Source organism: Panthera tigris, chromosome D4, assembly GCF_018350195.1.
Source record: "Panthera tigris isolate Pti1 chromosome D4, P.tigris_Pti1_mat1.1, whole genome shotgun sequence".
NCBI classification, from domain to species: Eukaryota; Metazoa; Chordata; class Mammalia; order Carnivora; family Felidae; genus Panthera; species Panthera tigris.
Window position 1 is genome coordinate 37,891,505 of NC_056672.1, and position 72,089 is coordinate 37,963,593.

Here is a 72,089-nt window from a genome sequence, read left to right on the forward strand (position 1 = left end):
CTTTTAACCACAATGCCAGCAGCAGATTAAGGAGTGGCATTACTCACACCACGCAAGGGCTGGCTGAGTCTACTTGGGCTGAAAGTAGTGCGTCCCCTACCAGGAAGCCTTCTCAGTGTGCACCACATCAGTCTGCTTCTGTGACTGAGGCATTCTTTGAGAACCTGTCATCTGGGTCCAACAGCGTTCCTATTTAATTAGCCACTAAGTTTCTTTTTGTTTTGGTTGGCTTTGTTTTGTTCTGTTTGCACTGACAAACAAGAGCCTCCCTTTCCTTTTCAATGAGCACAATCCAACTAGGAAGGAAAGTCTCTTCTTCTCCTCCACAGTTTAATCCTCATTCTCAGATTTCCTAGGCATTCTAAATAGAAAAAGAGAAAAAGAAAAAGGCCAATCCAGGTCACATTTATGGCAGTCAGAAAAAGAAGCATGAAAATCTAAAAAGTTAGATCACAAATAGGATGAGAACTATTTTTATAATTTTACTTTTCAGTAGATCAGGCTCAGGGAACCAGGCGCTGGTTGGAGATGGACAGGAAAGAGCAGGGAGGGTATGCTGTTATGAGTGACAGCTGGGGAAATAGGAAAAGGTTATCCAGAGAGGTTTCCCTCCCCCCCCCATTTCTCTCTGTTCTTCCTCTTATTCGTGATGACCTCACTCCCAGTCCAGATTCCCATCTTAGACCCACCACTGCCAGTTCTCAACAGCTGATTCCCCAGATCAAGATGTGCAATGAATCCACGGGCTAACATACAAGGTTAGCAAGTGGTTCAATGTCTCATGCTTTTTTTTTTTTTTTTTTAATGATAGGAGAATCTTGCAAACAAAAAATATTCTCAAGACCCAAAGGTTTTGTTTGTATGTTTTGTTTTATTTTGTTTTTAAAGACCCCCTTTTTTTTTTTTTTTGAACTTTTTGGGTAAGGAATGTCCTCATACCAGACCACATAAAAGTTAACACAACCTGTAAGAAGCCTAGTAAGGGTCCTGGGATTCTAGTGTGTTTTGAAAATTAGCATTTTGGCATTCAGAATGTGTCTATTTTATTTTATTTTTTTACTTTTTAAAGTATTTATTTGTTTTGGGGAGGGAGTGCACGTACTCGCTTGGGGGATGGGGGGGGCAGAGAGAGAGGGAGACAGAGAATCCCAAGCAGGTTCCACGCTGTCAGTGCAGAGCCTGGGGGCACAGGGCTCAAACTCACAAAGGGTGAATTCATGACCGGAGTGGAAATCAAGAGTCTGAAGCTTAACAGACTGAGCCACCCAGGCGCCCCCAGAATGTCTCTATTTTAAACTAAAATGTTATAAACCATTAAACTGAGAAAGCTGGAAAGGCTCAACATAACTAAGCTTTTCTTAAAATTTCTACCTTTGTTGTATATTCCACTAGCACAAAGTATTACTTTACATACAGGTTTTTTTCTTAACGAGGCCAGATTTATTTTGTAAACAAGAACCAAAAAAGGAGGGTGACTATAGAGAGACATTTCATGTTTCGTAAACTATAGGAAACATTTATGTTTCATAAATTACAAGAAAAGTATAGCATGCCTTTGTGAGTTATCAGACTCTGGTCCTTCTTTGCCTTGGAGGGTTTTCATCTGGCTGTAAACTGGACCTACCGTCTTTCATATTTTATCAGACCTTACCAAACTTTCAATTCTAGTTTCCTCCAGTATCTGGCAGTAACGTTCCAAATGAGTGTTTTCATTTCTTCTCCCACCCTCCGGTGGTACAGCTACTGAGAACAAGAAGCTGACTACCCAGATCCTTAAGGGCATGCTACGTTATCTTCTATCTAAAGAAGTCATACAAGCTGAAGCTGGACACATACAGGGCTTATTTTTACTTTCAGAGAAGGTTTCTCTGCAGACATTCAAAATGAAAACATACATACATACGTACATACATACTTACAAGTTTTCTATTTCTGAGTTATCAACCTCAGTATCAAATACCAGTTTTACTGTCCGTGACTCACAGCAAAGGAGGTGTTTGGTTTTTGTACAGTTACACTGATAATTTGACAATACACTTTTTAATTGACCAAGTACAAGCTAAACTATTGCGTTTGTAAAGCTATTCCTCTGGGCCCACCCTGTGCTGAACTTTGTGAGGGTTTGAAAACAACAACAACAGCAACAACAATGCACAAACTGCTCTTGAGGGAAGTGCAAACCTTCCTGGATTATATGTCCATCCCAGTGCGGTTCTTATCTGGTGAGTTTGTGGTTTTCCAAATTCAGGGCAAAGCACGTTGCTTTATCAGTGAGTTGAGATTTAGCATTGTTCTCCTTTGATTTCGTGAATGGTTGTTCCAACTTTAAAATGGGCCACTAAATTTACAACTGTTTTCTTCATTCATTTTTAAGAGTGAGAACTAACACACCAATTTCTGGCATGCTGATAAGAGAACTTTAGCAATTTTCTCCCTGGCATGAAATATTTCATTCTGAAGGCCTGTGTTGTCTATCCTTATCACTCCTAGATGAGGCTCTACAAGAGAACAAACTCTGAGATGGGATCTGCCTACGTGCCAAGTATAAAACCCGAGCGATGTTTGGGAATGGAGCCCACGAAGGACCAAGAACACAAGTAATTATTTGTCCCCCCAAATAGAGGAGCCCATATTTTCAAATATTCCAAAGGAACCCCCAAATCAGCCTACTGAATTGGAAAGAGTATCCTCTAATTGAAGATCATTCACACAAACTCGATATTGAGTCCAACCTATAATCCACGTAGCCCATGGCAATTTACTGGGTAGTTTCTTATAAATAGATTATAAGCTTTGGGTATCTTCTGAGTAGATGAAAAATACAGCTAAATTATCAAACACAACGTTTCACTAGCTCTGTTCAGTACTTTTTTTCCCCCCGATTAAAAGTGTCTCAGCAACTTCAGCCTTTTAAAATCCACCCCTACCTCCGCACTCGTCTAAATTATTCTGGCTACGTAAGTCTTCACTTCCGGCAGTGAAATACTGTAACATTTGGTAAGGTAATTCACTTTGGCCGGGCATTCTCACTGAACTTATGGTGAAACAGTTTCACTTTTTACTAGCGTACAAGTAGAAAAGGCTTCTTTCTAAAGGTAGACTTTTGCTGTGTGGGAAGATCGGGGGCGGGGAAGGACGGTCCATTTCAACTCATTCTTCTCCCTCTGACTTCTGTTAACTGTTTTAAAGGTTCTGGCTACCAGGCGACCTAACACCCCTATGAGGTACTTCGACCTAAAGCAGTTCGCTGAAACTCCTACTAACAGCAGGGCTGGGAACATTTCTATTGCTCTTCTTGCCTGGGATATACGGTACAAGGGTTGGCCGTGGTTTGGTCCACCTGCCAGCGGAGTTTAAAGTTTCCAAGGCTCAGAAGAACACAATGACTGGGACCAAACTGCCTAAATGAGAAGAAGGGAATTTCTGCTGCAAGGAGAAAGCCGTTAAACTCCCGCTAAGCTAACCACCTCTTTCACGCGGCCATGCACACGACCGACCTCCTCTTTCACTGACCAGGGATTATTTCTGCCAATCCAGGATATCCCGAAAGCTTGGAGACATATGGCTGGAAAATGAAACGACCCCGGAGTATGGCCACATCTTACTTTGTGTCGCGTGGTACCAGATGGGCAATCAGTGAATGAGGCAGAGATGTGAACGGACAGTTTTATAATGTGAATTTTCCCCCCATAACGCCAACAACCAGACTTCGTTTTCCCTCTCACTTCTTTGGGCTTATAATACTCGGATTTTCTCCTCTCTGCAATATCAATTGACTCAACTTTGCAGTGGGGTGGCCAAAAGGGAAGAGGATGAAGCGATCTCTAAAATCTTAGTAAGTGTCGGGGGAGCCACAGCGCCCGGGAAACTGCGGCTGCGACCCGCCTCGTCCTGTGCGGATTTCAGGGTTGGTAACAGCGCAAGCGGTTATGGAGCGGACGGTGCACTCCATCCGCCGCCGAGGATAGAGACCCGGGCGCCGGGAGGGGTCGGTTCATTTCGCCGCAGCCTCGGAAGCCGCGGCCGCCTCTCCTCCGCTGCGTTTCGTTACCATTATCCTCGTTCTTGAAAAGTCATGGAAGACGGCCCGCTGCCAGACCTCAGAGACATCGAGCTGAAGCTAGGGCGCAAAGTACCCGAGAGCCTAGTGCGCTCGCTCCGTGGGGAGGAGCCGGTTCCCCTGGAAAGGGACAGGGACCCCTGCGGGGGGAGCGGCGGCGGCGGCGGCGGCGGCGGCGGCGGCGGCTGCAGTAGCAGCAGCAGCAGCAGCAGCTGCAGCCTCCCCCCCTCCCTGTCGTCGTCCTCCTCGTCCTCTCCAACCTCTGGCTCCCCACGTCGTAGCCACTGCAGCGCCCTGGAGAGGCTGGAAACCAAGCTGCACTTCCTCAGGCGAGAGATGGTGAGTGCGGCGCGCCAGCTGTGGGAATGAGGGCCCCGCCGGAAGGTGGGGCGATCGGAGGAGGGGGGCGCGGGGAGAGGGCGGCGGACGCTGCAGAGCTGAGGGCAGGGCGCGTGGGCAATCCGGGGGGCAGAGGAGCGCGCGGGGGGCGCGCGTCTGGAGACTTGTTTACCCCGGACTTTGCTCGGCCAGGGTTTGCTAAGACCGCAGAGCCTGCTTTGCTCTGTGTACTCTGTGATAGCGCCGACTCCGTGCTGCAGACCCTGACCGTGTAGCTGCCGGTCCGCGGCCTCCCGCGCACCCTGCCCGCCGAGGGTTTGCAGTTACTAAGCCAGTCTGGGGGCTGCTGCGTGCCGTTCAGACTGTCGGTTCGAAAGGTAGCTCCATCCTTTGCACCCACAGCAAAAAGGACTTCCTGGTTTGCCGAGAGGTGGCGAGGCAGGGTCTCCACCGGCGCTCCTTCCAGGCTCACTCTTGCACCCACTACCGCCCCCGCCCAGTGGTGCGGCAGCCGCAGCTGTTCCAAGGCCACCGTTCAGCTGATTCTCCACAGCTGGCTTTGAAAACAATGGCCCACTCGTCCTTGATGTCCTTAGGAATAGCTTGTTTCACTGTTTTGGTCCTAGGGAGCAGGTGATCCCCAGGCCCAGGGATTTGCTAACGACCACTTCCTACCCTCTCCCCCTACCCCCACCCCAGTCCTCAATCTGCAATTGTTTTCTGTGACGCTTGCAAACATTACCTTAAGAGTAAGACAATGAGACTAGTACAGGGTCTGAAAATACTTGTCATTCCGGATGTTCTTAAAGGGACAAACTTTAGTGGCCCTGAGCTCTGGGGCCAGACACTTGGCCTCTGTGAACCTCAGTTTATTTATCCAGTGAACTGGTTGGAGGAAATAATTCCTTCCTAAATCGTTTGAAGAAAATGACAAAGCAACAGCATTTTCTACCAGCTTGGAGCGGAGGGAAGTTGCCACAGTGGTCGCAGTCAACCAGGAGGATGGCAAGGATTTTCCACCTAAAGGATCCTGTCTCCTAGGGCCTTGCATTAAAAAGTAACCAGAGGTGTTTCCCCTGGTTCCTCTCTTTCTGCATTTGGAACACTCAAGAGGTAATAAATTCCACAGCATAAAGTAATCTTGGCGAATATATAAGGGTAAAAAGCCAGTCTTCAGAGATCATGTCCTGTGTTCAGAATTTTCACCGTGTTCTCTACATAAAGGTCCTAGGATATACACTCTAAAAACCTATCTTAAGATCTTTAAAGTTGGTCTACCTAATAACTGTAGTTTTATGTTGTTTTATGTTCTATTTTATTCCTACTTGGAGTGTTCAGATGTTGAAAGCAAATCACACACACACACACACACACACACACACACACAAACGCACACCTATCCATGTATAGGCATATATATTCATGCATCATGTATATTGCAAATTATTATTCTGTTCATGTTTCACTGTCTAACACACAGGTTATATATCTTACTTCTTCAAAAAGTACTAAGCATTTACTGTGGGTAAATGGGTGCTGAAAATACAAGAGCTTGTCTACTTAGGGCTCTCAAATCTCTTGCACTTATTTGCCATTTATTATTTGTAGTAAATTAAGCCAAGTGTGTTGAAGAACTCCAGGGGGGGCGGGGATCTGGTTATTCTCAACCAAGGACACTTTCTAGACTTATCTGTTGTTCTTAATGAAAATACCATAAGTGCAGTAAGACTGTGTTTTCCCCAAACCAGAACTTTCTGTGTATGATCAGGGTGTATTAATAAATACATTTTTAAAAAGCAAACAGAAACCACAATGCTATCAGCAGCAGATTGCTACCTTGACTGTTTGTTATATTTTCTATGTTTAACATCAGGATCCACAGAATTCACGCCAGACAGATGTTTTGTGTTCAAATTTGTGCCCCACAAAGAAAATAACATTAGCCTTGGGAGTTTAGAGAAAAGATTGGGACAGGTATATTCCCCTGCCAGTGAGACCCTTTTCCCCCATTTTACATAACTCTTTTGGGTGGTAAAAACCCCAGCTTCAGCATATCTGGGAAGCAACAGATTTGTTTTTTGTGTCAACTTGGCAGGTTTGTTATAAACACTGAGCAGGTGTTCTGCTGTTCTGCCTGTCTCCTCCCCACATCTCCATGTGGAGAAGTTAGGGATAGAGTGGAATATGACTTCTTAATTGAGATTTCTTATGTGCTTTTCTGCCCTATACTATGTGCACTGAGTTAACCTCCTTGGTATTAAGCATGACCCCACATTTCATGTTTATTACTTTTAGTTCACGCATTGTTCTTCTGGATTGTCTGGAATTACCAGGCTTTGGGCCTGCCCTTGGAACTCTCTCCCTAAGAAACACCTGAGCCATGCACAAACCTTTCTAGAGACTTCCAGGAGTTAAGCCTCCCTTCTTTTCCTGTTAGATGGATGTGTATACCATTGACACAATATAGCATAGACTTGAAGGGGGGGTAGTCTGAACACAAAGTTCTTTACATACACATGAGTTTATGTAGCTTCTCTCACCTCCTTTTATGCTTTCATGGATCATTTCCTTCTCTCTTATTTGAGACAGATTTTCCCAGTATGTGAAGTATTTTTATGTTGAATTTAGAGATCAGGAAATTTAACAATACAATAAACAAACACAGAGATATACCTCGGAAATTTATCACGAGATTGGAAAGAGATGTCAGGCCTCTTGTACAAAGTCTGCCCAGTATGTGTTCACTACTTTTCTGTTCAGAGCGTTTTATTTATTTTTTTTTAATGTTTATGTATTTGTTTTCAGAGAAAGAAAAAGTGTTTTTCCAATATATGTCAATAATCTCTGTCAAAACCTATGTTGCCACATTCTGGTTCCAGTCAGTTCTGGGTTATGTCAAGATGACTGCTAATCTTCACATGATACAATGCCATCATGAAAACTGCTATGGAAATACTATGTTCTAATTTCTATATTTTTGGGGTTTGTTCGCATCACAGCTGTGTAATGCAGCAAATAGAATAAACAATCTCAAGCTAGTTACCGATCCTTTCTAGTACCCCACCAAGTTCCTCAAATCTTGCTTTAATAAAGTTTCGAGGCAATACCCAGGACTAGACACAAACACACGTATACTCAGACAAATGCATACATGATTATTAGCAGAACATAAATCAAAATGTCAAAGATTTTAAGAGTGGTAGACTTATATTTGGTTTTTGATACTTTCTCTCATGGATCGTTTCTAATTCCCTCCACCCCCCGTTCAATGGCTTGCTGACTTTGTAATAAACAGTTATATTCTCTCGAAAAAAAAATTCATTAAATTAACTTCGCAGTTGCTTTGGATATGCTTCAGAGTAGGCTAGGAGATTTCTTGTTCCATACATGTTGATCTATAGATCACTTGTTCTATAATTTAGTCATCTTTCATAACTTCACAGTTTCAACAATATTTTTCCTATTTTATCACTTAGCTATTTTTTAAAGTTAGACAAAAGTTTAAGCAAAAACCCTTATGTATGTAATTGAGAATCTGTACAGTGGAAGGCTCCTTCCTGGATGAGGTCACAAGTTAGTGGAAAAGATAAAATGGGAGTATCATTTGGCCAGAGAAAGATTGCAAACTACCAGGTCAGCAGGTGCCCGATGCCATAGCAGAGATCAGGCTATCAGGGAAAGTGAGGAGATTTCTGACTGCGCCCCGGGCAAGGAATTGAAATTGCTGATAATGATACGAAGTAAGGGGCTTAATATTAGGGACAAAGACATCAAGGAGATGAGGAAATCTGATTCCTAACTGTGGCTTCTTCTGCGATTATGCACATGGAGTGTCATTATACTTACCTAAACCTGACAAACAAATCTTGTTGAAACATGTTTCCTTACACAGTGGCTCGAAAATTGACAGAAGTGAACACAAAGGCACTCGTGTCATTCTGCTAGAAACACATAGACACAATTTAGAGAATTTATACCTACCTTGAAAACAGTGACATTTCCAAAACCTGATGGAGCCCCGCCCTGTACCTAGGAATGTATGTTGAATTACTGGCACATACTTGAAGAACACTTTCTGACCAAAGAGAATTCCTTTCCATTGCACTCAAGTTGCACAACCATACTGCCGTGATACTGTGAGAGACCACAAATATTGTGAGATTTTTTTTTTTTAAGACAGATTATGTCCATTTCCATGACAGCACAAAAACCATATACTTAGCTTTCCATTTTGTAGTTAATAAGTCACAATTAAAAGAATTTGTCACATTTTTTTTAATGTTTACTTATTTTTGAGAGACAGAGTCTGAGCGGGGGAGGGGCAGAGAGAGAGAGAGAGAGAGAGAGAGAGAGAGAGAGAGAGAGGGAGACACAGAACCTGAAGCAGGCTCCAGGCTCTGAGCTGTCAGCACAGAGGCAGATGCAGGGCTTGATCTCATGAGATCGTGACCTGAGTCGAACTCAGATGCTTAACCGGCTGAGCCACCCGGGCGCCTGATTTCTGGTTTTTTAAATACTGCTTCTGAAATGGGGATTTATGGCTGGAGTCTCTGGAGTCCCTGAGTACTTGTTACATTCTTGTGGTGTTTTTTTTTTTTTTTTTTTTTTCTTTGAAGGATGTTCCTTTTATTTTTCTTTAGAGGTTATTCTTCACTACTCAAGTGGTAGGCTTCTGGTTTGGTGGAATCTTCATGGGTTTGGACCTAGACAAGCTGGGACTCTGGCCAAGTCTAGAGCAAGTCGAGATACAAACCAGGAGAGCCCAGCCGGCTGCCAAGGCCCTGTACCCTCTCCCTCTGGAGACTCTTAGCCCATCTTCCCAGACGGAAGGCCTGTCTAGCCCTCAGTGGCTCTCTTTCTGCTTTTGGCTTTGTGCGTGGCATTGAGAAAGTTATATAACCACTCAAGGATTCCGCTTTCTTGTTAACATAGGGAAAAAAAAAATCTCTATGTAGGCATTGTAAGAATTCAATGAACTAATACAAGAAAATCAACAATTACATAGGCATTCAAATCAGTAAGGACGATGGCAGTAAGAGGTAGTATGTCAATGACACGGCTGTCCTGTTGATCTTCTACAAGTAGCTGCAGATGGGCAGTGTGGTTTGGGGACTGATTAAAGTTTAAGCATCTCCTCTGCTTGACTATCACAGCACCTCCCGCGTCACTGTTCCAAGGAGACACTATATTTCTATATAGAAGTGAAAAAGAAATACGTGAGGCCTTTCCCTAGCTTCAGTCCGACTGAAATGTCGATTTTGAGTTCAGACTCAACATTTATGAAGCACGTGCTGTGAACTAAGCCCTCTGCAGTGTGTGGGTAGCCTAGGTTAAGGAGCTGTAAGAACCTAATTTTGGGGTTAGCCTAGGAAGTCTGAGAACAGAGACTAGTATTTGGTTCGTTAACAACAAAAGCTTTCTAATGGGCAAAGCACCATGCATTTTATATGTATCATCCCAGTGAAACCTTATAATAATCTTAACTAAATATAATTTTCATATCTACGTTGTAGGTAAAGCGTTGCAGATAATTGTCAATGCTCAAGACACAGTAAAGAGACGAGCTAGGTCAAGGTCAGAATCTGAGCTTTAAACCATGATTCTGCTGTTACTTCTCATGCTTCGGAATATCTTGATGCCCATGGTGACACCCGAGATGATATACTCTTCCAGATTTTTAAAACTTTAAACATGTTAAACTATGTGTTTATTTACTGTGGGCTCCCTCTCACGAGTAACATCCATAGACCATCCCTGTGTCAGACTTGGATGACTTGGATCCAAGGCTTGGATGAACACATCCAAAAGTCACCTGGTTCCCAGCAACTGTACCCTTCCTGTCACCAATATCTTCATAAATACCTCCTCCCACTCCACAAATGCTGCTAGGGAAGGATTCTCTGGACCAGTTCAAGACCAGAGCTCAGGAGTGGAACTCAACAGTGTTCATGACCTACACTTTTAAACGCTTCCAACTGGTCGCATTTTGGTTCTCTGAGAGATTCTGTTCAGGATGAGGTTGGATCTTAGGTAACCCACTAGAAAGAACCAGAAAACCGGGAATTGTGACACCATCTTGTGTCCATTTGAGCAGCACCTTCGGATTGCCGTTCTTCTGACAGGAGCTCTGTGATCCTATGTTTCTGCGGTGGTACCAGTTGCACAGCACTGTGCTGGGACTTCCCACGTTGGGTGGCTGAACCGCACTGATCCAGATGGAGCCCAATGTAAATTGTATTGATAGATTTCACAAGAAACAAGGTTATGTTTTCAAACATACATTTCAAACACCTCAGTCTAAGACTTAAAAATAAAACCTGAATAATTCATTTTTTAAATGTTTTTTATTTATTCTTGAGAGAGAGAGAGAGAGAGGGAGGGAGGGAGGGAGGGAGGGGCAGAGAGAGAGGGAGACACAGAATCTGAAGCAGGCTCCAGGCTCTGAGCTGTCAGCACAGAACCCAACGCGGAGCTCGAACTCAGTCTGCAAGATCATGACCTGAGCCAAAGTCGGACGCTTTACTGACTCAACCACCCAAGCACCCCAATTCGTTTTTTTAAAGGGGAATAAACATTGAGCTAGATTTTCATACATAGCTATTATTATGTTCCTTTTACAGAGAGGAAAACTATTGTTTCTGGGGCTGGGGTAGGGGGAGGTGAAATCATTTCACTAAGTCACTGTAAGTGGTTTCCCAGCCTTCCATTCAAACAAGAACCTCTGTGAGCCTGGTTATAGGCTGGATCCAATTCACTCCCAAACCCTACTGTGTCTGTGTACCATGGAGAATGCCCGTTTATTACCAATGAACATTTTTAGAGAAATTTCATCATAGCCACCAATGGATCTTTTGGTATTCCTTTAAAAATGTTATTGCTTTCTTTTTTAGAAGTTAACATCTGTTTTCTCATTATAAGACTTCCAGAAATATATTATAAAAAGAAAAAAAAAAGTGCCCTTTTACCTTCCCCCCAGACACCACACCTCCTCCTTATTACTCCACACCCCAAGGGAATCGCTCATCTGCTGACAGTTTGGTGTGAATCCTCTCAGGTCTTTTTCTGTATCTTTGCCAGCATATAAATGGTACATATATGCTTACATAAATTTGGTGTGTGTGTGGATTGGATTTTGTTTTCCTTATTTTACATAATAATCTTTTATTATATTACCTGACATTTATTGGAGGGTTACAGTATGCCAGTTAGCATTCTAAACAGGTTTGATGTATTATGGTATTTCTTTCTCACTCCTCACCCACTTTTGAGGTAGGCACTGTGGGATGTTAGGTAATATAAACAGATTCCTGACATCTTAAGGAATTTTTACCTAGGAGACACCTGGACGACTTAGTAGGTTAAGTGTCTGAATTTGATTTTGGCTTAAGTCAGGATCTGACGATCGGTTATGAGATCGAGCCCCGTATTGGGCTCCGTGCTGACAGAGTGGAGCCTGTTTGTGATTCTCTCTGTCCATCTCTCGCTGCCCCTCCCCCTGCGCTTCCTCTCTCTCACTCAAAAGAAAGAAATGAAAAATTTAAAAAAAAGAAATGTTTACCTGGTTAATCTTTATCTTATTCCTTCACTTTTATAAGCAACCTAATTAATTACTAATCAGAAAGAAAAGTAGTTACTTCACTTTTCATAATAACTGATTATCCAACTTGTAACAGTTCTTTTACAAAGTAAATTCTGCTCTTAGAAATCGGACTTAGACTAGTCTTCGATTTAAGAAATAACAAAGTCTTCCAATTGGAATGTACTCATCTTCAATCACATACCGCTTTTTTTTAAAAAATGCCTATTTGGAGAGAGAAAGAGAGAGAGGGAGAGAGAGAGAGAGAATGAGTTGGGGAGGGGCAGAGACAGAGAGGGAGAGAGAGAATCCCAAGCAGGCCCCATGCTCTCAGCATAGAGCCCGACTTGGGGCTTGATCTCACAAATCGTGAGATCATGACCAGGGCTTAAATCAAGAGTTGCTTAACCAATGGAGCCACCCAGGTGCCCCTCACATACCATGTTAACATAATCTTCTTATTGAGTTTTTTCCTGGTGATAATGATATAAATACAAACTCTAAAATTTGGATCTAAAGGCTAACAGTCATAAAGCGATCCATGCCACATGGAGAAGGCAGAAGGGCAACCCATGGGTTTCATGTGCCTTCGGTCTTCATGGCTCAAAAACATCTTCGATTTTTTTTTAATTTTTTTTTAACGTTTATTTATTTTTGAGACAGAGAGAGACAGAGCATGAACGGGGGAGGGTCAGAGAGAGAGAGGGAGACACAGAATGCGAAACAGGCTCCGGGCTCCGAGCTGTCAGCACAGAGCCAGACACGGGGCTCGAACTCACGGACTGCGAGATCGTGACCTGAGCCGAAGTCGGACGCTTAACCGACTGAGCCACCCAGGCGCCCCCAAAAAAACATCTTCGATTTTTGTCAGATACTGGAACGTTTGTGATATTCCAAGAGATTAGACATAATCGGAATACTTGAGTTCTCAATTAAAGAAATGATTCATATCTTTCAAATTGACTCTTGCAAGCAAGTGATGTTTAAAACTAAAACTATAATATGTCACTGACTAATAATCCCTCTCTCTGCAGGTCTATGCAGTGGAAAGCTAGAAGACTGGGCAAGCAAGGAATCAGGGCATGAGTGAAATAGGAATGTGATTATGACCTGGCACTGCTGGACCCAGGGCTTCATTTGGCAATTTCAGGACAGGACCCTCTTTGATTGGGTCTGCCAGCATGGCCATTACAGCTCAGCCTATAATTCTGATACATTTTATTATTCACAGTGCTTGTTAATCCTGTCAGTCTGGAGATAGCCACATTGGACTGTCTTTAGGGGTGAGTTCTCGACCTGACCTGTGATGTCTTATGATTGATTTCAGATTTTCATAGGATAATCACTTCCCTTCCATCACATTCACAGGCATGTCCCCACCCCTCTACTATCAGCATAGCGTTGCTTTTGTAGAATAGTTTTTAATTTAACAAATTCACTAGATAATGTGTGTGAGCTACAAAATCATTAGCGTTATCTATTTTTAATTACAATTATGGAATGTTCTCTTTTTTCCTCTGTATTTAAATTAGGACACCTGAAGTGAGCTAGAATTAAGTCTTTGACTTTCCATATATTTGACGGGCAGAATAAAATTGTCGTATTCATACCTATCACCGTGAGTAAATTCACAAAAATGTAACACCAGCATCCCAAACAGTGAGCTATGTCGGTTATAACTCTGATTGCTGGCATAGGCTATTATTCTAATAGGTTCCCTGATTTTTTTTCTTTTGCAAAAGTTGTCTATATCATTGTTGTTTTATTGTTAACCAAACAAAGCATGAGATCAAAGTTGAGAAGGAAATGTCTCTCCTCATGCTGATTGAAGTCCAATTTTCAAGGCTGTTAAGTTCAGAGATCTACCTATAGTTCGTTTGCTGAGATTTTAATCATAAATAGCTACTATTGACTTTTGATTGGTATGAAATTAACTGTGTTTCCAGGTTTTCTCTTAATTTCATAAAATGTAAAACTTATTAAAATGATACTAAACATGCAAACTGTATAATAGGACCTGAAGTGGAAAATATAAGTTCCCCGCATCTCTTTTCCCAATTCTCACTCCCTAGAAATAACTGCTATGAATAGTATTCCGTGTGTCCTAAAATTTTTCTGAACATATGCAAGCATACGTGTAGTTTTTTGTTTTTTGTTTTTACCTTTAGCTATAATTATAGGTACCTATTTGGAAAGATATATGTATGTATAATTTTAAAATTGAGACTCTTTGGAGCTCATGTTGCAGCTAGATTTCTAGATATAGCAAATACTCTGGTTTATATCATATATGACGTATATTTGACGTGTGTATATATAACATATGATGTGCGCATGTTCATATACACACTTTGCTTCAAAGCACAATTTACATTGTGGCCACTTTGGATAAATTACTGTCAAGGACAGAAGTTAGAAAGAGTCACTCTATTTGTATACAAAGATTGCAGTTGATGAGATAAAGAAACAGAGTCAATAATCTCTAGAAGTAGAATAGAGCATCATAAAACCCTAGGGTGGGAAGAAACATCCGAGTTCATCTAGACCAATTCCATACTATCACCCTAACCAGTCGTCATGCATTCTTTGCTTGAACGACCTCAGGGATGAGAACTTCATTGGCTCCCAAGGCCGACCATTCCATTTCCAGACACTTCCGTCCATTTATATTTGTTACTCGGCCCTTCTGGTTGCTCATCAAAAGCAACCTCTATGATCATTCACCACAGGGAGGAATTTTCCAGCGTGTGAGCCTCCAGCTGTGGATTTATAATTTAAGATGAAAGCATTTTCAGGTACGAAGTGCAACAAAAGGTCAGTGAGTTTCTCATAGGTTTGTGTGTATGTGGCTAAAATAAAGGACTTTCTTGCCTTTGTTGCAAAATGAGAAGAGAACAGCAGTGCAGCGCATTGCTGAGGATGGAGAGAAATGGGTGCCGTCCTGTACTGCTGCTGGGAGGATGCACTGAAGAAACCGTGAGAGGTAACCTTGACGCTGTACTAAAAGAAAAAGCAGAAAAGAGAATCTCCTTGACACAGCAGTTCTGATGCCAGTGATACTTAGGAGAAATATAGAAATTTACCCCGAGGAAACAATAATGGATTTGTTCAAAAATTTAGTTTATATATTTGGTATTCTGTGTGACTGAAAAAACTGGAGTAATCTGAATGATAAATGACAGTAGGTTATTTATGTGTGTGTGATAGAACCTTATGTAGCTATTAAAACTGTGTTGCAGAATTGTTTATGGAAGAGAGAAAGTGGTTATGGATATATTCATGTATAGAGTAAAAGGCTGAAATGAAATACCATCCAGTGTTAACCGTGGTATCATAAAATGGTGGGTTTATGGGTGTCTGTTTTTGTTTCTCTGTTGAGTTCTTTTGTTTTAAATCTGTTTTTTTAACGTTTATTTATTTTTGAGACAGAGAGAGACAGAGCATGAACGGGGGAGGGTCAGAGAGAGGGAGACACAGAATCCGAAACAGGCTCCAGGCTCTGAGCTGTCAGCACAGAGCCCGACGTGGGGCTCGAACTCACGGACCGCGAGATCATGACCTGAGCCGAAGTCGGCCGCTTAACCGACTGAGCCACCCAGGCGCCCCGAGTTCTTTTGTTTTATCCAGTTTCTCCGCACCAAGTATATATTGTATTTTGATAAGAAAAAAATTATAGGTAGATAGAGTTTTTAAAAAAATAAAAATCAAAGAGTATGGGCTCTAGAATAAGGTAGAGCTGATTCAAGGAATCACGGCTCTTCCTTTAACCAGTGCTATGGTTTTAAGCACCTAGTGAGTTTAATATTATGTAAAGTAGCTGGGATTCTGCCTGCCAAATAGTAGGCACATATTAAGCATTGATTTTTTTTTTTTTTTTTTTTTGGTCCTTCCATTTGATGAATGACTTAACTCTTTTGACTCTTATAGGAAAGGATGAGACTAGAATTTTTCCTGCTATTCACCTTTCTCTTTCTTCCTTTTCTTCCATTTCATAGAAGAAGGGACATGGCAATATATAAAATAACTTCTTGTCTTGCATGTACCACATCTGAGTTGCTAAATTTGGCATTAGGCGTCCCTGCACAGAAATGATACCTGAAATGATTAGTGCCCAAGGGAGAACTGGCCACTTCAAACTCTGGAACATCCCCTCTGTAGAGCAACGTAAATTAACAACCAACTGCCTCCTCAGGATTTTAGTCGTAGTGGCTGTTTCAAATCATGGACAAGTCCACATTAAGAAGGTAATGGAATTGACAGCTACTCTCAGAAATACTTGCAAAGCATTCCACAGTCTCTCCATATGAGCTAATGGGAACGTTATGCCTCTTGCCAGAAATAGGTGGGTAGAATATATTAGCCCTCAGATAGATGTTCACATAGAGAGGAAATTAGTTCTTGCCCAGGATGCAGAAAAGGATTAGAAATAATTGATTATAGACAGAAACCTTTTTAGGATTTCCCAAGAACCACAGGCGAGAATCTGAAACCATACTCTAGACTTCTTCCATTTTTAAATCTGATGACAAAATTGTCAGGAAATAATATATAAGGAGACACCAAGTAGAACTTAATTTAATCACATGGATCAGTGATTTTGGTCACACTATAACACTTAATGATTTAATGGTAGACTAAATATCGTGCATTGACAAAAATCTTCCCATAGCGAAAGCACGTTATTATTTAAAATATGTTTATGAAAATAGGGGGACCTGGGTGGCTCAGTCGGTTAAGCATCCGACTTCGGCTCAGGTGATGAACTCACGCTTTGTGAGTTCAAGCTCTGCGTCAGAGCCCGGAGCCTGCTTTAGATTCTGTGTCTCCCTCTCTCTCTGTCCCTCCTCCCGCTTTCACTCCGCCTTTCTCTCTCTCTCTCTCTCTCTCTCCCTCTCAAAAATAAATATTTAAAAAATGTTAAATATGTTTATAAAAATAAAGTATATTTATAAGTCTCTGGGGCTAAAGATTTCCACAGAGTGAAAGTCTTGACACAATTCTGTATACGTGACTTCATTTGTCATTTTCCTAAAATTAGGCTGTATATTCCAGCTTTGTTAATAATATTGCTCATTATCTTTTTACCTCCTCACTATAATTATGTGAGCAGAGCTGTGACTAACCAATCCTTGTATTCCTTAATGGCCAGCCAAGTATTTAGGGACCCCCATTTGTTAAATGTGTGAATTAAAGGACACTTTAGGCCTGCTTCTAATTTTTGTGTTTGGAACACATTAGCAACATTTCCTTTTTGGATTGGAACATAGAACCTCAATCCGTCCTCTGTATCCCACCAGCCAAACCCAGTCACAAGGAATGTAGGTCCTTGGTTAAAAAAAGAATAAAATAACTTTTCTCCAATCTGTTATTGTGATGAAAGAAAAGAAAAGGAAAGGAAAGGAAAGGAAAGAAAGAAAGAAAGAAAGAAAGAAAGAAAGAAAGAAAGAAAAGGAGAAAGAAAGAAAGAAAGAAAGAAAGAAAGAAAGAGAGAAAGAAAGAAAGAAAGAAAGAAAGAAAGAAAGAAAAGGAGAAAGAAGGAAGGAGGGAGAAAGAAGGAGGAGAGAAGGAGGAAGGGGGGGAAGAGGGGAAGAGAGAAAGAGAGACCGAGAGGGAGAGAGTGAGAGGGAGAAAGAAAAGAAGGGAGAGAGAAAGAAAGGGAGAGAGAAAAAGAACGTTTCTGCCTGCTTAGAGGTGGTACAGCAAAATTTCCTCTTGGTTGCAGGACCTGCTCTATCCTTAGATATTGTCAGTCTCAGGAAACATTATTCCCAGGAGTAGTAGCTGAACCTAAAACTGAAAAGAGTTGTTTTTCTTCTCTGATAAGTAAACAAAGAATGTACACACCTTAGATTTTTGTCATCCTCTTTTCCTGCTTAGAGTGAGCTTTTGAAGTTTCGGAGTGAAAAGAAAGAACTTTAAAGAAAAGGAAAACATTCTAGTAACATTATAGTCTAGTATTCCATGCGTAGTATATTAACATATGGTCTGGTTTCTGTGGCGTTGGTTGAAAATAATGATCATTTAATTTGGCAGCCTAAATTCGTACATGGGTAGCATTAATCACGAGGGCATGAAGTCTCTGACTATGCCTGACACAGCCCTCGGTATAGACTTGAAAACTGATGAGTACAGTGTGACTCGTGTCTGAGGTGTTTGCGATACTTGTCTAGATGGGTATACATGTCCACGTGGGTAAGCTGCATGAACAGGATGACGAAGACTAGGCTTCTTGAGTGCTTTTCTAAGATTCTAGAATTGAAAGGAATTTCAAGGAATCAACCCATTTTTCTGTTTTTAATTTGGAACTACAATCAAAAGATAAAAAATGGCTACCAAATATTCGTGTACTGCCTCTAAAGCAGCAATTGGATGGGTTTCCTTCCGTTTTTTTTTTTTTTTTTTTTTGTCCCTGTGTGAACTTTTAACATCCTCTCCCCAAAAATATTAGTTTGACTACCTTCTTGCTATAATGGGCTTTTCCTGCTTTTAATCTTGGTCTTTCTTATTTATATCTCCCACAGGAGGAATTCCAAATATGGGGCAGGCATTTATTTTTGAACTTTGAATTTTATTTATTTATTTTTAAGTGTTTATTTTTGAGAGAGAGAGAGAGAGAGAGAGAGCACAAGTGGGGGAGGGGCAGAGAGGGAAGGAGACACAGAATCCAAAGCAGGCTATAGGCTTTGAGCTGTCAGCACGGAGCTGGACACGGGGCTCAAGCCCACGAACTGTGAGATCATGACCTGAGCAGAAGTTGGACACTTAACCAACTGAGCCACCCAGGTACCCCCAAAACTTTATAATTTAAAATAATTGTAGACTTTGCATAAAAGCTACAAAAATCACTATATACCCCTCACCCAGATCCCCCCATATCTTAATTTTTTGTGAGATGGTGATGAATGGTATCAGTGTCCTCTCATGTACTCTCTTCCTCCCTTTCCTTCTTCCCTTCCCCTCCCTTCTCTCTCTCTCTCTCTCTCTACACACATATTCTTAAACATCCTTGCCTTAAAAGTTGCAGACATGATATTACTTTACTTCTAAATACTTCAGTGACCATTTCTCAAAATCAAGATCAGTTAGCAAGACCTAAGTGGTATCCTTCCTCCCTCCTGAGTACATTGCGGTCATAATTAATGACTTACATTACTGCTGAGTTCAGACAAGTCCTAAGAATTTTTTTCAACAGAGCCCTGTAAGTGGCCACTCGGCATCAATCAGAAAGCTGCCTGAGGCTAGCGTTCAGTTAAATAATAGAATTGGGTCTACCTGAAGGGTAGTAGGGGCAATTAGAAGAGCATGCCCTCAATTTCTCACTTTCTTATTGACTTAATGCTAGAAATTCTGCCCTCACAAAATCATCTGTCAGCCAGAGCTCCTGATTCAGATGAAGATATCAAATAATAAGTGGAAGATTTGGACTCTACATGGTATGCAGTAAATACGTTTTCAATATTGAATACAGTAAAAACACTATTACCTTCTACAACTTAAACTGTATGGAAGTAAGGATTTGAGAGCCAGTTTTTTTGTTTTTTGTTTTTGTTTTTTTAAAGTAAGGAAAAAGAAGGAAAAGGACACAGGAAAAGGAAAATAATATTTGGGCATTTTGGTCTAATAAGATATTTCTCCTGTGAGTCATTACCTTGCACTCTACACCATTGTTTACAAAGCATTTGCTATACCGTCCTCAGTCCTGGAGCTATGAAGCTACAATAATAACACAATGAATATAGCATTTGCTATATACGGTTCAATACAGTGTTTGTAGTAATGTTTGCTAGAATATAGTATTTACCCAATACATATGACTATTATACTAGCCTTCTGCCTCATATTCTAGTTACTTGGTCAAAGAAGTAATGAATCAAGCGATACTATTACCATGACCCATATGAAATTTAGTTTTAAAAACTCAGACAAACTCTTTTTGGAGATTATATTTAACAGTAAAATCCATATGTTGAGTTAACTCTTGAAAATACCCACTTGTTTTCTTTTAATCTGGCTATATTCAGGGTTTGCCAGGAAATGGCCCAGACAACCCCAGTGAAACGAAATAGAATTTTAACTTTGGTATTCTGCCTCTTAGCTTTGAGTTTATTACTTCATTTTTAAAATTTATTTTTGTGTTTTCTTTGTAATGTAGTCCTGGTTCCAATTATTCCTTACTTGGAAGTTTAAAAAATTAGTTTGGAAATGCCAGAATAAATACGTGAGAAGAAAGTCAGGGTAACTAAGAGATTAATGATCCTCTCTATATTTGTGTTTTTGTCAGGGGTGGGGGGGAAATGAACCAGTGTGTGACAAGGTTTATTTTGGTAGACATTGGGCTCGTGATGATGAATTCAGATTACATGCTGTTTTCATAGGGAACAAATTTAAGGACTTAGAAACGGATGTTGAATTTCCCCCACTCTGTCTGAATCCCCTCCTTCCAATCACCATCCATTAATAGCCTAGGAAATTATATAAATTACCACTGTGTCTACCAACGTACATCCTGCTAGAAGGTTAATCTAGTGCCATGGAGAAATAAAATCTAGATTCTGCACACAGTGTGCTCAATATAAAAATGAAACTGTTTCCTTAGGTATCAGTTTGGGTATGATTTCTTTGGGTTGTCAGTTAATCAAATTGATTTTTATCAGCATACGTATTTGATGTCCAGGGACTTAATCTGTACTTTGGAGGAGAGTTAGACTGATGAACATCCTGTATGTCCTGCTAAGCAGTTTTCGGACTTGTTTGGTTACGCAATGACCGTACTTTTTAATTGCCCTCCTCCAACCATGTTATAATTAACATTTATAAGTGGGATTTAAAGAGATTAATTTCATGGAAGATGGGAAACTTAGTGAAGCAACTGACTACTTCTACTCTGTTGAATTTGAAATCTTACATGGATTCCTATATGATAAGATCAGGAATTTTGAGAAGATCTTAATGATTGTCATGTAGTCTACTGATCCATACTGTGACCTTAATGTTTACTTATTTCTGAGACAGAGCATGAGTGGGGGAGGGGCAGAGAGAGAGGGGGGACACAGAATCCGAAGCAGGCTCCAGGCTTGAGCTGTCAGCACAGAGCCCAACGTGGGGCTCGAACTCACGGACCGCGAGATCATGACCTGAGCCGAAGTCGGCCGCTTAACCGACTGAGCCACCCAGACACCCCCATACTGTGACTTTAAAGAGCAGTTTCAACAACACAGTGAAAAAGCTTCTTCCAACAATGTTCCCTCCAGTCATGATACAAAGCAATCGTTTTAGTGAACCATATCTTTACTTGGCACGAAACATATGGAAAACCAACATGCTCCAAAGGGCAGTGCCCGCACACAATGGAACTGCCCAAACATTTTGACTTAATTAATAAATAAAATAAGCTCAGAATATGGTGATTAGAAGTCAGTAAATAAATAATAAGGCTGAGCTCATAAATGGATACTGCTTTCTATGTTGGAGCCTTTTAAATAATCACAGCATAGCTATCTTATCTTACTGGCATTCACAAGCAAGTGGGTTGAAACGATTATCATTAGAGTCTATATACTGTTTTATTCAAAACCTTAACCATCAATTGGGTCTCCTAGGAGCACTATCAAATGCTCACATTGCTGAGTTGGAAGTGGAGATACAGAGACCAAGTGATTCATAGTAGATAAAGACAAGGCCAGATTTCCCACTTTCCAAACTGGTTGTCCAGAGTGCCGTGGAACAGCCACTATAAATAGAGGAAATGCATTTCCAGCTAAACTTTAATTCCAAAAGCCCAGACATGATTACTGGGAATGTTCAGCAACTTCATAACATTAAGTGTTAGGTTGTTCTTGTTTGCTTTCAGTCTTAAGACAAATTGATTCTATTTGGATTTCACCCAAAATTCTTTAAGGAGAAAAACACTTTTACTTTTTTTTTTTTTTTTTTTTTTACATTGACTTGATTTTGTGCAGTAGGATCAAATAACTTGAAAAACTTATTCTCTACATGAAAATAACCCAATGCCTTTCTGTAAGCAGAATTTGGTGCTGCTCAAGTGTTCTAACTCTTTTGAGAACAAATAAAATAAGTACAAGCTAAGAATGTCACACTGATTCACACACTTGAAAATGAGTCCAACAAGAATCTACTTGCCATCTCTTGACCACACACATGCAATTAATTTTGCCCCGGTCAAAAATCTTTGTTGCTCGAATTAAACAATGATGATGAATAAATATAAGTACTTCCAAATCTTCACTCCTTGTTGGGCCTTAGAGACAGATGGAAACTCTCAGCTACATATCATTTTGACTATGTAACTATCCACCCTGGACGTGTTCGCCATCTCTGCTTCTAGAAATGTTTCTTTCATAGGAATCAAGTAAAAATGACACATAATTTTAAGACTCTTCTATATCCCATTCCTGTGTAAGCTCCAGAAAAAATGCACATGATGTTGAAGACGTGGATTTCAGGTTATTGACCAATTAATCAGGTAAACGAGGCACAAGGTTACTACTAAAACAGCAATATTTCGTCTCCATGGTACTGAGAGTTCTGGCTTAATCTCAAAGATCCATAACCTTAAAAAAATTAATTTCTGTAAGAAACAAATTATATTACAACCACTTAATACTGTGCCTAGGAACGGGCCATTTACATCCTGATGTGCGAACCCAGCCCCATCTCAGTTCCTCAGATGTGCCTTGTATCTATTACTGGCTTTTGACATTCATACATGGTATTCTTTTTGCCTGTATCTTTCTTCCTCTCCCACCCCTGGGTGACATACCCATTTAGCTCTAACTTTCTACCCTTCTGTCCCACTGATGGCATAGTATTTTGTTTTCATTTTTTATTTTTTTTTACGTTGATATCCCTCACTAGACTATATGTTCTTTCATAGGTAGAACCGTGTCCAGATATTTCCTCTCTAGAATTTAGCAGAGTGTAAGAGCTCAGGATTCAAAGAATACATTAACAAAGCTACTTAGGAAGTGACCTCCAAAGGCATGATTAGAGAGGGGTTAACAACAGGTAAAGATAATAGCTTGAGCAAATTTGGGGCTACTGTACTGAAAATTCATGGATACTGTGAATGAATAACTCTAATAAAGTTAATGAAAAGAAGATAGAAAAGGTAAAATGATCCCAGTTAATGGGAATACTAGGCTGAGAAATTTGAGTATGGTTTCATGGGCCATAGGACCAATTATAGTTATTATTTTAAGAAATAAAAGCTGCTATATTTTTGTATGCTTACGATCGTTTTTTGTTCTGTTTTGTTTTTGTTTTTCTAACAATCCTCTTCATGACAACTAAATAGTTTCCATGTGTTTTATATTATGGGCTCCTTAAAGTATGTTGTACTTTTGAAATACTTATAAACAAGAAAGCTCACTGAAAGTTCACTGATTGCCTAGGAATGAAAGTCTGCAATAAAATAAAAAATGATAAAAATATTTTTGGAACAAAGAAAGAGGGATTATACTTGCACAGGATATGCATATTTCAAAAATGTTTGTTTTCATCCTATCACATATAGTTCCATATTTACACAGATTTTATTGATTACAAAATATGCCCTCAATAAATTTAAGTAGGCTTTATTAGTATGGTGACATTTTCTAAATAAAATAATTAAATGTTTTAATCATCCAAATGACATTTATCCATGATTAGTTATTTATATAATTCTGTTTATGACTGAATTATTTTGTAATTAAAGATTTTTCTGATTAAAATGCAATGTGTACTCTTAAATGATAGTACTCTTGAATGAAAGTACATAAAATATAAGGAAGGGAGACAAAAATATGATTACGTTACTCTGAGGCTGTTATTATAACACTTTAGTCTTATTTTATTGAAGTATTTTTCTTCTGTAATTTTTCCTTTGCATTGTTGAGGCTAGAATATATACCTTATATCTTACTTTTTGTGGTATTTTTTGCTTGACATTGTATCATAAACCTTTTCCTGTATGATTTTCCTAAACGTAATTTGTATTGTATGAGAAATAGTCCCTTTTATGCACATTCCCCTAGTACTGGATAGCTTGTTTCTTATACTTTTGTTGTGATGTTATAATATTTCAGGTTATTTCCTTAATAATTTCTAAGTTGGGGGAATACGTGTCTTTCCTTTTGCAACATGATTTTCCAACCCTTGAAATCTTTTTCTTTTGTCAGACTAAGTATTTGGGTAGATTCATTAGTTTTTTTAAACATTTATTTATGTTTTGAGAGAGAGAGAGAGAGAGAGAGAGAGAGAGCAAGTCGGGGAGGAGCAGAGAGAGAGAGGGAGAGAGAAGTCCCAAGCAGGTTTCATGCTTTTCGGTGCCGAGCCCTAGGCGGGGCTCGAACCCACAAACTGTGAGATCATGACCTGAGCCGAAACCAAGAGTCCATGCTTAACTGACTGAACCACCTAGGTGCCCTTAGTTTGTTTTCTTTAAAGGGGTGCATGACTGCTGTGTTTTTGAGTTCTTGCGGAGGGGAAAGGAAGCACGTGGGCTTCAAGGCCAGAGAGATGGAAGTGTGAATCCTAGCTCTATCATTTCCTAATCATGTAACCTTGGCAAGTTACAGATCCTCTCTGCATTGCAATTTGAAGATAATAGTATTTACCATTTAGAATTTTTATGAAGATTAGGTGCAAAAAAACACCTATAGGGTACTTCTCATGGTATCTGGAACTAGTGCTTTATTAAAGGCCAGCTCTGGTCATTTATGCTATGGTTGGTATTCTTTGCTGTCACCGTGGAAGTTAACAAGTCAATGGGTTTAAATTTCTATGTGGGGTTACAAAAACGGTAAGAACAAAAAGCAAAACAGCACATGCATGGCCAACAACAAAAACCCACACTGCCTTGAAACGGCAGTGCTACCAGGGCTCTGCCCATTTCTGCTTTCAACCGGAAGGCTTTACTGACGGGTACTATGCTTATTTTCCAGAATTCCATATACCACCTCTACCTGTTCTTTACCCTACCTCCTGAGCAGTGAATTCTGGTCATTGCAAAACCAGCTTAAAAAGTTGCCATTGCTACTACTGAGGAGTGGCAATGGGAATCACACCCTGATTAATTTATAAAAGCAGCACATACGGAGGGCTCCAAGGGACCCACGCCAAGTTTCAGCTGATTGCAAAAATTCCATTTCTCAAGGAGGAGATAGACAGTGGGGAAGGAAAACAGGCTTTTTTTTTCCCCCCACTACTTTTAGAGGAGTCTACATACAACATAGATTATATTTTTTAAGCTGCATTCACCAGGATTTTAGTTAGTAGAGAATAATCTCAAATTCTAATGATAGTTTAAGTGAGTTTAAGCTTTTATTGTGGTGACCTTGTCTTTTTTTTTCCTGTATTACAATTTAAGATAAGGTTTTTAGTTTTATGTTAATTTCAGGAAATTTTTAGGGATTTTAGTTGAGTAAGAACTATGTATTTTCCTTAATAGATGTCAAATCGATCCAAACACAGTCTTATTGAGAAAACTCACACTCAGAGGAAAATATGACTTGACATCATCTTTCCTACTTATGTGGCAAACAGCTATATCCACTAAAATCCATCTGTTTAGTGTAACCTGCATGAATACACTTTTTTTTCTATCAGAGTTTGTGAATTGTATTTATGAAACCAACTCCAAATGGATAAAAGAATATCAGACTTTTATCATAAGCATCATTATTACTATTTCTAATTTACGATGAAAATCATGCATAATTACAAAATTTGTAAATGATTCACAGATGACATTTTTAGTGTAATGTTAGGATAAGGTGTCATGTGAGCAAAAATAGTAGGAAAAAACCTGGTATGATTATGAAACTGGGTGTCGGGACATATCCTGATGAATTCATCATGTACCATCTGCTCCAATAATTCTTGCCACCAGCAGCCATATTTTGCCGGTGGGTATTGTAGGTTCCTACTGTATTTGCTTGACTCTTTCTATTATGGAATTTTCTACATGATTTTTATAGACAGTACAAGGACCTGAAACTTACTAGCAAATTGCAAGTCCGGTAATTTAATAGGCACTTAAAAACTATCAGAAAATTAGGACCTAATTAGGTCTATATTGTTTTGACTGTTTCGTTCTCCAACCTTTTTACCTTATGTGATAAGAATTGAGAAGAGTGAATCATCCTATTCCCAGTAGCTCTTTTTAAGTGTTGTGACCCATCTGTTGCCATATGCCAGGCATCTGCTTTTATCACCCTCATTTGGGTCTTTCAATGCTGGAAGTGATGAATTAACTTTGAGTTTATGCTAATTTTTATTACAAGAGAACAGCTTATTTGCAAACCATTTAATCTGGCGGCACTGATTTTCAGATGTAAGCAAATGCAAGAAGATAAAAATAGAAATCAGCAATGTATATTTATTCCCAGCTACCTTTTTTGAATAGGTGTATAACTTTTAGGTAATTGGATACCCCTAAAGCTCCATTTCTTTAACAGGAAAATATGAGGAGAGATCCTTGATTATAAAACATGTATTGCATTTACATCAAAGTAAATACGACATCAAATATAATAGGTTAGAATTGCTCATGGAAGTTTATTGCTTATTCAGGTCAGTGCCTGTTTAATCCAAGTTACAGAATTCTTTCTTTCTTTTTTTCTTTCTTTCTTTTTTTTTTTAAAGATGATTCATTTTTATCCGGAGCTCAACTATCATCAGAGGGCGGTAAGGTAATATTAAAGGCTAAGACCACACTTATCAGATCATAATGTAATATTCTCAGTCCTTTAGTGTTGTGGAAATACCAGTGAACTGAAATCAGACAATCAAGCTGCCAATCCTGTGTCTTCCAGTAAGTAGTGATAAATCTGGGGCAAAATTCATCAACCTGAGTATCTGATAGAATGGTCACCTGACTCGATTATTAACTATGGTATCTTTAGCACTAACGATCCGAGATGCTTATGCCTGTCTTTAGAGTATATACTTTTGGATTGCATGGAATTCATCATATATGAATTCATCAGTCTAGTTTTTCATGTATACATTTAATTCTGAATGCAACACACACTAGATATTTAGACTAAAATAACATTGTCTTTAACAGATGAAAATAAAAATGACTTAACTAATGTGTATTGTGCAGGTTTGCTAAGCAGAATCCAACATATAAATATTTTTGAACAACCAGATTTGTTAGAAACCAGTTCATTCAGTATCATTGACCTGCTTATGTACATTGAATTTCAGAATCATTGGATGTGACAGGCATTTTTTTTTTTTAGTTTAGATTATTTATTTATTTATTTATTTTTACTTTATATTTTTGTTGTTGAGAAATCATTGACGTACACCACTGTATAAGCTTAAGGGGTATGATATGATGATTTGATTCGCATATATTGTGAAATGATTACCACAGTAGGTTCAGCTAATATCCATCTCCTGATAGGGATATAATAAAAAAAAAAGAGGCAAGAAAAAAGGATAAATACTTTCTTCTTGTAATAACTCTTAGGATTTATGCTGACAACTTCCTATATATTATACACCAGTGTTCACTATGGTCATCAGCTTATAAACTATACCTCTAGTGATTGGAAGTTTGTACCACCTTTTGACCACCTTCCTCCAGCTCTCCCTCCTACCACTCCCAACTCTGGTAACCATAACGCTGATCCCTTTTTCTGTGAGTTTGGGAGTTTTATTTATTTGTTTGTTTAAGGCTCCACAACAAAGGAAGATAATACAGTATTCATATTTCTCTGATTTATTTCACTTGGCATAATACCTTCAAGGTCCATCCATGGTGTTGCAAATGGCACGATTTCCTTGTTTTTTTGTTTTTTGTTTTTTTGTTTTTTTGTTTTTTGTGGCTGAATAATGTTCTATTTTATATGCATATACTACAACCTCTTAATCCATTCATCCATCAGTGGACACATAGGTTGTTTCCAAGTCTTGACTATTGTATATAATGCTGCCATGAACGGAAGGTTAGGTATCGTTGAGTTAGTATATTTGTTATTTTTGGATATGTTTACAAAATTGGAGTTGCTGGATCATATGGTAGTTCTACTTTTAATTTTTCAAGGATCCTCTATGCTATTTTCCATAGTGGCTGTATTAATTTGCATTCCCACCAATAATGCACAAGGATTTGGGGTGCCTGAGTGTGTGACTCAGTCAGTTAAGGGTCTGACTTCTGCTCAGGTTATGATCTCACAGTTTGTGAGTTCGAGCCCTACGTCGGGCTCTGTGCTGACAGCTCCGAGCCTGGAGCCTGCTTTGGATTCTGTGTCTCCCTCTCTCTCTGCCCCACCCGTTTGCACTCTGTCTCTCTCTGTTTCTCAAAAAAGGAATAAATCTTATTTATTTTTTTTAAATGCACAAAGGTTCCCTTTTCTCCATATCCAAGCCAACATTTGTCACATCTTGACTTTTTGATAATGGCCATTCTAACAGGTGTGAAGTGATATCTCATTGTGGTTTTAATTTTCCTTTCTGTAATGACTAGTGATGTTTATCATCTTTTCATGTACCTGTTGCACTTTCATATATCATTTTTGGAAAAATGCCTATTCAGATCCTTTGTCCATTTTTTAAATTGTGTCATTTTATTTCCTAATGAGTTGCATGAGTACTTTCTATTTTTGGTATATTAACACCTTATCAGATAATACAGTTGGCAAATATTTTTTCCCGTTCTGTAGCATCGATGGCTTGTTTTGCTGTGCAGAAGCTTTTCAGTTTCAGGTTGCCCCACTGTCTGTTTTTTATTTTATTGCTTGTGCTTTAGGTGTCATAGCCAAGAAATCATTACCAAGACCCATGTCAAGGAGCTTTGTTCCTTTGTTTTCTTCTAGGAGTTTCATGGTTTCAAGTCTTACATTTAAGTTTTTAATCCATTTCAAGTTAATTTCCATGAGTGGTTTAAGAGATATAGGTCCAGTTTCATTCTTTTACATGTGAATATCCAATTTTCCCAGAACCATTTACTGAAGAGGCTGTCTTTCCTCCATGAGTATTCTTGGCTCCCTTGTCAAATATTTGTTGACTCTATATGCTTGGATTTATTTCTGGGCCCTCAGTTTTGTCCCATTGATCTATTTGTCTGTTTTTATGCTAGTGCTACACTATTTGATTACTACAGTTTTATTATATAGTTTGAAATCAGGAAATGTGATACCTCCTGCTTTGTTCTGCTTTCTTGGGATTTCTTTGGCACTTTGGGGTCTTTTGTGGTTCCATACAAATTTTAGTAGTGGTTTTTCTATTTCTATAAAAAAATGATCTTGAAATCTTGATAAGGATTGCAATGAATCTATAGATGGCTTTTGGTAATACTGGTATTTTAACTATTAATTCTTTTGTTCCATAAACACAGGATATCTTTCCTGTGTTTATTTGTTTCTTCTTTGATTTCTTTTGCCCGTGTCTTATAGTTTTCAGTGTAGTGATTGTTCACCTCCTTTATTAAATATATTCTTAAGTATTTTATTATTTTAATGCTATTGTAAATGGGATCAATTTCTGTTTTTTCAGAAAATTTGTTGTTAGTGTATTGAAATGCTACTGATTTTTTTATGTTAATTTTGTATCCTACAATTTTCTGAATTCATTGACTAGATTTAACAGCTTTTTAGTTGAGTCTTTAGGATTTTCTATATTTAAAATTATGGATATTTTAACACTAGTAAGGCTTGCAATCCAGAAACACACAATGTCTTTCCACTTATTTGTTTTTTCTTCAATTTTTTCAACATTTTGTAGTTTTCAGTATACAAGTCTTTTACCTCCTTGTTTAAGTGTATTCCTAATAAGTATTTTATTCTTCTTGATTCTATTATAAATGAAGTTGTTTTCTTAATTTCCTTTCAGATTGTTCATTGTTTCCGTATAAAAATGCAACTGAATTTTGCATGCTGACTTAATATTCTTCCACTTTGCTGAATTTATTTAGTAGTTCTAACAAGGTTTTATTTTTGTAGAATTTTTATGGTTTTCAACTTGTAACATTATATCATCTGTGAACAGAGATACTTCTTCTTTTCCAATTTGGATGCCTTTTATTATTATTATTATTTAATTTCTCGGGCTAGAACCTTCAGTGTCCTGCTGAATAGAAATGGTGATACAGAGGGCGTCTTCACCTTGTTCTTAATCTGGATGGGAAAGCTTTCAGCTTTTTACTGCTGAGTATGAAGTTAGGTGTGGGTTTTTCATTGATAGCCTTTATTACAGTGAAGTAATTTTCTTCTGTTCCTAGTTTGTTGAGTGTTTTTATCATGAAAGGGTGTTGAATTTTGTCAAATGCTTTTTCTACATCAATTGAGATGATAATGGGGTTTTTGACCTTCACTCTGTTAATTTGGTGTATTTGATGAGTTTTCCTATGTTGAACCATCCTTGAATTCTGGGAATATTTCCTGCCTGGTCATGTGTATAATCCTTTCAAATGTATTTTTGAATTATATCTGGTAGTATTTAGTTGAGGGTTTTTGCATCAGTAATCAGTTATTGGTTTATAGTTTTAATTTCCTATAGTATCTTTGATTTTGGTATTTGGGTAATTCTGCCTCATAAAGTGACTTTGGAAGTGTTCCCTCCTCGTCAATTTTTTGGAAGAGTTTGAGAAGGATTGGTGTTAATTCTTTTTTAAATGTTTGGTATAATTCTTCAGTGAAGCCATTTAATCCTGGGCTCTTTTGTTTGGGGGAGGTTTTGGGTTGCTTATTCAATTTTCCTACTAGTTACACGGGACGAAAAAGTTTTCCTAACCCCTACAGGATCCCCAGCTATGTCTGAAAATTATATTGACAAAAACATATTAACAGAAGTAAAGCATACAAATTTATTTAATGTAAGCTTTGCATGACATGGGAGCCTACATAAACAAATGGGAAAAGCTGCAGAAATGACTAACCCTGAGTATTTTTATGTTAGGTTTGGTGCAGGGTGGACAGTCATGGAGAAATATGACAGATCAAAGAGTATGCCTAACTGTAACTCTGGGGAATCTTAACAAGGCCTGTTTGTTCAGATTCTTCTCAGCATCCACTTGTCTTTGGAGAAAAGAATGCTTTCCTCTGGGCATAGGGAGAGCACCTCTCACATGAAACTTTTATGACCTGTTTCAAGAGAAGAATGAAAGAAAGTGATCAGAGTGACCTTCCTGCTTCTGCTGTTTTCTCAAACTCTTTCAGTTTAAAAAGTTCAATGCACCGGGGCGCCTGGGTAGCTCAGTCAGTTGAGCGTCCGACTTGGGGTCGGGTCATGCTCTCGCAGCTTGTGAATTCGAGCCCTGCATCAGGCTCTGTGCTGACAGCTCAGAGCCTGGAGCCTGTTTCAGATTCTGTGTCTCCCTCTCTCTCTCTCTGCCCCACCCCCACTTGCACTCTGTCTCTCTCTCTCTGTCTCTCTCTCTCTGTCTCTCTCTCTCTCTCAAAAATAAATAAACATAATTTTTTTTTTTTTTTAAGTTCAATGTACCAGGGCACCTGAGTGGCTCAGTCAGTTAAGCTTCCAACTCTTGATTTCGGCTCAGGTCATGAACTCACAGTGCATGAGTTTAAGCCCTGCTTGGGATTCTCTCTCTCCCCTTCTCTGCCCCGTCCCACTCACTCACTATATCTCTGTCTCAAAATAAATAACGTTAAAAAAAAAATCAATACAGCAAGGTACCATTTTGGGGGGCACTCTTTCCTAAATGCCATCATAGGTCTGTTCACATTTTTTATTTCTTTATGATCCAGACTTGGTAGGTTTTGTGTTTCTAGAAATATACCCATTTCATCTAGGTTATCCAATTTGTTGGCATATAATTTTCACAGTAATCTCAGAATCCTTTTTATTTTAGTGGCATCTGTTATAATGTCTCCTCTTTAATTTCTGATTTTTGTTATTTCAGGTTTTTTTTCTTTTTTTCTTAGTCTAGCTAAGGGTTTGTCATTTTTTTATCTTTTCAAAAAAAAAACTATTAGTCTCATTGATTATTTTCTATCCTCTATTTCATTTATTTCTGTTCTATTATTTTTTCAGATCTCTTCTTTCTGTTAATTTTGGTTTGTTTTTCTGTTTCTCGTTCCTTGATGTGTGAAGTTAGGTTGTTTGTTTGAAATATTTTTTTTTTCCTTTTCTGATGTAAGTGTTTTACTACTCTAAACTTTAGGGGTAAACTAAATTTTATTGAGTGCCATTGGGCCAGGATTCATGCCATGAGTGTACTTTATCTCATATAGTTCTTCCAATCATACTAACCTACTAATTGAGTAGAAAATAAACACTATTTTATGGATTAGAAAATTGACATAGAGAAAATACTAAGTTACATGTCCAATTGATCAAAATAAGGAGCTAATTAGGGGAAGAATTACACTTTATCCTTTGTCTTTCAAGATCAAACCCATGTTCCTTCTAGGGTACCAGTCTGCCTGGGAAACAATTTTCCTACAGTGTTTCCTTTGGACCTTCACAAGGATATAGCAAGGAAACACTCAAATGCCCAAAGGAAAAAGACATACAAAATAAAGCAAAATCTATTGTTCATTAGCTGGTTTTAGAGAAAGCACTTAGGTAAAATCTTTCCGTAAGTGATATAATCAGCGTGTGAGCAACACTCTGTTAAGATCATCTGAATGGCTGATTTGTAGTTTTTACAATGGAAAAGAAATAATGTCTGCATAGTGTCCTTCTTGACAAGATAAAACAGAAACTGGTACCTCTTATTTTAATTTAGACAAGGCGTAAAATTAATTGTGAAACTTAAGGTGTAAAAGCAACGGAAAATACTTACCATTTTTACATAATGATGATAATAAAATTCCTATCCTTGGTGCAAAAATATTCTCCCAACAAGTTGCACAAGCTGAGATGTGACGTCCTAATTATAATAATCGCATTGTAGTTCCACATTGCACCTTGCCTTTAATAATATCTTTCATTCAAGAACATCTAATCATTCCGTAGGCTATAACTAGTTGAGTTATATATACTACTCAACTACTAGTTGAGTATATATATATATATATATATATATATATATACTACGTCTCCCTGAAGTAACATCAGGATATTATTTTAAAGGTGGTTAAGTATATTAATGATGGCTAAAGCTGTTTAAAAAAATTTGCTGGGGTGCCTGGGATGGCTCTGTCAGTTGAGTGTCCGACTTAAGTGTAGGTCGTGATCTTGCCATTGACATGTTCGAGCCCCACGTCAGGCTCTGTGCTGACAGCTCAGAGCCTGGAGCCTGCTTGGGATTCTGTGAATCCCTCTCTCTGCCCCTCCCCCACTCATGCTCTGTCTCTCTCTGTCTCAAAAATAAAATAAACATTAAAAAAATTAAAAGAGGGGCGCCTGGGTGGCTCAGTCGGTTGGGCGTCCGACTTCGGCTCAGGTCATGATCTCACGGTCCGTGAGTTCGAGCCCCGCGTCGGGCTCTGTGCTGACAGCTCAGAGCCTGGAGCCTGTTTCAGATCCTGTGTCTCCCTCTCTCTGTGATCCTCCCCTGCTCATGCTCTGTCTCTCTCTGTCTCAAAAATAAATAAATGTTAAAAAAAAATAAAAAATAAATTAAAAGAAACCTTGCTTCTAATGTAGTAAATTAGGAATTACTGGAAGTATTTCTTAGAAATCAGTATCCTTGTTCCTTTGAATGGAGCACCAGGCTATTTTTTTTTTTTCCTAAAAGGAAACATGAGATTCTCAAATCATCTATCATTTTAAGAAATTTTTACCATATTAACTTCATTAAAATGCTATAAGGATATAATTTAAGAAGGAAATCCTGCTTTAAAAACATTTTTAAATGGACTCATTGAAAACTAAATGTGTTCAGTAATTAAGTTAGGAACAATTAATGTTATTGCATTGGAAAGGCATGTAACAAATTTCCTTTGTGCCTAATTAAAAAAAAAAAAAAGGAGAATAAACATAGACTTCAGAAAAACTTAAGTATGTCCTCAGATAGGGCGAACAAATCAAAACTCAAGAGGAAAAGCATATTTGTCACGAGAATTTTAAGAACAATAAGACTGGGTTTATGGGTGGAAATGAGAGATCAGAATAAGAATTTGGAGTCAAGACCTCTGGGCCTTTCTATGTCATATACTTGAAAAGCACATACTTGAAGCCGTTCACCCCCATTTTTGCTTCTGATTGAAAAAAAAATGCAAAGTAGCCTTGCTTCACATATACAAATGAACTCTGTTTTGAATTCTTGGCCCTATTCCACCTAAAACTGACTGTATCACTTTGGATTCAAGACAATGAAATAGGCGTTACTTACAGTTTAGAAAATCAATCCATTCCAGAAAGAGCTGTGCATAAGGTAGCTGGTGTCAGAAAAGCCCTAGTCCGTATCTAACGTCATCCACAGCCAAGTTATTTTTTCTTTGATATCCTTTTCTGTTGCAATTAGTAACATTTTGCCCACACTAAAGAACAGGCCTAAGATTCTAATGAAACCCTTTGAAGGTGTTTGGAAGGCAGCTCAAAGTCAGTAACCGACAGCACAGCGGTGAGGGAAGTCCCATCAAGAGCTTCTGTTTCAGACAGTCCGGTAAGCTTTTCTATGGAATCAACTGTCACCGCCTTTCCAGACTTATCCTTGCTCAACATTCCAGGCATGATATCCAACAAATGACCTCTCCACATTCACCTCCCACTGTATTCGAGACCCTCAGACCTTCTGATTGGCTTGCCGCATCCGGAGCATGAAATGAACTTTTACATCTCTAGAGCTTTCTTTCTTTTCCCCCATTGCAGGCTCAAATGATAATGTACAGTCATCATACATACACTGTTAATGTGCTATTAATCAGATTTGGGGGCTAGAAGGAATTTTAAAGATAGTTTCCAATATTCTCATCCAACAGGAAAATGGAAACACGGGAAGGTGAGGTGACTTGTTACAAGTCACAGGTTAGGTTATTAACAGAACCAAGCTGTCGGTATCCTTGCCGTTCTCACTAACCCTACACCATCAATGGGTAGTTGGGTCAGAGGGTATCATAGATGTAAATAAATAGCAAATCAGCCATCACCTCTGTTTTAAATTTTTTTGTATATAAACATGACAAATTACATACATCACATTCAAAGGAGAACAAACTCTCCCATTTCCAGGTGAAATCATCTACATTAATTAGCATAAAATTCTAGGAGAAAACTATATTGGAAAAATGAACATGGTATTTCAGGCAACATTTCAACATTCATTTCATTTAAAATAAATGAAATAGTTTTTCAGAATGATATCCTGCAAAGGGACAGTTTGCATCCTCTAGTTTCCAAAAGACTAAAGTTAGAAGCACATGCATTTAGTTACTAGTAATCTGCTGTGCCAGAGGTATCATTAAACTAATTGTGGGAAATAAAATGGAAACAGCTCTGTAAGATCATGAGCACTGAATCATCACAATACTTGGTATATGCTGAATCAAAGAGAGTCGGAGAGATAAATTCATTGGAAATTAAAGAGGAAATCCATTCCTTCCTCATGCAATTCACCTCATGCAATTCACTCATGCAATTCACACTCAAAAGGCAAAAATCGTTTAGTCTAATTTGAAGAAGTAAAGTCAGGGTATGAGTGTTCTCTCATGCAATACAGGCAACTTTTCCCCTAATAAATGGGAGATAAGAAGTGACTAGGTAAAAGTAAAAAGGAGTTGAAGACCTAAGGATGCAGGTTTAACAGAAACTTTTGTCACAGGAAAGTCACATTAGTAAGTCCCTTTGCATCATCGGCATTATCTATACTGTTCCAGGCCGGTCTGCATTTATGCCAGTTCTAATAAGATTTCTCCCTGTGGCTCTGTTATTTGATTCTTTCCAAGTACATTTTTCAGGAAAAAAGTCAAAAACATGACTCATACAAATATAAAACAAGCACAAGGCAAAGGTTGATTTAACTCTTTAATGAGGAGAGAACCATCAAGATGGAAACAGTGGAGAAAGGAAGAAACAGAGGAGCGGAAAATAGTCCATGAGGAAAGGTGTGCTGAGTTAAATTCACCAGGAAGTGTCTTTTTTGTTTTAATAGCTGTAAGACGGGGACCCCAACAACCCACTGCCCAAATCCAGCTTGCCTGTTTCTGTAGAAATTTTATTGGAACACAGGCATACCTGCTCACTTACAATGGCTGCTGTCCAACAACCTTCGTGTAAGGGTTGCTCAGGGGCCCCTGCAGACTCCCAAGTATAACTTTGGTATAAAAGACATCTTAAATTTTTTCCCTTGAATTTACGTTTGTATTTTAGGAAGGCCAAACTAAAAAGGTTAAAGTTTTATTAGAATAGATTAAGCTGTTTCATTAAAACATTATCATATGTGCCTAGAGACAATAAACGATTATTGCTTGGAGTAAGAAGAATACAATACAATTTTGATAAGTAAATTGCTACCCCCCCCCCCCACCTGCCATCCTTTTTTGGATCAAGGGCATGGCAAAGTCAAGACAGAGCACAGATATTTTTCAGGTTAGATATGGAATCTCTACTATCCGGACAGATTACACAGAAAAATAACTTTATTATTTCTTGGTAATGCTCCCATACTAATTTTTCATTCTAACAGAAGAAAATGAAAACAAGTTCTAGATTTGAATGAATATATTTAGCAGTAATTTATTCACGAGCTCTTTTAAAAATGTATCTCCTAATAAGTCCATTCAAAACTGAGCAAAGTTTCCCAAAAATTTTTACACCTTTTACTACTTTTCAGAATCATTCTTTGTGAATGACACAATTCAAGGACAATAAAGGGGGTATTTTTTTGTTTGTTTACATCAGTTTTCTATATTGAGGTAAGTTCTATCCTTCACTACTTTCTTTCACATTCTGGAACAAATGATGTTGACAACAAAAATACTCTTCTCTTTGATAAAACCGTATCTTAGGTACAGTTCTTTGTCATGATTATTCCTAGTCTGGTCTCAACAATACATATAGGCCAAAATTTTTAATTAAAGTTACTAGTCTTTCAGAGGAAAACTGGAGAGTGATCATTTCCTGTCCCTATGCTGGCCGACCAGCAAAGCTTACACAATTGCATTATAAAATCTCCGCAGCGAAAAACATACTTTTCACCTTTGTAGATGACAAAATTCATGTTCATTAAAATGACCCAAAAATATAGCCACATTATTACTGTTAAAGTAAAAAGCAAAGATATCCATGACAACTGGTAAACTGTGTGTCACTATTCTGTCTTCTTTAGAAATTGTACAGATCTCAAGATTTTTATTAGTTTGATTTAATGTTAGTCTAAGTTCTAAAATTAATAAATATCTTGCAGATTGTGTTCAAGCTGTCACAGAAGGATCATAATTACAGTTGGATTAAAAATATTGAGAATTTTAATTCAGTGTAGAAAGTATTGTATATTTTCTTAATCTTAAACAATATAAGGAAGAAACTTTAGCTTCTCTTATCAATAAACCAATACAACAGATGTAGGAAGTTAACATTAACCTAGTCTCTCTCATTAGAAGATAATTGAAATCTTTAAAAATAAAATTAGGGGCGCCTGGGTGGCTCAGTCGGTTCAGAAGCCAACTTCAGGTCATGATCTCGCGGTTCGTGGGTTTGGGCCCTGCATCCAGCTCTCTGCTGATCGCTCAGAGCCTGGAGCCTGCTTCAGATTCTGTGTCTCCCTCTCTCTCTGCCTTTTCCCTGCTCACGCTTTGTCTCTGTCTCTCAAAACATAAAATAAATATTAAAAAAATAAAATGAAATAAAATGAAATTACAGTTGACCTTGAACAACACAGGTTTGAGTTGCACAGGTCCACTTAACATGCGGATTTTGGGGGCGCCTGGGTGGCTCAGTCAGTTAAGCCTCTGACTTCAGCTCAGGTCACAATGTCACCCTTTGTAGGTTTGAGCCCCACGTGGGCTATCTGTTGTCAGTGGAGAGCCCACTTCAGATCCTCTGTCCTCCCCCCACCTGTACCAGTAGGACACTAAAACCATCATCTTTGAATTTTTTTTTTAACTGGAGAGAATTCATTTTCATGTCCTCCAGCCCCTCTCCTGCTCATGTTGTCTCTGAAATTAAACATTTTTTTGATATGATAATTTTGTACAGTGCCGCACTATAAATATATTGTCTTCCTTATGATTTTCTTAATAACATTTTCTTTTCTCTAGCTGATTTTATTGCAAGGTTACAGTATATGATACATATACAAAATATGTGTTGATTATTTATGTTATCAATAAGGCTTCTGCTTGATCAGAGGCCATGAGAAGTCAGAATTTATACGTGAATTTTCAACTGTGCAGCATTCTGCACCCCAAACCCCCGCACTGTTCAGGGGTCACATATATATGTTTATTCTCAATACTGACAAAAGCAAGGAAAAGATATTTAGTTATTTATAGCCTAAAATTTCCAAACCAGTGGATAGCTAAAGATTCACTTGGATTCTGCCATAAACATGCTTCTGAGTTAGCATTATCCATGAGGAATGTTTTGATTTTTTATTTTTCTCTTTCCCTGAAAAAGGTCAGGACATTCAGTGTATTGGAGTTCAGTTTCTTCATTTCCCTGAAATTCTGGGAATATTTATTAGCCTCTATATTTAGAAAAGTCTCCTTTTTCTTAAGGGACTTTATAACTTATCAATAGACTCTATAAATAGGAAAATATTTCATTTTCTTATCAATGAACCGTAAAAGGTTTTTCCCAGTTTAACGCACAGATTCCAACAGGACATGAAATTTCAATTCTGCCACCTCAGGCACTTTTTAGAAAACACAGAACACACGTTCTCAAAGGGTTATCTTTCTATTCAGTGGAAATGCAATACCTTCTACGTGGATTTGAGCACACCAGTAGATGAATGGTATAGACCAGCTAACCATATTCTGTGTTGTCTCTCAGTCTCATCCAACAGAGAATAGATTCACATCTTCCTAATAGAGATCACTTAGTGATCCCATCATGATACCAGATTGCCAAATATTGTCACCCCAAATGGGGAAGAATTAATAGATTATGTGACCTTGACTAACCTAGTGGTTCAGTACCCATGGATCCCTGGAGTTGACTGTTTGCATACGTTTTATACATGAGGATTCAGTATTCAATTGTGGAAATGGACACGACTTAAACAATGAGTAAACAAAACATGTAACTATTGGCCAAGAATCTGGAACAACAACAAAGGAAAAACAAACAAACAAACAGAACAAAAGGTACCAAATCAGAAAAAGAAAACAGAGTCAGGAAAGATAAAGTTCTAATGGTCTTTGTGACTAACTCCAGAAGCCACTTCCTGGGCAACTTGGTTTACCTAGCTGTAGCAGGTGAGCCACTGGAAATCTCAAGGGAAAGCTCCAAATCCATCAAAGTATAATTTTCATGAAATTTTTAAACATTACTGTCATATAAACATGGAGCACATGTTGAGGATTTATTTAGTTCATTTAATGAGAGAACCAGCAAGATGATATCAACTGGTTCAAAGGAAATATAGAAATGGTCTCTCTATTTTCTCAGAAAATATATAAATTAATTTTCTTCAGTTAGAGGCAAAATTGTTCAATGTGCAGTAGGACAATAAAACTATAATCTTTGAACTTTTTTTCAACTGGAGACGATTCATTTTCATGTTCTCCAGACACGAATCTACAAATTAGCTAATAACTTTATAACTCTGGGCCAAAGTAGTAGTAAATAGCAGGTCACACAAAGATATACTCCCCTGGATGATTAAATAATGATTTGGCCATGAGTTAACATATCTTTGAGGAGACATTAAAACCATTTATATATCTTCAAGTTTATGGACTCTTTCCTTGGCTATCTCCAGTCTACCAATAAATTCATCAAAGTCATTTTTTACCTATATTACAGTTTTGTTGATTTACACCATTTTCCTTCTTCAAATTTTCATCTCTGTGCTTACATCACTCATCTGTTCTTGCATGTTGTCCACTGTTTTTCAGTAGATCCATTATCATATTAATCATAGTTATTTTAAGTCCCTAGTCTGGTAATCCCCAAATCTGTATAATATCTGAGTCAGGTCCTGATACTTTCTTTGTCTCTTCAGACTTTGGTTTTGCTTTTTAGCACACCTTGTAATTCTTTGTTGAAAGCTGGATATGATGTAAAGGAACAGGAATAGATAGGCCTGAAGTGTGAGGTTTTGTATTTGTCTGATTAGGAGTAAGACTTTATTGTTTGCTGTAGAGTAGGTGTCAGAGATTAAAATTGCCTCTAGTGTCTTTGTTTTTGTCTATTCTGTTATCTTTGGGTTCTCCTGGAGACTCTGAAATAGAGTCTGAGGCTTGGGATACTTTTAGCCGAAATCCCCTGTTGGTACCCAGGAGCCTTGTTGACCTGGTGGTAGGTTGTAGGGAAGGAGAACCCTTGTGTAGTGAATGATTAGGTCTCTCAGAATTAGTGAGCCTGAATTGGATGTTTCCCTTCCCCCGTGTTGGGTAAGCTCTGGCAACAGCCCAGTAAGTTAGGCTCTGGTAAAATAGTTTCCCTTGAGGACAGACAATGTTAAGGAGAACAGAGGGCTCTGAGAATATTTCAGAATGATAACTTGTCCCCTCCCCCTGCCAGAAGCATAGGGGATAGTGAGAACCTGGTGGGGCTCCTGGAGGTGACACTCATGAACATGTGGGGGGTCTCCCTGAAATTGGGTCTCTTGGAGTTTTTAACTCTCAATCTAGTCTACCCTGAACCTCCAGCAATTCTTCAGTTAGAGTTTAAAGTGTTTCTACTGATACCAGCTCTACCTGGAGACTTCTGCTTCTGGCCTTATGCTCTTAGAAACCAATGCCTTTCTGTATCTACTTGGTTATCTCCCAGGGGCAGTGGTTTGCCCTGTGACCTCAGTTCTCTGATGAATTTAAGAAGAGTTGTTGACTTCCAGTTCGTTAAACTCTGTTTTGTTGTTGGTGGTGGTTTTTGTTTTTGGTTTTGGTTTTTGTTTTTGTTTTTTTTTTTTGAGAGAGAGAGAGAGCATACATGCACAGAGGCACACATGCACAAGACAGGGAGGGGGCAGTTAGAGAGAGAGAGAGAGAGAGAGAGAGAATCCCAAGAAGGCTCTATGCTCAGTGAGCAGCCCTAGGGGGGACTCAATCCCACAACCCTAGGATCATGACCTGAGCTGAAATCAAGAGTTGGAGGCTCAACCGACTAAGCCACCCAGGAGCCCCATCACTCCTGTCTTCACAATAAAAACAAAGCTGAGGTGGTTCAGTTGGTTGAGCATCCCACTCTTGATTTAGGCTCAGGTCATGACCCCAAGGCTTTGGGGTCATGACCTGCATTGGGCTTCCTGCTGAGCATGGACCCTGCTTGGGATTCTATCTCTGTCTCTGTCTCTGTCTCTGTCTCTCTCTCTCTCTGCTCCTCCTTCCCTGCTTGCTCTCTTTCTCTCTCTCTCTCAAATTGAAAAAAAAATTAAAAAAGAAAGATAGGAGTGATAATTTCCATGCACTTTACATGTCAGACTGGAATCCAATGAGAATAACAGTCAGATTTATTACTTATTTGTTGTAATAATGACATTAAATTTATTAGATAAATTACTATGTAAGACCGTGGCACATAGAAAGCATTCAATAAATGACAGATGTTTTTAGTAATATTCTTAAAGCTAATGAAACAAGACAAAATACATCACTAGACATGATAGTCAATGCTTTATCAGCAAATGTTGCAATGTGGCAGGTGTTTGTCTTTGGCCACTCTTCAGGGTGTGAGATCACTGCTCTAACTAATATCATCTGGAAAGTCCCACCCAAAGTTTCCCAAATGAAAATGGTCAGTGTTTAGACATCATATACAAAACAAAATTGATCTTCAGCATCATGAAGTGAAGCATTTCAAATATTACCAAATTATCAACATTGGGTAAACATGAATGATTGTAACAAAATGCCAGGCCTCAGTTATGTTTCCTGTGCAAAAGGACCATTCTATAAAAGGCCCTTCATAAAGAAAATGGGTTAACGTGTGAAAAACAAATCTGGCTTATGGAAGGCACTAAATAAATGCAACTTTTATCCCTATCTTAATCTCATTCCCCCTTTTCTCTAGTGAGGCCAGACTGAAGGGGATTAAATGGGGAATTATGAAAAGCAAGCTTACAATTTGATAGATTCCTCAGTATTGAAAATTCAGTGATGTCAGCTTCATTAATCTCTTACTATACTCTAAAGTCTTAAAATTATATCTGAATGTTATTGTCTAAGTTTAGTTGATTATCTTATCATTGTATACCCTACTTTCTATGGCCCTTAAAGTATATGGCATATAGGGGTTCTCACGTGGCTCAGTTGGTTAAGCATCCAGCTCTTGATTTCAACTTGAGTCATGTTCTCATGGTTTGTGAGTTCAAGTCCCACATCAGGCTCTGTGCTGACAGTGCAGAGCCTGCTTGGGATTTTCTCTCTCTCTCCCCTTCTCTTTCTCTGCCCCTCCCCATTGACATCTCTTTCTCTCCCCATGAGTCAGGGAGGGACACAGAATCTGAAGCAGGCTCCAGGCTCCAAGCGGTCAGCACAGAGCCCAACACGGAACTCAAACTCACGAACCACGAGATCATGACCTGAGCTGAAATTGGATGCTTTACCAACTAAGCCACCCAGGTTCCCCTAGAGAATATATTTATAAGTGACCTTCATTGAAAGCATCCTGTGTCAGATACCAGAGGAATCATCTGTTGTTTCTCCTTTAGGGTAATAAATTACCATTTCTTATGGGGAAAATGGTGATCCTGTGGGAGATGCATATGGCCCCCTCTTGAAGAGCTTAACTTCCTTGAACATTTTCTGTCTCCATCAATAAAGATTTAACTACTCTGTTAACTTTTATCCAAACTATGCAACAGTGAATCAGCAGAGTAGCATTCTATGGGCACTGTGGTCCAGCATCCATCACCCAACATTATCCACAAGTAGAAAAATCTCTAGGCTCTTGCTACTCAACGTGTCATATACAAAGCACTGGTTATTAGTTGTTCATGCTGAGTAACAAATACCTCCAAACTTAGCAATGTAAACAACAGACATGTTCTATGTCATGGCTTCTGTGAGTCAGAAGCCTGAGCACAGATTAACTGAGTGTCTCTGGCTCAGGGTCTGCTCACAAGTCTTCAGTCAACATGTTGACTAAGGCTGCAGTCATCTCCAGGCTCAACTCAGGAGGCTCTGCTTCCAGCCTCACTCATATAGCCAGTAGCAGTTGGCGGGCCTAGGCCTTGCTAACTGCTGTCCAGTGATATCAGTTCCTTATCATGTAGATCTCACAATAGGACAGTTCATCGCCTGGCAGATGGTTTGCCTCAGAGCAAGCAACAGAGTATACCTGAGATGGAAACCGGTCTTTTTGTAACCTTTTCTCAGGAGAGACATCCCATCATTTTCACTATAATCTGTTCCTTAGAAACAAGGTAATAGGCCCAGTCCACACTCCAGGGCAGGGAACTAATGGGAGTGTGGATACCAGAAGGGGGTTACCGGGAGTCGTCTGAGAAGCCCCCAAGGATTTCCTGGCATCGACCTGGGATGTGTTAGAAATGCATGATCGTGGGACTAGTGAACAGGATCTGAATTTTAACAAGACTCTCAGGTGACCCATATGCATGTAAAGGTTGAAAAGCACTCCTCTAGGGAGCAAGGCACATGCCCTTTATTCTGTCACAGAGGCTTGCTTCTCAGCTTAATGTGACTTACCAGTTGATGTTACTTTCCAAGGAGTGCAAAGTCAGTTTTCCTCACGACTCAGTTCTCCCCTGCCCACAAAAAGAAAAAAAAAAAGGGAAGGTTATGGAAATACTACTGTGCTGAAGACAGATTAGAAAGAGAATCCGGGGGCGCCTGGATGGCTCAGTCGGTAAACGCCCAACTTCAGCTCAGGTCATGATCTCACGGTTCGTGAGTTTGATCCCTGCATCAGGTTCTGTGCTAACAGCTCGGAGCCTGGAGCCTGCTTGGGATTCTGTGCCTCCCTCTCTCTCTGCTCCTCCCCCACTCACCTCTGTCACTCTCTCTCAAAAATAAATAAACATTAAAAGAAAGAGAATCGGGAGACTGGGGAAGAAGTGGGGCATGAGGATTATGTCGAACAGATTGAATACCAGCATCAAGAAGTCTAGGGGCGCCTGGGTGGCTCATTCTGTTGAGTGTCCGACTTTGGCTCTGGTCACGATCTCACAGCACGTGGGTTGGAGCCCCGCATCAGGCTCTGTGCTGACGACAGCTCGGAGCCTGGAGCCTGCTTCAGATCCTGTGTTTCCCTCTCTCTGACCCTCCCCCGTTCATGCTCTGTCTCTCTCCGTCTCAAAAATAAATAAACATTAAAAATATTTTTTTAAAAAGAAGTCTACAGTACTGTTTCCTCAAAACCTCTTAAGTGCATTGCTAAATAACTTTGCATTAAAAATGCTATTTATAATGGTGGCCCATTACTAATTGATTCAGCTTAGTTCTACATGGTTCTTTTTATCAAGATAGGGAAGTGTGCAGCATATTTTGGAAATATATCCATTAAAATTATAATATAAAATGCAAATGCTTACATTATTTTTAGATATCTCTAGTCCCTTTCCAAGTATATTTCATGTCTCAATAATGCTTAAATATGGGGCACCTGGGTGGCTCAGTCAGTTAAGCGTCCGACTTCGGCTCAGGTCATGATCTCACTGTCCGTGGGTTCAAGCCCTGCGTCGGGCTCTGTGCTAACAGCTCAGAGCCTGGAGCCTGCTTCAGATTCTGTGTCTCCCTCTCTCTCTGACCGTCCCCCATTCATGCTCTGTCTCTCTCTGTCTCAAAAGTAAATAAACATTAAAAAAAAAAAATTAAAAAAAAAAATAATGCTTAAATAATAATCTATATTCAATATTTGAAATCTTTCCATAGAAAACACTAATAACTTTGGGATAAATATTTAAATTTTCCTCAAATTATATTTAGTGGAAAGGATAAAATTACATTAAGTTTTTAATCCTGAATAGAAAAATAAAAGCCCTTAGGGGAGAAATGAAAGTCTCTAATTCTCTAATCTACTTATCATAATAAAATGCACTGGGTTAGGCAAAGCCTTTACTTTTCCTGTAACTTTAATTCAATAGCAAAAAAACAATATGAATCACTGAATTTTACTTTTTTTTAAATTTTTGAAATTTTATTTTTTAGAGACAGAGCACAAGGGGGGTGGGGGAGGGGCAGAGAGAGAGAGGGAGACACAGAATCCAAAACAGGCTCCAGGCTCTGAGCTATCAGCACAGAGCCAGACATGGGGCTAGAACTCACAGAACATGAGATCGTGACCTGAGCAGAAGTCAAACGCTCAACCAATTGAGCCAGGCTGGCACCCCTGAATTTTACTTTTGAAACCAATGTTGCACTGTATGTTAACTAAAATTTAATTTAAAAAATAAAATAAAATAAAATAAAATAAAATAAAATAAAATAAAATAAAACTGGGCAGAGGAATATAGCCAGTTTTCCAAAGAAGATATACAGATGGTCAACAGGTATATGAAAAGGTGCTCAATACCACTAATCATCAGAGAAATACAAATCAAAAGCATAATGAGATATTACTTTACACCTGGTAAGATGGCTGTTATCAAAAAGAAAATAAATATTAAGTGTTGACAAAGATGTAGAGAAAAAGGAACCCTGTGCACTGTTGGTAGGAATGTAAATTGTTGAAGCCACTATGGAAAACAATATGGAGGTGTCTTAAAAAATTAAAAATTATGTTGCTTCTGGGTATATATCTGAAGGAGACAAAATCACTATCTCTGAAAGGTATCTACACTCCTTATTTTCAGTACAGCATTAGTCACAATAGCCAAGTCATGGAAGCAACCAGGTGCCCATCACTGGATGAATGGATAAAGAAAATGTGAGAAAATGTGATACACACATGCGCACACACACACACACACACACACACACAGGAATATTCCTCAGCCATAAAGAGAAGGAAATTCTGCCATTCGTGACAACATGGATGGACTCAGGACATTACACTGAGTGAAACAGAGAAAGACAAATAGTGTTTGATCTCACTTGTATGTAGAATCTAAACAAACTGAACTCATAGAGTCGGAGAACAGCTTGGTGGTAGCCAGAGGTGGATGACAAACTTCCAGTTACAAGATAAATACGTTCTGGGGATGTCATGTACCGCATGGTGACCAAAGTTAACAATACTGCATCGTGTATCTGGAAGTTGCTAAGAGAATAGATCCTAAAAATTCTTAACAATACTGCATCGTGTACCTGGAAGTTGCTAAGAGAGTAGATGTTAAAAATTCTTATCATAAGAAAAATAAAAATAATTGTTAGGTATGCAAGGTGACGAAAGATAATTTATTGTGGTAGTTATTTCACAGTATGTACATACACCAAATCATCATCATCATCACCTAAAGCTGACACAATGTTATATGTCAGTTGTATCTCAAAAAACCTTAAATTATGCATCGAAGCCTACAAACTAAGACGCCATATGAAAAACAAAGGTTTTAATGTTCAAAACCATCACTTTTAAATGTTTTACTATTAATAATTTTCTTGAGGTTATTTAAAATATTTACTGTACCCACAGGGAGAAAATATTACCTAATGCTGGGCTACTGAGCACCTTTTCTCAGCTTCGTGTTTAGCGGCGTCACGTTGGGAGCTTGCAATTAGCCATGGTTGGAGTATTGACAGCACAGAAATTAGAAAACGCTGTCAATCAGAACTTGATTTTTATTTTGTTGACTGCCTTTAAGACAGTGATGGAGACAATGTTAATATGGCAGATTAAATTTAGAAGCGTGTCATGTCCTTAGTTATTACATTTTTGACAGCATATAAAGTTGGGAGATATTAAAAAACTCTTGTCCAAGTCACTAAAGATCACTAATAAACCTGTAAAGTTCTGACTAGTGCTGAACCACGTAACTAGGCTGAAGCAGAAACAGGCTTCCCTTTAATGAATATAATTTGTGCCAGGGTGAGAAATTGTTTAAAAGTGGATCACATAGGGGCGTCTGGGCGGCTCAGTCAGCTAAGCATCCAACTCTTGATTTTGACTCACGTCATGATCTCACGGTTCATGAGTTCAAGCCCCACATCGGGCTCCACACTGACAGTGCAGAGCCTGCTTGGGATTCTCTCCCTTTCCCTCTTGCTGCCCTCTCCCTGCCTATAAACAAACCAACCAATCAACCAACCAACCAAACTTTAGATCACATAGATTAATGACAAAACGATTGAAAAAAGATTGATTGGTGTCAACTCCTTGTTAAATTATGATTGAACTGTAACGATAGGTTGCTGTACATATAAGAATTCAGCAAAAAATGTACAGAAGGCATTTTCTGAGAATCAACTAGTTACACACACAAAAAACTATACACAAGTATAATAAAAGGTAATGTATATTTTAGTATTATTTGTAAAGTGTGTGCTACACATCTGTTATATCAGCACGATTCTGGTGGCACGTGAGTGTGGTTTTCCCAGGGAGTTAGTTGTTGGACATTTGCCACGCCACCCTGCCTCCTCCTTCCTTCCCAGTGTGAGCAGGGCCACTCCGTATCACAGGAGCACATCGTCATAGCCTCATCTGCCATGTAAAAATGCCGTTTTAAGTTCTAACCGGGAAAAATGCACAGGCAGAAAGAATATTTGTTACGACTTAGTGGGGACACTTCTGGTCTGGTCCTTGCTCTATTCACGTGCGCTTCTCTGCTACAGATATCTCAAGTCCGTGTTTTTCTTAACTCATTCCAAATGAATTTCTGCTCAGGTGATTTATATTCTCTCTCATTGCCCGAAACGACGTTTTGCATATACATATTGAAAGCACTCAGGAGAAACAATATTCGCTGTATCAGAGTATGGAAAAGAAATTGACATCGCAGGCTCTAAGTACTGATTGGATTCTAGCACCGGACAGAAGAGGACTGAAAAGCTCCCTGGTCTTATTTTGGTGATCAGAGGATTCGCCAGCAGGGAACTGTGTGTCACTCGTGAGCAGGCCTGGTGGCAGGAATTTATATTTGACATTCGGGAGAGTCACATGTGCCCCCTTTCAAATAAACCAGATGCAGCTTCCTAATTTATCAAAACATTAATCAGTTAGCTATGCAGATGACAGTGGTTTTATGTACGTAATTAGTCTCGGGGTAAATTACTCTTCTATAAGGTTTTGGGAAAAGAGAGAACTGTTTTAGTTATTGTTCAGTTCCACAGAAAAACACCACAAATGGAGGAAGACAAAGCTGATATAAAAATGGAATCCTCCGTTGCCCAATTAGAAAGAAATTTTGTTGTAAATTTCAAACTGCGTGAGAAGGCAGAGGGAATTTCTGGCAAATAGCACTTGTAAAAGGCCGCAGGCTTTTCTCCTGAAGCATTTGAAACCAAAAGCTGTGGATGGAAATGTTGTACAGTGCCTTCTCGGACTGCAAAGAGACAATAATATCCTTATGGATCCTCTGAGAATACAGTTAGAGAAGTGGTTTATAAATACAGCTATTAATAAAACCGCCAGAAATTTTCAGGATGGGTAGGCAGAAAATCTTCTGTGATCATCAAATTGAGGATGTGGTGAATTTGGAGAGGGAGCAAATTTGGACTCGATTAGATTAGGCAAGGGAACACACAAATAAACTGGGATAAACTGGGAAAACAATATTCCAAACATTGTTATAGCAGCCTTTTAATAAGGTAGAAAAAGATCCCTTTAACTTTTTTTTTTGCATATTTGGAAATAAATACAGCTAGAAAAAAAAGGCCTTCTATCAATTTCAAATTTGAAAAATACGTTCCTCTGAATTAGGAACTAGGATTAGAGCATCACATTAAAAGGCAAATCTGATCTGTTTTCCTTTCTTCGTGTATGTGATTATGGACTTATAAAGTCATCTTTCTCCCTTCTAATTCATACTGCAGCTTGCTGGACATTTGGGATTTAGGTCATGGATAGTGCAGATTTTACGTTAGAAGTACATACCTAGGAGATGGCCTGCTTTCATCTGACTAGTCGATCCTTGTAAACAAAAGGGCTGGAGTGCTGTCCACGCCTCCAGTATGACAAGACAGAGCCAACACTGCCCGTATTTGGAAGACACATTCCACAGCCCATGTACACATTTATGAACATAAACAGGCATATGGAAGATGATATGTATGTTTATCCTGGGGCAGAACACAAACAAGAAGCCAAACAGAAAGAGCCAAAATTACTGTCATCTCCCAATTTCTGATAAGGAGATTAAAATTCACGGAGAGCTCAAACTGCTGGCTCGGGCCAGGAGTTCTTACTAGCTAAAACTTTGGCTGGAGCTGTTGACTAGCAAAACTGATGGCTCCCTCTCCTCCAGAGCCCACGTACTTTTCTCCTAGCAGAAACAACCTAGTAATCAAATGGCCACAGGAATGACCAAAGGATCCAGGATGTCAAAATGGAGGGAAATTCTGACATGATCTGATCTGCAGATCCTTTGGATCAAATAACATCATAAAAAAAAAAAAAAAAAAAAACCTCAATGTGAAAAGCAGACAAGTGCTAGGTCCTGAGTTGAGTTAAATTTTCAACCCCGGCAGAAATGACCTTTGTTCACAAACTGCTGTATCACCTCCACCTAGGCAGGTGACTCACTGGAGCTGAGAATACAGCCTCATCATTGTTCCTCATGAACGCAGAGGCCGAGGTCCCGTGTGCCCAGCCACTTTGCCCAAAGCTCACACAGGTCGACAGTGACAGTGACTGGAACCCTGTGCCGCGTTCCTCACATAGCAGCACAAAAGAAGTTGACTTGTTTAGCAACTGCCTGGTTCACTGCAAATTTGACCACATTCCTGCCTTCATGGATTCATTATGCTAATTCATAACCTTTGTAGTCTTTCAGTGTTAGAATGATGGCCTAGAAGAAAACACAGATCTGGAAAAGCTTATTATTAAGAATTTTTGCTGTTGGGGCTCCTGGGTGTCTCAGTCAGTTAAGAGCCCGACACTTGGTTTTAGCTCAGGTCCTGATCTCAAGTTCGTGAGTTTGAGCCCTAAGTTGGGCTCTGTGCTAACAGCGCACAGCCTTCTTGGGATTCTGTCTCCCTCTCTCAGCCCCTCTCCTGCTCAGGCATGCTCTCTCTCTGCCTCTCTGTCTCTGTCTCTCAAAATATATATATATATATATATATATATATATTTTTTTTTTTAAAGACTATTTGGGGTGCTTGGGTGGCTCAGTCGGTTAAGTGACCGACTTTAGCTCAGGTCATGATCTCATGGTTTGTGAGTTCAAGCCCTGCATCAGGCTCTGCGCTGACAGCTCGGAGCCTGGAGCCTGCTTTAAATTCTGTGTCTCCCTCTCTCTCTGCCCCTCCCCCACTCGTGCTCTCTCTCCCTCTCTCTCTCTCTCTCAAAAATAAATAAATGTTAAAAAAAAAAAAAAATAAAGGTGATGTCCTCTTTCCGGATCTCTCATTTCAAGTTCTGCTGTACACCCAGCTCACTACTTGTCCAAAAATGATACGAAATTTCAGCATTCACCCCATCTAGAGACCTGCTATGTTACAATCCTGAAGCGTGAGAGACTTCGGTTAAGCCTGAAGGTGAATTACATTGCGATAACTACAAGGACCAAAGTGGGGGAAGGCGGAGGAAGAAAAGAGGGAGTGACATTCACATCTCTTTGAATCAATCAGTACAAACCTTTCTCTTTTTCTTTTTTTCTTTCTTTCTTTCTTTCTTTCCTTTCTTTTCTTTCTTTTCTTCCTTTTTCTTTCTTTTCTTTTTCCTTTCTTTTTCTTTTTCTTTTTTCTTTTTCTTTCTTTCTTCCTTTCTTTTTCTCTTTCTTTTTCTTTTTCCTTTCTTTTTCTTTTTCTTTTTTCTTTTTCTTTCTTTCTTCCTTTCTTTCTTCCTTTTTTTCTTTCTTTTTCTTTTTCCTTTTTCCTTTCTTTTTCTTTTTTTTCTTTTTCTTTTTGTAAATGCCCTGTTTGTTCCCTTTGTTTAACTCATTTCATCAAGTGTCTACAGAATACCTGTGTGTGTGCTGTGCTAGTACCAGTTATCACATCAGAACAAACAGAATGGTGTTTGGAATGTGAGTCACACCTTGAAGTCCACGTCCTTTCAGAGACACTATCTCAGAATCTGTACATTTAAGCTAGGAATGCCAGTTTCCTTCTGCCAGGTACTCAGTGTTTGCATCCTGTGAATGAATCCAGATGGGACTGCATGCTGGGAATGCTTCAGTACGGAAATGCTCTTTCCAGAAGCTGCCTCTCTCCTCCCTCTCAAGTCCCATATCACTGACCCACCGCAGAACCCAAGGGAGGGGTGTACTTGACAGATGGTCCAATCTGAAGCAATAATTCTGCCCTTGAATGAATACCAATCGGGCACCTGCTACGTGCCCAGCACTCTTGCAGGTCTTGGGCACAGAGTGGTGACCAGAATGGACCAAATTCCCTGCCCTCTGTGGTGCTTACATGCTCATGGGGAAAACAGAGCATAAATGTAATAAGCAGGATGATTTCAACTAGCTGTAAATATTGTGAAGGGAACACAAAAACCATAGAAGAGTAGTATGGAACTCAGCATGGAGATTGGATACCATGATAGATCAGGAAAGAGTTCTCCAAGAAAGGGAATGTAAACCCAGACCATGAGTAGGGCCTCCCAACTCTCTATATCCTTAAAGTTACTGGACCTTATAAGGTCTCAGGTGAAAGAACTGGAAGTTCCCTACCAACGGGCCAGGCTACTGTCTCCTTGATAGATGGCCAGACGTTCTAAAGATGGACATGAGAAACAGGGAGGAAAGGCGGGGTAGCTACCGGAGACAGAAGCATCATTGTGATTTAGTTCCGTGACAGATTGCTCAGCCTTTCAAGGTTCATTGGCGATAGCAAAACCACACCTCAGTTCCAGAAGAAAGCGGTAGGAAGCAGCCTAGAGCTCCAGGTAATGGACAGGCAGCCATGTGAACCGGCCGGCCCGGCACTCCTACAGCAGACAGCTGTTTACTCTCTCCCCAGGAGGACAGAGGTGGAAGTTAAATCTGTAATCATTATCAGCCAGATCAACGCGTTCTAACTGACTTGCTTTCGTCATGTTTCCCCCAGCCGTGGTTCAATGGCCTGTGAATGTTTACCTTCAGTAGAAAAAGATTTAAAAAAAAAAAAAAAAATGGTCAAAGGAAGCTTTTGTGACTTCATAGTCTACTCCTCTCTGATTTGCGTTGCTCAATGAAATTGAAAAATTTGTATCTGATGCAGTCACTGTGTGACTCAGACCAAAATTGCTGGAAAAAAAAATTGTCCTGAGTATGCTAAAACCCCAGAGTGACACATTTGTTGGGAATGTGCATTATTACCGCCTTAAGAGCCGAACTTTCACACATCTAAAATTATGCCTATTTCTTTTTTCTTTTTGAAGTTTATTTATTGGGGGGGGGGGGGGGAGGGACAAAGGAAGAGGAAGAGAGGGAATCCCAGCCAGGCTCCGCATGCTATCAGCACAAGAGCTCGACTCGGGTCTCGATCCCATGAACCTTGAGATCAGGACCTGAGCCAAAATCAAGAGTCGGGCACATAACTGACTGCGTCACCCAGGGGCCTACTTCTAAAAACATTATGCCTATTTCTAAAAAAAAAAAATCAGTCCTCAGGTCAGACGTTAAGATATGGAAAAATTGTAAGACATTTCTTACATGGGCCAGCAGAGGAGGCTGGACTCAGCTTTAGTGCTTGATAGAAGAAGAGGACTTCAGGAATGGGGAGGATTTGAAGAGGAAGAGAAGAAGTAGTTCAAGGGAGGGGACTAACAGAGAACACACCCGCAGCTGGAAAAGACCAGAACATTTTCACGCGACAGGGCGGGGCTGCGAACAAATGCAGCTGTGGCTCATTTGGTGAGCTGACGGGAAACGGTCCCATTTATGTCGCACCATGCCTACAGCGGGCACAGCATGTTTCATCAGCTACAGATGCCTAACAGAAGAATTTTGTAAGACTTTGGCTCATATGGGGTTTCTGGGCTCTTCAGCGGACCTAGACAATTTGTTGCTTGACAAATATCTGTTGTATCACGTGTAACCTGAACAGTATCTTGATGGCCCATGGGGTGTGTGGGTGATTATGAGCATGAAGACCGCCAGAAAGCCTCCTTCCTCAACACAACACCGCTGCAAGGTCACTGAGACAGCAGTGTCACTGAGACACTAAGACAGGAAAGCCTCTCAAAATGTACTCAGTTTCCATTCTTCTGTTCATGGACACCTCAGAGATGAATGATTGTCACTGTTACCTTCTACACAGTTGGTTTTGGTCTTTTCTCAGAGAAGATAAGGAAGTTACCCTGGTTACTGTATGTAATATCCTCACAAAATGAAGGGTTTAAAATCGTACTTTATGCTTTTTTGGTATTTATACATACATAACTGGTAACCTCACATCTTCGAAGTCATTGATAGACATTCCATCTCTCCTAATGTTTGTTCACTACAATCACTCAATCCAAAGTTCACCTTCGGTTATGGATTAACTCCTAACCAGGAAGTACTTTTATAATATGAATGCATACATTTGAAGACAATAGCTCCTTTCTCCCTTAAGGCTTGAGTCACTCATGACTGAATGCCTTTAATAATTCTAGAAACCTAATTCAAGTCTGAATTAGCCTTGTATCTTAAAAAAAGAATCAGCGGGGCGCCTGGGTGGCTCAGTCGGTTGAGCGTCCGACTTCGGCTCAGGTTGTGATCTCGCAGTCTGTGAGTTCGAGCCCCACATCGGGCTCTGTGCTGACAGCTCAGAGCCTGGAGCCTGCTTCAGATTCTGTGTCTCGCTCTCTCTCTGCCCTTCCCCTGCTCATGCTCTGTCTCTCTCTGTCAAAAATAAATAAACATTAAAAAAATTAAAAAAAAAAAGAAAGAATTAGCAAAGCCCACCCTTTTAGATTAATGACCCCAAAAATAAATAAACATTAAAAAAATCAAAAAAAAAAAAAAGACAGAAAGAATTATCAGGGCCCAGCCTTTTGGATTAATGACCCCAAATTGAAACAAACAAACAAACAAACAAAACAAAACCAGAAATCCATTTCAAACCATAATGAATGTGACCAGGACCTCTGGTGGCCAAATGTATTCCTGGCTCCTAATGTAGGCACTGGAATCTTTATGGGAGCTATGTCTCTTCACTTCCAACTAGAATAGGGGCAATCATGAGAGTTCGTGCAGCCTACCTCTTTCCATATTCTACAGAACCACCACACTTTTGATATTAGTGAATGTCCCCCATTTAACTGTAGGACCTATAAAGAAATTCTACTTTGTGCTGTGAGACAGATTTCTTTGAAGTCGTTTAGGACTACACACCTAGAAGGCACCTAGGGAAGTTCTAGAACTTTCTCAGATTTTCATATACCAATTTGGAGCGGGACTTCCCCTGACATGTCTGAGGCAAGTAACCAGGTCTATAGAAGACACCTGTATGCTTCATCTTGTAAAGTGGAACAGTATTGGTTGGCATCCTTTTGGATTCAAGGAATATTAAAGCAATTTGTTCTTAAAAATAAAAGCATTATTTAGTACTATATATTTGTCAACATAGCTATAAAGAGTGCAGACCTTTTCTGTAGTCTTAACTCTTTTCTGTAGATTTCAGCTTCTTCATCTGTATAATGGGGATAAAAATAATCTATGGTAACGGGTTGCTATTAATGAAGGTTGGACCTTGCATAATGATGTCTGGTACATTATCACGCAAAAACCAGGAGCTGCTACAATGGTAGTGATTCCTTAATTTCGACACATTTCTCTTCTCCCCACCTCACAGCATCTACATATATATATATATATCCCCAGGTAAATATGGATAAGTGATTAGTCTGGCCAGAGAGAGGATGTGTTTCTGAGCAGAAAACCTGACATTCAAAATGGTATTCCCAGGCAACTTGGTTAGGGCCAGGGATGCAGTGGGAGTTTTACAGTCCCCTTTGGACCCGATGCATCTGGCAGGAAGTGAGTTGTTTATGACTTTTGCCATCGGTCAGGAGATTTCCAAAGATCCTGAGATGGAGTGAATTTGTATTCTGTTCTGTGCATTGCAAGTTATAGACTGCAGAAGACAGGATCCAAATGAATTTTGAGTCTTTCAAAAATGTAGATGGGGCGCCTGGGTGGCTCAGTCAGTTGAGCGGCCGACTTCGGCTCAGGTCATGATCTCACGGTTCGTGGGTTCAGGCCCCACATCGGGCTCTGTGCTGACAGCTCAGAGCCTGGAGCCTGTTTCGGAATCTGTGTCTCCCCCTCTCTCTGCCCCTCCTATGCTCGTGCTCTGTCTCTCTCTGTCTCTCAATAATAAATACACGTTTTAAAAACAGGTAGAATAACTGGCGTGTCTTTCGTCTCCCCCCTCTTCCCCGTAGGTTAACCTCAGAGCCACAGATGTGAGGCTCATGCGCCAGTTGCTTGTTATCAACGAGAGCATTGAGTCCATCAAGTGGATGATTGAAGAGAAGGCCACCATTACCAGCCGAGGAAGCAGTCTCAGTGGCAGCCTGTGCAGTTTATTGGAGAGTCAGAGCACCTCCTTACGTGGCAGCTACAATAGCCTGCATGATGGCAGTGATGGGCTGGATGGCATCTCCGTGGGGAGCTTTCTGGACACTCTGGCAGATGATGTCCCAGGCCATCAGACCCCATCAGACTTGGACCAATTCAGTGACAGCTCCATAATAGAGGACTCACAAGCACTGCACAAGCACCCCAAACTGGATTCTGAATACTACTGCTTTGGCTAATGACCCAGTTTTTTGCATGGGATTGGTGTGCAATTAACTTGTATTTATCCTTCTTCTCTGCTGCTATCTTTTTGGTGTGATTTTTTTTTTTATATATATATGACAACCTTTTTAAAAGAAGCTTATTTTGAAACTGCTTGATGATAATTCTGTTGCTCCTAATATTTCTTATCTGGACTGATTGATCTTTCTCTCGTACATCTCTATTTTTATTTATTACAATGATTTTTCTCCCTTCTTTACAGTGACACAAGTAAAGTAGGGGGAAAAAGAATAAGCAATAATTATGTTTTTGCTTTTGTTTTCAGAGCAAGGGGTCAGGGATTACCAAAAAATAAATCTTTGCTAAATTTTACAATAAACCAAAGTCTGACAACAGTTTATTTTGTTCTTTGTATGCTTAAACAATTCAAAGTTTCATTTTCCAGAACATACTGAAGTTTATTAGGATTTGTATCATAGGTTGGACAAAAGAGTTGCAACGAACGTAGGCATTATTTGTAGGCAAAAACTTCCTAGTATAAAATAAACAATACAGCTAGTCACATACTTCCACGTGGCAATTATTCGGAAGCCACAACTCTGTGAAATCTGCTCACTTCAACTTTGAGTTCATACTTTGGATCGTACTTTTGTCTTTAGTGACTCTAACTCAAACTATATAAGCTTAGTTGTGTGATAATATATATGATTCTCCCAGATTTCAAAGAATAATTGAGGTTAGATACATGAAGGTGATTAGAGAGGTTCTAACTTGTATTTTGAGATTTTGTTGACATTTGTTTATAGGTGTTTTGTGATTCTGATATGATATACAAACACATAAATCACATATATGGATGGATGGATGGATGGATGGATGGATGAAGTGGGAATTAGAATCACCATTTATGAAGTCTAATATATCCTGTCATCCTGGAGTAAATAATCTCTTAGTTTTCTGAAATGACATCCAAAAATACAACTCATGTAGTAAACAAACATTTCATTTTGGTGTGTTATGAATCTTCCACATTCTTTTACCTTAATGATTCCTCATGAGTGAATTATTGAGATTTCAAACTTTTCTTTGTAAATATGTTTCTGTACTAAACACCTTACAGTATGAATCAAAAAGGCTTCCTATTTATAATTGAAAAATGTCCATACTTGAGAAATGGTTTCCCCAAATTTCCTTTGTTGATATATAACTATTACACTCTTGTCAAATGTATTGTTTGCTTCCAGAACATATGTTATTCCATTTCCAATTAAAATCTATAGGGTCTATATTTTACACCAGTCTTTTTTTCATAAATTACTTGATATAATCCACATCGCAACAATCTCATGATGTGAAAATTGTCTCTTTTCTATATTTGAGGAAACTGAGGCACATGGAAGGTAGGTAACTGGATCAAATCACCAGTAAGTGTCAAGACTAGGATTTGAACTTGAGTGTCTCTTAGCCATAACAATAACAATGGCCCCTTTGATACCTATTGAAGTTAAATAATAAACTATGGATAAAAAAGCAAATATAAGCCCATTACCAAAAAAAAAAAAAAAGACCAATATTTTCTTTCCAATGAGTGAGAACCCACATTTCCCAATACTAATCTTTCTAAGCCCTTTCCTGAATTCACATGTCCAGAGTCAGTTTTGTTCCTACAGGTGAATTGGGGATTTGACATGCCAACCGTTACTAATGTATTTTCCCCTTCCTGCTTATTTTTACTTTCAACTTAGCAAAGGCTGGCTGATTGCCTATTCTGTTCAGTTTTAACCTAGAATTAAACCAAGCCGTTTTCAGCACAGATTATTTACCCAATTAAAATCTGAGAATGTTCATTATGACCTACCAGAGAAACATCCTTAGAACCAAGACTGATGCGTTCAAGCAGAGGGTAATGAAATATGTAACCAGATGTCTAGCACTGTAAGAACATCCTCAGTAAGAGAGAAGGAAGCAGACAGCAAGGGTATAAGAGGCATCAAGGGAAAATTCTCACCCCATCACAAGCCAGCATTTGCCTAGAACAAGCCAGGTACATGAACAGTGATTTCTGTCCTCCGATCATACCTGCAGATTATAAATCAAATGTGGCAAATTTCTTTCACATCCTCCTCTTCCTAATCAGTTTCCCCTGCTATTTGCCAATCCCATGCTCTCTATATGTGTCCCATCTGTGGAAAGGATATTATAAAAGCAAAAGAGTATAATATGGGAAAAGTGTGTGGAATAGTTTTCATTGATCCATTGTATTTTAAGGGAAACTGTCATGAACACTGGCAGAATACTCGAGAATTTTTTTGGCTCTATGAGTTTCACTACTGTATGTGCTTTATATACTGTATGTATGTGTTCCTATTGATTTTTTTTTTTTTTGCAAAATGTACCAATTATAAAGTCTATGATTTAAATATTAGAGTCCTACGAAGCCAACAATGTTTTGATTGTTGATTTTACTAAGTGGAGGAAAATATACAAACAACATTAATTACTAACATATTTATTTGTTTCAAAAGAATGAATGCATTTTTAACTAAAGAATCCCCGTAACTAATCTCTGACCTGGAGCATTTGATATTTGATCTATGTCAGCATCATGAGAAAATGGGGTAAAAATTTAAAGCAAAAATGCCTTGTGAACTATTCTGCCTGCACTGAGCTGCCTTCTCCCAGAGAAATGGAAACTGTCCTTGGTTCTATAAATCTCCCCATTTTATAGAACCATCTGCCTTATAATGAGAAGGAGATAATTGGAGGTAAGGAAGTTTGAAAATTTAGAATACATTTTAAGGGTATTGCAAATAAAGAAATGCTAGATGACCCAGTTAGAAGACTTTTTGATTTTTTTTTAAGTGATCTTTACATACAACATGGGGCTGGAACTCACGACCCCAAGATCAAGTCACGTGCTTTACAGGCTGAGCAAGCCCAGGCGTTCTGACCAACTTAGAAGCCTTAATTAAACTTCAAAAACCTCCAATAATTATACTACCAGTCAGCCCCAAGTTGCATAACATAAAGTGTTAAGTATTTGTCAACACTTAGAAATGCAATAAGGATTCTTTGCTGTTGGGTAAATTATAAAGGCATTTGAAGCTCCACGAACAACTTCAATCAGGCATTTAATGTATCCCCAACTCCAGCAAAACACAATTACCTCCATTCTGTCAAAAAATAGTTGTTTTGAGGTCCTTATCTTATACCTTAGCAGCAGATGACACATTAGATTATGCATTTCTAGAAAGACTTTCTTCATTTGGCTTCCAGGACATCACTCTCCCTTGGTCCCATCATCCCCCACTTACCTTCTTGTTGGCACACTCTGTTGCTGTTTTCTTTTCATATTCCTGACTTCCAAACACACGAATGCCCCTTTTCTCAATCTTGGTATCACTTCTATTCTAAAATGTCTCCCTTGGGAATTTCACCCAGTTCCAGAGCTTTAAATGGCATCCGTGCACTGAGATTCCCAAAAGAATATCTCTTGCCCCAGTTTCTCTCCTGAACTCAAGTCTCCCATGTCTCTCTGCCTCCATAAGAATTTGACTTAATGTCTGATAAGCATTAGTCTCAACATATACAAAACTGGGATTTTGTTCTTATTTTCTAATCTTCTCCAGTTCAGAAAATGGTGTCTCCACTCATCAAATGCTCAGCCAAATCCAAGAAAGATAATTGCATTCTTTCTCTCACACCACATCCAATCCATCACGCAAATCATACAAGCCCCACCTTAAAAATGTGTCCAGAATGGACTACACATTCTTACCCCTACTACTATTACCAGACTAATCCAAATCACCATCACTTCTTCCTGGGTCTATTCCAATAGCCCTGTCTTGTTTCCTTGCTTCCACCGTTAACCTTTCCACAGTTGGTATTCAACACAGCAACCAGATTAATCTTTTCAGATACAAGTCAGATATTTACTAGCCTCTGTTCCAACCCTGAAATGTACCTCCATTTCTCTCCTTGTGTATAATCCAAATATTTACCACAGACTACAAAATCCTATGCATTCTGTCACCTTTCTACCTGTCTGACTTCATCTGATACTATTTTCTCCCTCTCTCATTGTGACCCTCATTTGTATTCTTACTATCCTTAAAAACTCAAAATCCAAGCCACGTTCCTAAATCAGAATCTTTGCACCTATCTTCCATCTTTCTAAAATACTTTTCCAGGGACACCTGAGTGGCTCAGTCAGTTAAGCATCTGACTTCAGCTCAGGTCATGATCTCACAGTTAGTGGGTTTGAGTCCTGGATGGGGCTCTGTGCTGACGGCTCAGAGCCTGGAGCCTGCTTCAAGTTCTTTGTGTGTCTCTCTCTGCCCCTCCCGTGCTCATTCTCTCTCTCTCTCTCTCTCTCTCAAAAATAATATAAAACATTATTTTTTTAAATATTCTTCTCCCAGGGCGCCTGGGTGGCGCAGTCGGTTAAGCGTCCGACTTCAGCCAGGTCACGATCTCGCGGTCCGTGAGTTCGAGCCCCGCGTCAGGCTCTGGGCTGATGGCTCGGAGCCTGGAGCCTGTTTCCGATTCTGTGTCTCCCTCTCTCTCTGCCCCTCCCCCGTTCATGCTCCGTCTCTCTCTGTCCCAAAAATAAATAAAAAACGTTGAAAAAAAAAATTTAAAAAAATAAATAAATAAATAAATATTCTTCTCCCAAATACTCATAAATCTTGTTTCTCCAGTTCTTTTTGGTCTCTAGTCAAATGGCATCCTTTCTGAGAGGACTTCTTACATACACATTCTGTCCTTATCCTGGTTTGTTTTTCTTCATATCATCACTTAATACATAGTTTTGGCATGTACTTTCTGCTTCTCCACACTAGAATATAAGGCCTGTAAGAATAAGAACTGTGTTTTGTTCACTATTTCTCCCAACCACCTAAAAGAGTGTCTGTCACATAGCAGATACCAAATACATATTTTTCTTGATTAAAGCAATTAAAAACATTTGCTGGGTGCCTTCTAGGTGCTGGAACATGATTGTACTAGGTTCTGATGATAGAGAAAGGAGGAAGGTATGAATTCTGCTTTCAAGGAACTCATTTTTATAGTATGTTTCTCTGGAAGGAAATGTAATGCCCCACCCTCCGAGACGTCCATGGCCTAATCCCTGGAACCTGTGAACGCCTTACATGGGAAAAGGGACATTGCAGATGTAATTAAGTGAAGCATTTTGAGGTGGAAAGATGACCCTAGATTATCTGAGTGGACCCCATGTAATTATAAGGGTCCTTATAAGAGTAAGGCGGAAGTGTCAGAGGGAAAAGTATGAGGACATTAAACTTCTGGCTGTGAGAGTAGAAGGGTCATGAGAAAAAAAGTGCGAGAAGCTTCTAGAAGCTGAAAAAGACCAAAGAATAGATATGCCCTTAGAGCCCTGTTGACATCTTGATTTTAGACAAGTAAGACCCATTTTGAATGTCTGATGTCCAGAACTGTAAGACAATAAATTAGGATTTTAAGCCACTAAATTTACAGTAATTTATTACAGCAGCAAATTACTGCAAATCTTGGTAATTGGAAGTGGAATGAAATGTTACTGTAACAAATGCCTAAAAAAGTGGAAGTGGCCTTGGAATTGAGGAAAGGGTAGGAACTGGACCACTCTGGGGAGCATGTTAGAAAAGCCATGCCTGCTTTGAACAGACTGTTAGTAAAAAGATGAATTTTAATGACTCTGCTAATAAAGACTCAGAAGGAAATGAGGAGCATAGGAGAGAAAATCTATATTGTCTTAGAGAATACTTAAATCATCATTAAGCTGACTAACGGTAGTAAGGATAGTAAATGCACTGCTGGTAAAGGCTCAAAAGGAAATGAAAAACATATTGGAAGTTGGAAGAAAGAGAATTCTTGTTATATAGTGGCAGAAAGTTGAGTGGAACTGTGTCCTACAGTTACATGGAAAGCAGAATTTGTAAGTGATGGACTTGGGTTTTTCTGAGGAAATTCTCAGTGTTGAAAATAGGGCTTGGTTTCTTCTTGCTTCTTATAATAAATTGCAGGAGGGAAGAGAAGGGGGAAGGGGGAAGAAATAAATAAAAAAGGAACCAGGACTTGATGAAATGGGAAATTCTCAGCTATCCAGATTGCAGAAGACTCTAAAACCGCAAGATTCACTGTCAAGAGCGTTCTGGAAAGATGGCCAAGAGTGTGACTAGACAACCATCTTCTAGTGCCTCAGAAGGGACAAAAGGTCAACATATTCAGTCACAAAGAGACGTCTTCCTCGAAGAGATTAGGCCTGTGACTCATGGATCCACCTCCACCATTTCAGCAGAAGCCAAAACTAGAGATGAGGTTATCTAAGAAAGGCCCGTGGAAGGGGCTTCTTTTCTAATGGAGCGAATCCTTGTGACCTACATAGGAGACTGATGAAGTTCATAGTAACTTCATGCCAGCAGAAATACTGCCAGTTTGGACTGAAGGCGACAGAGAGGTCCAAATGAAAAAAGGCTGTAGAGTTCCCATAATTCCATAGGCAGAAGACAGGCTGGTAAAACTCTTCAGCTACAAATACATGCTATCTTTGACATTGAAAAAAAGAGGGGGGTGGGGGTGACTCCAAGGGTGGAGGTGCAACCTCAGCGGAATGAGTCATCAACCCAAAGGGCAGAGCTGAAAACTATAGAGGGTTATTCTTAGGGCCAATGTTAGCGTCTCAACTGCATTTTTAAATTCCCTAGGACTGGGGCGCCTGGGTGGCTCAGTCGGTTGAGCGTCCGACTTAGGCTCAGGTCATGATCTCACGGTTAGTGGGTTCGAGCCCCACGTAGGGCTCCGTGCTGACGGCTCGGAGCCTGGAGCCTGCTTCGGATTCTGTGTCTCCCTCTCTCTCTGCCCCTCTCCCCACTTGTGCTCTGTCTCTTTCTCCGTCAAAAATTTAAAAATAAATAAAAATAAAAATAATAAATTCCCTAGGACTGGTATCCTTCCTTCCCTTTTCTCCTTTTGTGAACTGAAATGTCTGCTCCGGTTTCCTCTGCCTGTCCCACCACTGCATTTGGGGAACAGATAACTTGTTTCTTGAGTTTCACAGGCTTCAACATGGAGAGGAATTGTGCCTTAGAAGAGATTATCCCCAGAGCCTCACCCTTACCTGATTTAGATGATTTAGGTAAGGAAATGGGGGACTTTGGAGGTGATGAGATTTAAAAGAGAATTTGGACTCAAAGTTGATGCTGTATGAGTTGAGGCATTTGCAAATGTTGGATGGGGTGAACGTAGTTTGCACATAAGATGGACGTGCATTATGGGGGGCCAGAGTCAACTTTGGTATGCAGTGCAATACCCTCTCCCCCAAGAGAGTCATCCTAATCAAAGATCCCTCTTAATCTTTAAACCTATGACTATGTTACCTTTTGTTACCTCAATAATACACTGCCTCCACCTAAGCCTTTCTCTCTGCTCTAGTTCTGTGTTTTTTTTGTTTTTTACTACCAGAGAAAAAAGTAGAAATCTGGACAAGGAGGAGTTCTGGGCTAAAAGATAAGAAAGTGAGTACATTAAGATCTGACCACCTGGCCACATTTTTCACAAATCATGTCTTAAGACAATTTATGTGGCCCAAAACTCCCATTCCTTCTGACTTTGTAAGTAAACCTGAAGTCTACTGTAAATATGCCTGCGCTCCTAACAGCTAAAGTTACACCACTATCAATCTCCACTCTAGGAGGAATCCCTGAAAGTCCTCTCTTCCTGAGAAGCACAAAAACACTTAGGAGGGTGAGTTGAATCATATTGCGTGGACTGATCAGTTGTATGCACTATAATCTCCTCTCTGGCACACCGAGCAACTGGGAGATCATCCATCTTGTAAAACTACATATTTTAATTTCTACAAGATTGTAATTGTCACTTGCTTATTTCTCCAATGATTCTTATGGATCCTTCAAAGTTATCAATCATCGTGAAGTGTTTACCACTTGATGGTCATTTGTTTGAGGAGCCTTTGAGCTTCATATACACTTTCTGTATTGTCAAAATGGATATTTAAAAAGTACTTATACTTATTAGTTTCAATAAAGTGCATTTGTAACCAGTAACAGCGCCTCTTTTTCTCTATATTTTAAATACCACCTGAACCACAGGCAAGGAATCCAACATTTTGTAAAATATTTTTAGCCATTAATATTGAAAAGTCATATTTCTTGCCCATATGGAACATATAATTAAGGAAGAATGAAGATAACTATAATACAGTATGATAGTTGTCAAATAAGAAGCATGGTCAGGGTGCCTGGGTGGCTCAGTTGGTTGAGCAACAGGCTCTTGGTTTTGGCTGAGATCATGATCTCACTGTTCATGAGTTCAAGCCCCACATCAGGCTCTGTGCTGACAGTATGGAGCTTGCTTGGAATTCTCTCTCTCTTCCGCTCTCTCTGTCCTTCCCCCTTCTCTCTCTCAAAATAAATAAATAAAACCTTTTTTTTTTTTTAGGAAAAAATAAAAAGCATGGTCTAATAGGGAAAGAGGCATCACTGAATTATCGCAAAATCACTGTAGGAGTGCTGACAATACTGACTCCATTCCTGGCCCTCCATCTTGTTTGTGCTCCCTCAAGACTTCTCTTAGGGATGCATGTTTCCAGGCCACTTGGAGATTAATATCCATACCTTAGAAATGTCCACCAAGGGATGCCCACTAGGATGGAGGGAAGCCTATTTTGGTTTCCCACGAATCTATTAGGGGTAACATAATCTTTCTGCTTCCTGACACAGAAGTGGTGCCCCACAAAGTCTAATTATAGGTGAGCTGTCAATTAGGAGCATGCAGACCCTCTGAGGTGCATGTAAACACTTTGATCTCATGGTAATGCCCTTCTGTGTGTTCCCTTGCTCTAGAAAATCTGTAGACTAAGCTCTGGACTTTGAGGACAACAACCATTCAGTTGCCGTGGATCATCTTCCACCAGATCTACGCCACCCCCCACCCACCCCCATCAATAAGTTACTAAATAAGACTGAAAATTGCATGGAGTCACCTGCTTTGTTTTCTCGTCTCAACTTGCCTTCTCAGGTTGTGGGATACTTTACTGTCCCCCTCACCTTCTAACAATCAGTAAACTATATATTTGGGAAATGTTAAAACCATATCTTAGGTTTCTTTTATTAATTATTAAGAGAGATACTTTAATAAAATTATCTCTGCATAAACCTTACCAAGATTAACTTATGTTCTTGTCCTGGACAATTTTCCAAGAGAACCATTTAAAACAATGCTAGGTGCACCTGGGTGGCTCACCTGGTTAAGCGTCCAACTTCAGCTCAGGTCATGATCTCACTGTTTGTAAATTTGAGCCCCACCTCAGCCTCTCAGCTGTCAGTACAGAACCTGTTTCAGATCCTCTGTCTTCCTCTCACTGCCCATCTTCCACCCGTGCCCTCTTTCTCTCTCTCTCTCTCTCTCTCTCTCTCTCTCTCTCTCTCAAAAATAAATAAACATTTAAAAAAGATAATGCTAATAAATTGATGACTTAGAGTTTGTTAATAGATTCCTTGCTAACATAGCACTTATATGTTACCTATTCCAAAGGATAGAGTTATTGAACACAGCCAACATAAATACAAAAGTGAATGAAAATACCTATTTCCGTGATTAATACCAGATACTGAATATCAGGAGCTGCATTAGATGTAATTGAGAACACTATTCTGCTGGAGGAGTCTGATGACCTTGAATATGGCAGCAACCCCATGCTATCTCAATCCTAGGAAATCTCCACATAAACGACTCAAGTTCATTCAAATAGTAATGGTCAGATTTTAGACACTAACTTAAGCTTTATAGACTCCAATTCTTACAGCATGCAGATTATAGCACGAAAATATTTTACTTAAGTCAAAGTGGCTTTTCCTGACCTGAGATGAACCAAGAGAAACTTTGTCAGCATAGTCATACTTACAGCCAACATAGTTTTGCAATGGCCCAATATCGTGCTTTTTGAGTCCAGTTTTGCCAAGAAGAAGGATTTCTCTGGGTAAGTGTGGAAATGCAGTAGGGGCGTGATAGAAGGAGAGAGAAGAAAGTAGACAGAATTGGTTTTGCACAACGTTTGAATTCCCTGCCGAGCAGGACATAGTTGCTATTTGGATTTTATTGACTAACGCATCAATCTTACACGATGCCTATGTAATCACTGTTATCATTGCCTAAATGTTTAGGAAAGTATTCCCATTAAACACTAAGCAACACTCTTTCAAATCTCCTCACCTATCATTCTGAATGATTGTTGTGTAGCATGCTTAACCTAAGGTCTGGTCAAGTCAAACCAGAGGCAGTGCTGGGATCATATCACATCTACCTGTATTTATGAGTGCTAGTTAAATTCCAAACATTGCCCGAAGTTGGCATTCTTTCAAGTCATTAACATCATGCACAGGGCCCGTTTGTCCAATGTGGGAGAAAGAATTGTCAGAGCCTGCATTATTTCATTCTTTACTAATGAGGGATCATGTACCGATAAATGCTGCATTCTTGATGATTTTAGATTCTCCTCAGAGTAATTTACTGCAATTATTTTTACATCACCCAAATCCACCTATAAATCAAAGACAGCTCTAGTGGTCCACTCTGCATTTTTCCCTTTCATGCAAAAGAATATATGTGAAAAGTCATAACATCTTTCACTCCTTTTAGTGTTGATGGATTCCAGCTTCTTGTCACTTTGCCTTGTCCTCAAAGCATTATCTTCACATTTTTTACTGAAGATTCTTTGCAAACTTATTAGCAATGACTCTCTTGAGCAATCAGAAAATTTTGTCCACCATAAAAATTGAACTGCACTGGGCCCTAAAAGACCTAATTTTTTTTTTTGAATGCAGAGATTATATGGGGGTGCCTGGGTGTTCAGTCAGTTAAGCATCCGTCTTCCGCTCAGGTCATGATCTTGAGGTTCATGAGTTTGAACCCCGCGTGGGGCTCTGTGCTGACAGCTTGGAGCCTGGAGCCTACTTAGGATTCTTCGTCTCCCTCTCTCTCTTCCCCTCCCCTGCTCTCTCTCTTTCTCTCTCTCTCTCAAAAATAAATAAACATTAAAAAATTCAGTGATTATATGGTATTAGTTTTCCAAGATCTGCTGAAGGACATGTAAAATAATCCCTCATTCTGCAAATAAGGAAAATGAGACATTCTTGGGCAACTTGTACTATATGCTAGACAACATGGCCAAGTTGTCTTTTCAAATTATGTTTCAGAAAATGACCTGATGCACACTTGCCACAAAGAGTGAGTGGCTCAAGGTTTTTGATCCAAAACAAACAAAAATAATGAATTCCATTTAAAATATAAATAATGTAGGGGGTGCTTGGGTACTCCATCAGTAGCAGCTGACTTCAGCTCAGGTCGTGATCTCACAGTTCAGGACTTCGAGCCTGCATCAGGCTCTGTGCTGACAGCTCAGAGCCTGGAGCCTGCTTCAGATTCTATGTCTCCCTCTCTCTCTCTGCCCCTCCCCTGCTTGTGCTCTCTCTCTCTCTTTCTCTCTCCCTCTCTCTCAAAAGTAAATAAAATATTTTTAAAATATTTAAAATATTTTACATAAAATATGTATATACATGCAGTTATACGTGAGCGTTAGACTGTTGATTTCGGTTCAGGTCATAATCTCATGGTTCATGAGTCCATGCCCTGTGTCAGGCTCTGTGCTGACAGCATGGAGCTTACTTGGGATTCTCTCTCCTTCTCTCTCCCTCACTTACGCTCTCTCCCTCTCTCTCAAAACAAATAAATAAACTTAAAAAAATAAAATGAAATATAAATAATGTAACGTAAAAAGGAAAAAGACATTTAAGGAGTGAAATGTCATTGTAATTAACCTATAATTAAGGCGTGGTTTAAAGTGTGAAGTCCCCTGTCACAGAGTGCCTCTGTTCTGCCAATCAGAAGATGCGCACACTTGAAATAAGTAACTTTGCTTCTTGGTATCTCAGTTTTCTCATTTGTAAAATGGGCATAATGGAACCTGACTCACAGAATTGCTGGACAATTAGCTCACATTTGGAAAGTGCTTGATATACTACCTAGTACAGGGAAATGCTTAATAAATAACGTCACTGTTATTACAATAAGTAATGAAGTAAGGGAATCTATTTGAAATTTTTTTTTTTTTACATTTATTTATTTTTGAGACAGAGAGAGAGCATGAACAGGGGAGGGTCAGAGAAAGAGGGAGACACAGAATGTGAAACAGGCTCCAGGCTCTGAGCTGTCAGCACAGAGCCTGACGCGGGGCTTGAACCCACGGGCCGCGAGATCATGACCTGAGCCGAAGTCGGACGCTTAACCGACTGAGCCACCCAGGCGCCCCTCTTTTATATATAAGAAGAAAGAAATGAAGACTGGCCCATCATCTTGCAAATAATTTAGGTATACATAGCATTGAAAGACCAATCCAATAGCAGTTTCTAACCAACTTCTTCTATTGACTACCTCCTCCAAAGAGACTGTGGAGGTTAAATAGTTATACTTGTCGCCAACACCCTTGTAGTCAGTCATGGCTAGGAAACAAAATTTTGGTCAATAAGCTGTAAGTAGAAAGTTGACAGGGGTTTCTGGAAAAGCTTTTGCTGACTCTGAACTGTTTATATAAACCATTCTTGAACTCAGAATATTTTGAGATTCGTACATCCTCATTTCCTATGGCCATTGTGAAACTCTTGCAAGAAAACGCATTAAAATTACAACTTGTATTTTAGGACCATTAACACACAGTGCCAGAAGTGAATTAAGGAAACTAAACACAGTTGTTTTTCTTCTGTCCTCAGGGTCAACATAATGTAGCTAATAAATCTGGGGATCTTTTAAAAAGAAAAACAAGTGTTTGGCTTTATAGTGGTACATGCTTTAGAGTAACAGTCAAATTTTCAGAATAATGAGAAGGCGCTAAATTCAGATTCAGTCTTCTCAAATTTAGCTTCTGGAAACCAACGAAGGTTCATAAAGAATTCTTCAGATGTCAAGATTTTCTAAAAGCCTTGTTAATTTACTGTCACAAATTTCACTTGGAGCTATGTTTAAAATAATGGGGGGAAAAGTATTTATGTAGTATGTCTCTTTCTTCTTTTAGGTCCCTTACAGATATAATACCAGATAAATGATGACTTACTTTGGTAGATTTATTACAGACTGAAAAACACAGCCAATATAAATAAGAGTAGAGTTAAAAATCTAACCAAACCTGACCTACTTTTCCTACTAGGTTTGTGAAATCAGTGAGAAGATAATAGGTGAAAAATGATGGCTGGCGATATCATTTATAGTCCGAGATGCCATTTAACAAAGAGATCATTTTAAGTCAGTAGAAGTTTACCAAGTGATTTATCAAAACTGTATCAAGACTCTACCTTCTTCCAAATTTGTTGCCACTTGTAGAACTTTGGAACATTCAAATTCTTGTGGAGTTTCTCTGGCATGATGTTAGGTTAAAAGTATTTGCTAGCAGGACAAACTGTTGTTTAAAAAAATCTATTTGCCTGCCGTTAGAGTGAAAGTCCTTATCACCTTGATGACTAGAGGCTTCCTCTTGAGTTAATGAGAGTCACAATGCAAATACACCCAAATTCCAAAACACTGACAGGTCTATAAAAATGGCTGAAATCTCATCTAGCGCATTCTAAGATGGCAGACTAATGCAGAAACATAAAACCCTAGGTCTCTCAAAGAACTTGCAAAGTTACGCAGGTTGGGCCTGCTGAATGCTATTTTGGAAAAAAAAAATGAAAATATCACCATAAAAAAAGTCCTTCATTTTTGATTTGAGGTTACTAGGTTTGATAAGTAACATGTATGAACTCAGAGGTTTTGAAAGCCTTAAGAACTCACTTTCAAGGTTTTGCTCACAAACTTGGAAAAGAAAAACAAATCATATGGACTTTTCTCCACAAGATTATATCTTTTTTTTTTTAATTTTTTTTTAACGTTTATTTATTTTTGAGACAGAGAGAGACAGAGCATGAACAGGGGAGGGGCAGAGAGAGAGAGGGAGACACAGAATCAGAAGCAGGCTCCAGGCTCTGAGCCATCAGCCCAGAGCCCGACGCGGGGCTCGTACTCACGGACCGTGAGATCGTGACCTGAGCTGAAGTCGGATGCTTAACCGACTGAGCCACCCAGGCGCCCCTCCACAAGATTATATCTTAAGAATGCTACAGTGAAATCTAAATTATTCATTGCTGGTGTCGTTGTGATTTGGCAACTGGAAATTATTAGGTTTGCTTTAAGTTAAACACTTTACTTTTAAATAAATACTGTGATCCCTTTCTTTAATGAAGCCAATACTTCCATATTCTTGCAGAGGCTTGAGTTCCTAACTATAAAAGTCTACCCAATTTCATATTTCACACAGCTTAATTTTGAACAAATAACTATAAAACATGTTTTACTTAAAACTTCCCTTGTGGGGCACCTGGTAGGCTTAGTCAGCGAAGTGTCCGACTCTTGACTTCGGCTCAGGTCATGATCTCATGGTTCACTGCATTGGGCTCCACACTAACAGCGCAGAGCCTGCTTGGGATTCTCTCTGTCTGTCTGTCTGTCTCTCTCTCTTTCTCTCCCCATCTCTCTCTTTGCCCCTTCCCTGATCATGCCCTGTCTCTCAAAACAAATATAAACTTTAAGAAAAAAACACTTCCCTTTCATCATAGTTATTCTGTAGTTCTGTACTCTAACATACTCCCTTTAAGAGCCTTCTATTGCAAATCGTGTCCTCATTTTATACTTCAAACCTACAGCTTTATCTGCCCAGTATTAGCTTTACAATGTAAGGGCATTCTTTCTTCCCAACAGGAGGAGCAAAAAGACTAAAAAACATCATAAAGATCTAAGGATAAACCACATGATAAAATCTTCATTGAAGATTTTCTTAACAATAAAATTCAAAAGTAAAGTCAATGATAAAAAATTGCCAAAAGTTACTACAAATCAGGCCCAACAGCCAAGGTCCAGAGGCCAGGGAGATAAACAGAAAGAGGCCACATTAGAGAGTTAATCAAGATACCAAGCTAAAAGTATGCGACCTTTTGACAAAGGAAACCAGGGAGAGAGGTGTGGGTTCAAATGGGTAAACTCTCACCCACTATCCAAGAGATTAGGCAGTTCTAGAGACCAGCAAAGGCATGGGTCATGAGTGAGTCAAGCTAGATAAATGAGCCACGGAAAGTCAAACAAACCACCTGTTCTCTCCTTGAACATGGATCTGCCTATTTTCAGAATATGCCTTGAGAGTACTCTATTCATGCCTTTGCCTTTTCTTCTTCGTGCTCAAGAATTCCTTTCCTTCTGCGCTCTATCCACCCAAATTCATTCATCTTTGTTTATTTTTTTATTTATTTTTATTTTTTCAGTAATGCATACCCCCAACCTGGGGCTCAAACTGACAACCCCAAGATCAAGAACTGTATGGTCTACCTACTGAGCCAAACAGACACCCTAATTCTTCCATTTATCTTTGAAGATCTATCTTTTCCAGGTGGCAGTCAGCTTTTCCATAAACCAGTAGTATGCACTGAACATACTACATGTCTTGTTACTTAAGAATTTGCTATATGATGTGAGTATATGTGTACATGAGTGTATGTTTGTATAAGCATTTTGAAGATGGAGTCACAAACATTCAGCTCCTGATTGCCTATAAGGTTATATAATTTATAATATTCATTCTCAGTAGGTGTTCAACAGATAGTTCTAGAAGTAAATTAGTTGACTTTGTTTTTAAGCCCTGACAAATAAATAAAAGTAATTTCTCAGCCATTAAAATCATTAGAAGGAAGTATTCATACCATCAACATATTATCATTACCATTACCATTTGTACCATCAACATATTAGAATGGTTGGGTGGCCAGTTGGTTTCCCAGTCGGTTGGGCACCCACTCTTGATTTTGGCTCAGGTCATGATCTCACAGTTCCTAAGATTGAGCCTAGCATTGGACTCGAGTTGACAACACAGAGCCTGCTTGGGATTTTCTGCCTCCCTCTCTCTCTGCCCTTCCCTTGCTCACTCACTCTGTCTCTCAAAGAGAAGCCAAAATTGCCATATTAAAAATTTTAAATTAATAAGAGTTAGTAAAATGAATAATTCAATGTTTTAAAATAATATCATCTGAGAGATGGGGCAAGAGATACCATTCACAATAAGGAAAAATATATAAAATAGTTGAGAATTATATTCATAAATGACATATCGGACAAAGGGCTAGTATCCAAAATCTATAAAGAGCTCACCAAACTCCACACCCGAAAAACAAATAACCCAGTGAAGAAATGGGCAGAAAACATGAATAGACACTTCTCTAAAGAAGACATCCAGATGGCCAACAGGCACATGAAAAGATGTTCAACATCGCTCCTTATCAGGG

General features: G+C 39.2%; 1 protein-coding gene across 1 annotated transcript; it reads left to right on the forward strand.

The window, feature by feature from the left end:
- Nucleotides 1-2,872: 2,872 nt before the first annotated feature.
- On the forward strand, nucleotides 2,873-55,924 carry LURAP1L (leucine rich adaptor protein 1 like). Its single transcript, XM_042964474.1, has 3 exons — nucleotides 2,873-3,095; nucleotides 3,190-4,399; nucleotides 55,356-55,924. The coding sequence occupies exons 2-3, from the start codon at nucleotides 4,076-4,078 to the stop codon at nucleotides 55,728-55,730; spliced, it is 699 nt and encodes a 232-aa protein (XP_042820408.1). The 5' UTR covers nucleotides 2,873-3,095; nucleotides 3,190-4,075; the 3' UTR covers nucleotides 55,731-55,924.
- Nucleotides 55,925-72,089: the final 16,165 nt, after the last annotated feature.

Coding starts and splice junctions, on each gene's coding strand:
- LURAP1L (XM_042964474.1), top strand. CDS start 4,076: ATGGAAGACGGCCCGCTGCCAGACCTCAGAGACATCGAGCTGAAGCTA. Junction 4,400..55,355: donor ACTTCCTCAGGCGAGAGATG/GTGAGTGCGGCG, acceptor TCTTCCCCGTAG/GTTAACCTCAGAGCCACAGA.